The following is a 60,948-nucleotide window of genomic DNA, read 5'->3' on the forward strand; positions in this document are numbered from 1 at the left end:
GGAGAGGTGTCTTGTCCTCCTGACTGGGCCGGGTGGAGGTATCTCTCAGCTCAGTCTCAAGTTGGCCCTCGACATGAATTTGGGATTTGGAAGGGGTACGTGTGGGATTCAGTGCCAGAGAAAGGCACCAAGCCTTCCAGGCCCCTCCTCATCTGGGTCTGGGTCCCATCCATCAGGATCCCCTTTTCCCTCCCTCAGCTTTGCTTGGTCTGTTTCTCACCCATCACCCGCTACACGCTCACACAGAGCAACTCAAGGACGGGTCGGGCACATTAATGTCACTAGGGCGCCCCAGCGCTAGAAGACTCCCGTGAGAGGGTTAGGGGGTCACAGCCATGAATCCCAGGTAAATTCTCATTCCATGCAGAAGAAAAACTATGCATCAAGTAGGCACTCGTTACCAAGCATTCCACTGGTCACTCCTTTTTAAGAAATTATTGGCGATCTTTTCTCTGTCTATCCGTTCTTGATTTTGATGGTGGGACAGTCATTGAGTAAACGTATATATGTTTCTCCGGGGCTTAAGGAGTCCCTTAGGACACGGGGCACTAGGGTTAAGAAAAAAGACCTGCAGGAATTCCTGACCCTTACTTACATTGGCGAGGTGTAAGGTCTCCCTGGTTTCCCCAGGAAGGTACTATTGAAGAAGAACGTTGGGGGAGAGTAGGAGATTGCTTAAAAGATTACTATGAAACCTTTGGGCCTGAGAAAGTTCCAGTCCAAGCCCTTTCCTATTGGAAACTCATTCATGATATTCTTAAAATTGATCATCACTCCCCTGAAGTAAGGAAGATTGTCCAACATGGGAGAGATTTCTTAAGAACATTGTCATTGCCCCCCTCAACCTGCTCTTGGGTTGTGATTCCTGTGCCCAACAGTGACAGCCCTCCCGCTGATAAGACACAATCCAGAGATTCCCATCAGACCAAGGCCCTTTATAAACCCCTCCCTAAAGAGTCCTCCTGACAAATTATCCCCCACTGATGTTCCAACCCTGGAGAATGAGACCGCCCATTATCATGATAATGAGTCTCTTCCCCCTCTGGGAGCCTTTCCTACCTTACCCCCACCCTATCCTAACTTGAGCCTATTTCGGCCTCTACACTCCCTTGCATGCCTAAAGACCCTCCTCTTGGTGCTCTGGTTCTCGATTGGATTTCGTTTCCAGTGCCCTGGATAGGGCCAAAAACCACTGCTGGCTGGCCCCTAATGACTGATATCTTTTATCAATCCTGCCTGGCACCCTAAATGCAAAACAAAGCACAGTGTAAAGGGAAACTGCTGTGCGGGAATGACACCCCTGCCACAGCTGTCCCCGCCCAGCCCCGGAGAGCACGTCCACACAGCGTCTCAGGCACGCCACTGGATTCGCAGCCAGCGCTCCGTCAGGTCAGACGTTTCTTTAAGGGAACCCAAGAGGAGCAGAGACCCGCGGGAACTTCCCGAGAGAGACCCTACAAGCATGTGTGGCTTCGGCAGGCGGAATCTCCAGCTCGACTGCCCCAGCAGCTCGTGCCCATTGTTAACCTGCTGGACGCTGAGCCACAAGGAAGCAACAGGCAAAGGCACGAAGCAGCTTCATCCTGCTGGGCCCTGAGGGAGGCAGGACTCTCCAGCACAGAGTCAGCATCCAGGAGGCAGAGAGGGGAGGATCCACACGCAGACCGCTCAGGTGAGGGGCTGAGCCAACTCCAATACTCCCGGGTCTCACTCCTCGGTCTGTGAAGTGAATCGACTGAAGCGTTCCCAGGACCCATTGCCAGGATCAGGCACTGCTGTGACTGGAGGGAACCTCGGCCAGTGAAATCCGGGATTGGCTTCTCGCCAGACTCTGCACTGTGCTCACTCTGGGCCTCTTGACCCTGCCCCGTATGAGCACCTCCATCCCCTGAGCACTGGGGCTTAATGGCTCACTCGTGGGCTCCAACCCAGCTGCCCCCGGCTCAGCTACTCGGGTACCACAATTCTTTCAGCCCCTGCCAACAAGCATTTCTGCTCTGAGGATCTGTCCTGCATTTCCCACGAATTAGCCTCCGGGAAGAATTCGTCACTAAGAACCCAGCCTGTCACTAGCAAACACTCTGAGCTCCGCCTGCTCCCCTCCTCCTGCCACATCCTTTAGGTCTCTCAAGGTCCCACTTGTTCCTCTCGTCCTTGTAAGGGACGTGGCCTTGTGCTTCATCTCCAGACATTCCCCTGTCCTCGACAACCTTGCACAGCAGTCCAGTGCTGCCCTGAGCCCCTGAGCCCCTGAGCCCCTGCCCTTTCCTTGTCCAACCCCCAAATTCAGAAACTCTCACACCCTGTCCACAGGAGTCACCGACCCAATGCACCTCCAGGAGGTGGCAAGAGCCCCTCTCTCGTGTGGTTACAGCAGCCTCCTGGGGGCTGCTGGGGGCCTTCTGCACCTTCACACCAGCTCCTGGACAGCGGTGTCTGCATCGCACCCACCCCCAAGTCCCACAGGGCCCCTCACTCTGCTGGGGGTGTGCAGAAGTGAGGCAACTTCAAGATGACATTAGATTGAACAACCACCCCCAAGCCTGCCCGAAGAACAGGCCCTAGTTTTTTATTTTCTATTGCTTCTAACGAATGATTCGCTAAATATGAGCATAAGAGTGTTCCCAGAAGACAGTGTGTGAAGGACAGTAGTTCACTCTTGTCGGCGAAATGAGCTGGGCCTGGTAGTGCAGCAGAGAGGTAGAGAAAGTGTCTGCCAAGGGTTTACTGGCCAGAAAGTTCTGGAAGAGCTACGTGTTGACCCCTGAGGCTAATTCCTTGGGTCTTCCCTACCTGTGGCCCCTCTCTACCTGTCTCACCCCAATGAGTGGCCTCTCCCTACCTGTCTCACTTCCTACCTGTAGCCACTCCCTGTTTACTGTCCAAGGTCACCTGACACCTAGTGCAGGCGCCCCTCACCTCTCATTGTGCCCACAGGCCAAAGCCAGGGACCTGCCTTCTCAGCCCTGCAGGCTCAGGGGCGTCACCTCCCAGGGTTGTTTTCCTGCTGCTCCCCCTACAGGGCATACTGGGAGGACGCTGGCAGGACACTCTCCTGATCCGCCCAGGCTCTGGGAGGGTGACGCCAACGGGCTTCCCTGTGAGGTGTGAGTTCTCTCTGGGAGCCCGGTTCAGCTGTAGAGCTGACTCTTCTCACTGCACAGGACCGGAAACATGGACGGTGCGCACAGGTTCTCCCCTCCCCCCAGGGAAGTCCTTTCTGAACTCGCTGACCAAGGATGGCCCTTCCATCTGAGGTCATGCCAAGGTTTCCCAGCGGTGTGAGGCCCCTGCTTGCCCCTGTGTCCTGCTGCTCTTTGTCCTTCACATTCCCATTGTCCGACGACAGAGCTGACTCAGGGTTCTCTCTCTCCACCGGCAGACAGAGGGGGCTTAAGGTCTATGAGAAGACTAGACCCAGGAGCTTTGAGTTTCCACTGCCAGGCCTGGATGGAGACGAATCAGTCGTGACTCACAAAGGACCAAGGAGAACAGAAAGCTGGCCTTTGAGTGTGGCCGAAATGGAAGCTGGCACTAATCCACCTGGAAAGATGCAAGATTTTTCTCGTGACAAGTTTTTTGTGATTTTTTGGTCACTGGTATTTGGTCTCTGCTCAGATCACCGTCATCCTCCCAATGGGGTTGGCCCTGTTTCCTGTGCTGACTGAGATGGACAGTCACACATATTGTGATGCCAACACCACCTCTTGGAGTCCTCCCAGCTCCCGTCCAGGCTGAGTTTTCTACATGTATCCCCGAAGAGAGAAGCAGGCAGAGGCCTCAGCAATGCAGGACAACTCCCTCCATTCTGCACGTGGCCCTGACCCTCTTAGGGATTATTCCGGGATGTTCCGGAGAGACATGGAGATACTAGGTCTTTCCTCTCCTCAGGTTCATGTTGCAGTTGGGGCAGGTGGCTCTGTGGATTCACTGGAACATTCTCCTAAAATCTCCTGTTTGCTTGAATCTGTGACAATATAGAGCTCATCCCAGCTCTGGCTTCCCCTGGGAGGCCTCTGAAGTAGGTATCCTGAGGAGGCCATAGGCAGGAGATGCCCAGGGGCCCTGACCCACAGGCACAGCTAATCTGTGGAAGCCTGAAGCCGCGTAACCTGGGACCACACAGGCCATGGCTTTCTGGGGTCTCTGACTATCAGGGGTACAGGCTGATGTCTGTCACATGAGGTAGGAGGTCATGAAGTGATTAGGAGCTGAGGGTGTGACTGTCCTCCGTCCGCCCAGGAAACAGTGACCTATTTCTCTCCACCCAGACCTGGCAGTGGAAATTCGAAGCTCCTGGGTCTAGTTTTCTGATAGGGCCTAAAGCCCCCTCTGTCCACAGGTGGAGAGAGAGAAAGTCGTGGCCAGCTCTGTCGTGAGACAATGGGATTGTGAAGGGCAAAGAGCAGCAGGTACACAGGAGCAAGCAGAGGCCTCACACTGCTGGGAAACCTTGGCATGGCCTTAGATGGAAGAGCTATCAGTGGTCAGAGAGCCAGAAGGACATCCCCGGGAGAGAGGAGCCACTATGTGCACAGCCCAAGTTGTCCCAACAGAGGGAGCCTCTTGGCGCCATCCACAGTGAGAATGGTCAGCTCTACAGCTGAACCCGGCACCCAACAAGAAGTCCCACCATAAAGGGAAGACCGCAGTGTCACCCTCCCAGAGACCAGGATGGTCAGGAGAGTTTACCTCGACCTCTTCCCGCTCTCCAGTGTGGGGCAACAGCAGGAAAACCCTCCTGGAAGGTGACGCCCAGAGGGCCTGAGCCTTCAAGACTGAGAGGGCAGGTCTCTGGCTAGGGACTGTGGGCACAGTGAGAGGTGAGGGCCAGCCTGCAGCAGGTGTCAGGGGGACCTTGGACAATAATCAGAAAGTGGCCACAGGAAGCCCGTGAGACAGGTAGGGAGGGGCTGCAGTTAGGGAGGGGCCAAGGAAGTAGCCTCAGGGGTCAGTATTCAGCTCTCCCAGAACTTTCCAGCCACTAAACCCCTAGTAGACACTTTCTCTGCCTCTCGGCTTCACTATCAGGCCCAGATCATTTCAATGAAAACACTGAACTACTATTCTTCACACACTTTCCTCTGGGAACCCTTTTTTAAAATCAAGTTTAGAGAATTATTTGTAACAAGCAATACACAAAAAAATCTTTAGGGAGTGTTATTCAGGCAGGCAGGGGTGGTGGGTGTTCAATTTGAAGTCATGTTGGTGGAAATGGGTAATTGTGGTGGGATCGGTGTCGGAATATTGAAGGTAATAAATTATTATGAGCAACTTCATGAAAATAAAATTATAGAAAAATATTTTAGAATGATTGACAAATCGAAGCACTGGAATCTCCATCAAGCCCTCTGGGCCCAGGACACAGGTCCGGGGCATCCTACCCGAAACGGACAGGGAGCCGAGAGATTCTCTCCAGCACTGGCCAAGTCGTGTGTCCAGAGACCAGGTGGTGGGGCCACCTGCAAACTTTGGGTCTCCCCACCAGCAGTTGATGGACACGGCCCGCCCACCCATTCCCACCTGGAGACTATATAAACAGGAACTTCCAGGAAGTGGATCCTTTCCAGCCTTCACCTGCCACGGGAATGCAGCATCTCCGAGCCTTGTCCAGACTCCCCGATTTAGCAACGTCGAAGGCCACAGCAGAGGACCGCCACAAAGTTCAGGTGAGTGGACTCTCCATCCACTCTCAGACAGGATGTAGGTCCGGGGGCTCTTGGAAACAGGAGATTTGGCTGGGGTCTAGATTAGGGAGAGGAGGATGTGCCAAGGCAGGGCAGGAGGGGGCATTCCTGGGTGCATGTGAATGGCGTGTGGGATTCTCTATAAAGTGCAAGTAGGGCTCTGTGTGTTAATGTGTGTGCGTGTGTGTTTTTGTGTGTGCATGTGTGTCTGTGTGCACATGTGTGTTTATGTGTACATGTGTGTGTTTCTGTGTTCACGTGTGTGTGAATGTGCTTGTGCACGTGTGTGAATGTGCGTATGGGTGTCTATACATGTGTGTATGTGTGTATGCTTGCATGTGTGTATGTCTGTGTGCATGTGTGTGTTCGTGTGTGGGGTTGCAGTGTGTGGCCGTGTGTGGTCTGTGAGTCACCCAATCTTCCTTCTCATTTCTTTAGAAGGCCGACTCTGCTGCCAATCCACAGAGATGAGTTCCCTGTGGGAACGACACACTCGGCCCGGGTGCCCCAGAGCCCAGAGTCCACACCTGGAAGGCGCCCCTGGGAGGACCCTCGGGGCGTGAGAACCCAAGGTAAGTGGTGGGCTGGTGCGGGGAGGAAGCGGGCGGGTGGGTGGCCCAGGGTCAGGCCTGGAGGGGAAATGAGTGTGCCTGTCTCTGCCTTGTCCTGGCTCTCGGAGCTGGTCTTGGAGCCCATCCCGGGTCAGTTGGGTAGGGCTTTCCTTCGGGCATCAGTGGAACGTGGGCAGGGCTGCCTGTGCTCTGGCCTCAGACCCTGCCAGGTTCCAGCTTCTGTTTGCTGCTAGTGCCAGGGAGAGTTGGCCCATGTGGAATGGGGCTGCCCCTGCCGAGATGAGTCCTGCAGGCCTCCCCTTTCCAGGCCCACTGTGGCCGCAGGGGCTCTGGGCCGCCATCTCTCAGGGGTCACCTGGGGGGACAGGGTCCTTGTCCTCCCTATCTCCCACTTCCCAGCCCCTCTTTGACCCTGCACAGGCTCTCAGAGCCCCTGCCTCACTCTGGCCCTTCTCTCTGCAGGTCAAGTGCAAGGACTGCAGCAGCTTTGGGCACCGGGCACGGAACCTCAGGTGCCCCATCAGGCGCTGGCAGGGAGCCTTGGTTCTCCAGCCCTGGGACGCCCAAAGGAAAAGGAGAACGTTCTGCCCCGCTGTTCGCTAGCACCCTCCAGCGGGCCTGACGTCCTGAAGGCCTGTGGATCCAGGTGAGTACTGGGCCGGTTCCAGCAGCTTGGGTCTGCATCCAGGATTCTGTGTCTCCCAACTCCTGTGGGACGCTTGGCCGGGCATCCCGGAGAGTGGGGGAAGATGGGAGCCCACATCCTCCCTCTCAGAGAGCGCCTCTCTCCCAGGGCCCAGAGGGCAGGGTCATGGCAACCGGAGCGAGGCCCTGGGGGTGGAGGAGGGAGGGCAGTGGGATGGTCCAGCAGAGAGGACGCTGGTGCAGAGACCCCGCAGCTCTCCCTCTGCTCTCCCACTGGGCTGGGGGACGGGTCGGGGGTGGAAGATCGAGGAATGGGCTGGGGTGACTGACTCTCTGATATGCTGCTTTCAGGCTCATTCCCAGGAGGGGGTCTCTGCCGCAGAGATGCCCCACGACACAGGACCAAAAGGCCCAGGCCTTAGCGAAGGACGGGAAGGAGTCCTGGGACTACGTGAGGGTAAGTACAGAGGGGCCAAGCCTCACTCATTCCTCCCTGATTCTGGGCCCTCTCCTCCACCGAGTCCCCTTTCCAGTGTCCCTCTCACTGTCCAGGGTCCCCTGACCTGTCCTTCTCTCTGTACACCCCAGTGTTCTAAGTTTGGAGGACCTTTGTCATGGGCAATGGTTTGGGTCTGAGCTGGGGATGCAAATGTCAGTGTGTCTGATTTGTGCTTTTCTCTTTCTTTCCTTGCAGCAGCCAACCCGGCCTGGGCTCGTCCTTGGAGGACCGGTCCAGGCTGAGGAGGTGCCTCGCGGACCACCCCAGAGCCGTCTTGAGCTGAGCACCTCGGGTGGGAGAGTGCCAGGCTCTTTGCCGACTGCATGTCCGCTTCCAGGATCCCCTCATGGGCAGCCGCCAGCACGCCTGGCCTGGCCCCCAGCTCCAAGCCCCGGGCACTCATCCAGTTTGGAGCCCACAGTTGCAGCGATGGAGCATCGGGCAAGAGAGCAGCCAGCACAACAACACACCACACCCACCGTTCCCCAAAGAAACGGAGGCTCAGCTCCTGCCCCCTGCCACAGGGAAGCAGTCTTGGCACAAGGCTGGGCAGCAGCCACCGACAGGACACTCTGACCCCTGGAACTGACCGCCCTGACCACACCCCAGTTCCTCCCCAAGCCCAGGGGAGTGGCCACCAAAATGAACAGGTCCCTGAAAGAGGCTCCAGGCCCCAGGCCTTCAGTACCCATAGAGAGGCGGATGTGGCCTGCCCTGGGAGCCCCCTACTTCCTCTGGGGACCCCTGTGGGGGGTCCAGCCTCTCACCATGGTGTTCCGGAGGCTGCAGGGGGACCGCTGGAGCTGTGGGTTCTTGGATGCCAGTTTGGTCCCATGCATGGACACACGTGAGCCCCCTGCCTGCAGCCCACCCGCCATAGGCCCGACCCTGCGCCCCTTCAGTGTGCTCTATGAGGACCTCCTGGTGTCCTCGTCCTCTGATGAGAGCGAGCAGGACTGAGCTGACCCACCAATGCTCACCAATCTAGGCCCCCTGCCACGTGTGACCCGGACCATCTTGCTGCTGTGGAGGAGACACCCGTGCCCAGACTGTCTCTGGGGGACCCCTAGTACCTAGCCCAGAGCAGGGGGGACTGTTGGCAGTGGCGGCTGAAATGGGACTCGCACTCAGGTGCCCGAGAAGCATCATCTGGAGTTTGGGCTCTCAGTAGAATTCCAGCTCCTGTGTCTCAGGCGGTTTCAATCCTGTGCCCACAGACTCAGTAACAGCGGTCAGTGGGAGGCACAGCAGCAGCAGCAGGATTGTGACCCTTCTTTCTGCCGTGGCCAGGGCCAGGGCCATGGCAGGTACCATGTTATGTGTGCTCACACAGCAGTGCCCTCACTCTACTGGGGTCGTGAGTGCGTTGGGTGGGCTCTGCATGTGCCCATGTCCTGTGTGTGTGCAGAGCATGATGGGGGCGTGTCATTGGGACTGTGCCCCGGGGTGTCACTGGGACTCCCTATGTCAGTGACTTTCCTCCAATAAAGTGTTTAAACTGCACCCGTGTCTGGTCTCTCCCAGGCAGGCATCTCCAATCTCGCACACGCTGTGTCCCCTCCCCCTGGTTTCTGCGTTCAGCAGAATCAGGATAGGGCAAAGCTGAGGGTTCAGGAGAGAATTCTTTTTTTTTTTTTTTTTTTTTTTTCTTTTTGGGTCACACCTGGCAATGCACAGGGGTTACTCCTGGCTCTGCACTCAGGAATTACCCCTGGCTGTGCTCAGGGGACCATATGGGATGCTGGGATTTGAACCCGGGTCGGCCGCGTGCAAGGCAAACGCCCTACCCGCTGTGCTATCTCTCCAGCCCCCTTCTTTTTTTTTTTTTAATTTTTTATTGAGTCAACATGTGGAAAGTTACAAAGTTTTCAGGTTTAAATCTCAGTTATACAATGTTCGAATACCCATCCCTTCACCAGTGCTCATATTCCACCACCAAGAATCCCAGTATAGCTCCACCCCGCCCCCCCACACCCCTAACCCCCCCACGCCCCTAGCCCCCCACCCTTAGCCACCCCCCCGCCTGTGTAACTAATAAATTTCACTTTACTTTCACTTTGATTGCATACAATATTTCAACAAAACTCACTATTATTGTTTGGAGAGTCTCTACAGGAGAGAATTCTTGACCTCCTGACTGTGCCTTGTTGGGGTCTCTCTCAGCTGAGCCTGCAGTGAGCCTGGACAGGAACTTCAGGTTGAGCAGGGGGTGGGGGTGGGGATGGGAGTCAGTTCCGGAGAAAAGCACTGAGCCCTCCAAGCCCCTTTCCAGCCACAAGTCCCCCAAGCCCCTCCTGGGTCCACCACACAGGATCCCCATTTCCCTCCCTCAGTCCTGCTCAGTCTGGGTCCCGCCCATCACCCTCTACATGCTCACACAGAGCAACTCAAGGACCTTAACGGTGGACACCAGGTCCAGGGCCATGAATCATCTCTGTGGTTCCAGGATTATGGGAGTGGCCAGAATAAGCTAGAGAAGGGGCTCCTGAGGCCTGTCGGGACCCTGCAGAGGACGGTGACCCACTGACCTGCACGTTCCAAATCCCAGATAGCTCCAGGCCTGGAGGGTGCAGGGAAGTATGTTTCCAAGTGGACAAGCAGCCTGACATCAGACACCATTTCTGATCCAGAGATGTCTGACACCCACCCTGGGGTCAAACTCACACACAGGTCGAGACTGTAAGAGGAAACTCCCCTTCACGGCACCCTGAGGGGCCTTCAGAGCTGGGAGCTGGAGGAACCTCAAGAATACTGGGGAGGGTGCCTGGCTCTCCCCAGGATGACGCAGTGTGCTAAGTAGACCAGGTCAGACAGAGAAAAAGTCCTGTGGGATCTCTCTGAGATTGGAATCTAAGAAGATCCACAGTGTAACGAGGCAGAGGAGTATTGCCATCCCCGGGGAACATGGACGTGAGCCCAGGAGGTCAGAGGAAGCCACTGGGGAGGCTCAAGCAGAGGCAGAGGCAGTGACGGAGACGAGATGGCAGGGGAAGCCATCGGATCCTGGGTGGTTCCCGAGCTACACAAGTAGGTTATCTGACGTGGAGGGCGCCAAGTAGCGCTCCAGGAGCAATCATATGACAACACGTAAGTGTATGGAATAATGTGCTGAAGTCCTCCCTCTGACGCACTGTTCTGGGCCCAATACAGTCAGAGACGCTATGAGAACGCTCCAGAGCCTAGAACTGAGGGAATGCAGAGTATTGTGTATCTCCACTCACAACACTGTGGCTGGCACTGTTGCTGCCACTGAACGGATCAATATCAATACAGAACGGGATAGGGACAACTTTTTTGTTCCCATTATGCCCAGAAGGAAGGAAATGGCGACAGGAGACTGGCCTGGCTTAAGGGAACCTCATCTGGCAAGAGAAGAAGTTGAGCTTGCAATTCCCCATGGCAATCTCATCCGCAAGGCACTCCCTTCTGCATTTGCCCCGGCCCAGCCTGCAGTCCTCACACAGAGCAAAATGACCTGTGAGAGACACAGAGACAGAGAGACACAGAGACAGAGAGAGTGAGACAAAGAGAGCTGCTGACACACATTCCTGAGGCTCTGCAAGCAACGGCGCCCAGCCCACAGGAAGGGTGGGTTTGTATCTAACGTTACAAAGGTTTGTATCTAAGAGACCAATAGATAGAAACTGTGAAAGACCAATAGCACAGCGAGTAGGGCGTTGGCCTTACATGTGGCCAACCCGGATTCGATTTCTCTGCCCCTCTCAGAGAGCCCGGCAAGCTACCGAGAGTATCTCACTCGCACGGCAGAGCTTGGCAAGCTACCGGTGACATATTCAATATGCCACAAACAGTAACAACAAGTCTCACAATGGAGACGTTACTGGTGCCCGCTCGAGGAAATCAATGAGCAACAGGATGGCAGTGACAGTGACACTGACAGTTGTACCTAAGAGTCAAAGTGTTTGTATCTAAGAGTCAAAGGGGTTTGTATCAAATATTATAAAGGATTTGTATCTAATAGCCTAAAGGGTTTCTATCTAAGAGTCTAAAGAGTTTTCAGGAACTCGCCCAGGGCTTTCTAGACACCTGCATTTCAGAATTCAGTGGGTGTCTCCATTCTTAGGCAGCACGTAGGCACAAACCCTGTTACAGTGTTTATAACCTTGTGAGGATGCAAGTAAGGAGAGGACACCACAAACCATGAGCCACCAGGAAGATCCCAATTGAGCTGCGGACTCTGCCCTGCAGGAGGGAGCACCGTGGGGTTCTGCTAGACTGAGAGTCGAGTCCCAGCGGGAGGACACCTCATGTCAGCCCGGTGAGGCAGCTGGGCTCAGGTAAAGGCCGAGCTGTGCTCTCCCTCTGTCAACTGACATTCCAGATTCCTTCACAATTTTTTAAAACTTTTGCTGAGGCTGCCCCTTGATGGCAAGGGACCATTTCTTTCATTGTGTTTGTGTTTGGGCCACACTGGCAGTGCTCAGGCTGCCCATGCTGTGTCCTCAGGATCACTGTTGTTGGGGCTTGCCTGACCTTTGGGCAGGTTGAACCCAGGTTGGCCGTAGACAGGACAGGAGCCGGACATGCCATACTGTCTCTCTGTCTCCTGAGAGGGTCCACCCTGCCAGTGGGTGGTCTCTGGCATCAGGGTCTTGAGAGCTGTGCTGAGGGCATCTGCCGGCTGGGCTCATCCTGTGAGTCCGGGTCACAGTGAGTGACCGACCAGGAGAGTGCCAGAAGCCACTTGGCCACTGACCCTACTACACTCCCCAGCACTGTGCGTCTCAGCCCGGCGGTCCCGAGGCTCCGGGTGGGGGAGAGTCTGATGCAGCCCCGGTGTGGGGGGGGAGAGGGCATGTGGGGATGAAGCACTAGAGCCGGCAGGGCTGAGGCCTCGAGGGGCTCTCTCCAGGGGCAGCAGCTCGGCCTCTCCCAGGTGCTCCCGGGACCTTGCTGCCCAGGGCGCCCGTCACAGGCCCTCAGAGCTTTGGGCCGGGCAATAGGAGATGCCGGGGAAGTTTTCCCCAACAGTGCCCTATCACGTTGTGCAGCATGTCTGGGCAGACATGGGGCCAAGGATGATGGGTGCACTGAGAAACACCCTCGGGAGCAGCCAGTGACTGTTCACTTCATTGCCAAACACACACAGATTTTATAGAGGGTCTCGGCTTCACAGAAAGATCCAATCACATAAAATTTAGCATTATTGGCCTATCACCTTTCCTACTCTGCTTCACCCTGATCCATTCCACATTAAGGCTAGATGCTGTTCCTAGGATGACTTACTAAGCATACATGACAGTGTCTGTAACTGTGGCTCATGTGACTAGGAGGTCGGATGAGGCTGAAGGCTGGACACCTGGTGCTGACACCCTGTTCTTGCTTTGCCCAGATCCTCCCTTCTGCGGAGCCTCCCTTCTGGCCACTTTGCAAGGTCGGGTCTTGTCTGCCCCAGCGCCCATCGAGTGATCCTCAGGGAGAGACTCTCTAAAATGGGATACACCCTCAGGACCTGCCTCTCTCTCCAGCCCGCTGCTCCCCACAGGGGCAGTGACACCTCAGAAACTGTTTCTGTTCAGGGAACAGTACCAGGGTGAGATGTAGAACCGAGCCCAGTGTCAGAACCTGAGCTCACGGGAGACCACAAAAACAGGGCCACATTCTGAAGGAAAGGCAACAGCAGCGATTTCTCTGTGTATACAAATCACGGGTGTCACCGAGCTGGAGGCTGAGAGGCAAATAGTGTGCTGGGTGCTGGGCAATTGCTGAGCACTGCCACTTTATGACTCCCAGCATCTCTGAGACCCATTGGGGGGGTGCGGGGGGCTCAAGCATTCCCAGGGACGGGGCTGTCAGAGATCTAATAGTGAAAATCATACACCTGAGAAGTAACTCACCTGTCAGAAATTGATGGTTATTCTCAAATCCTGTCTGACACCCTAAATGCAAAATAAAGCACATTGGGGAGCGAACCGTTCATGCAGGAATGACACCTGTGCTACACCTGTCCCCACCCAGCTCCAGAGATCGTGTCCACATGGCGTCACAGAGATGCAGCTGGATTCGCAGAGACATTACTTTAAGTAACCCGGGAGTGAGCAGAGACCCTGGGAAGGTCCCAAGAGAGACCCAGAGCTGGGGTGAGCGCTACATTGCTGTGGACTCAAGCCAAGGGCAGTTTGCAGGAGAATGTTCCCGTGAATCCAGAGAACCATCTGCCTCAACCCACACCCGAACCAGAGGAGAGGAAGGACCGAGTCTCTCCATGTCTATCCGGAACATCCTGGAATGATCCCGCACAAGGTCAGGGCCATGTCCCCACTGGGGGGAGTTGTCCTGCATTGCCGAGGCCTCTGCCTGCTTCTCTCTGCCAGAAAACATGCAGAAAACTCTGCTTCAGCACAGCATCAGCCTGGACAGGAGCTGGGAGGACTCTGAGAGGTGGCCTCGGTGTCAAAATATGTATGACTATCCATTTCTATCAGGAAATAGGACCAGCCCCACTGGAAGGATGACTGTGCCCTGGGGGGCAGCAGTGACCAACAAATCACGAAAAAGTGGTCACTGAGAAAAATCTCGCATCTTTCCAGGTAGGTTGGCGCCAGCTTCCATTCTGGCCACACTCAAAGGCCAGTGCTCTGTTCTCCTTGGTCCTTGTGATTCACGACTGATTCATCTTCATCCAGACCTGGCAGTGGAAACTTGAAGCTCCTGGGTCTAGTTTACTGGTAGGGCCTAAAGCCCCCTCTGTCCACAGGCAGAGAGAGAGAAAGCCTAGGCCAGCTCTGTCATGAGACGATGGGAATGTGAAGGGCAAAGAGCAGCAGGACACACGGGCAAGCAGAGGCCTCACACCTCTGGGAAACCTAAGCATGGCCTCACAGTGAGCCCAAAAAGGACGGGCCCAGGGAAGGGGAGCCCCTATGTGCACTGTCCACGCTGAGAACGGTTAGCTCTACAATTGAACTCAGCCCCCAGAGAAAACTCACGCCATACAGGGAAGCCCGTGGTGTCACCCTCCCAGAGCCCAGGAGGTCAGGAGAGTGTCCCCCCAGCGTCCCGCCACTCTGCCCTGTGGCGCAGCAGCAGGAAAACTCGCCTGGAAGGTGAGGGCTGGAGCCTGCAGGGCTGAGAGGGCGGGTCCCTGGCTAGGGCCTGTGGGCACAGTGAGAGGTGAGGGCCAGTCTGAATCAGGTGTCAGGTGACCTTGGACAGTAAATAGGGAGTGGACAGAGGAAGGGAGTGAGACAGGTAGGGAAGGGCCACAGGAAGGGAGTGAGACAGGTAGGGAAGGGCCACAGGAAGGGAGTGAGACAGGTAGGGAGGGGCCACTGAAGGGGGTAAGGCTGGTAAGGAGGGATCACAGGTAGGGAGGGGCCAAGGAAGCAGCCTCAGGGGTCAGCATTCACCTCTTCCAGAATTTTCAAGCCACTAAACCCCTGGCAGAAAATCTCTCTGCCTCTCAGATGCACGATCGGGCCCAGATCATTTCACTGACAAGAGTGAATTACTGTGCTTCACACACTTTCCTCTGGGAACCCTTTTTTTTCATCATGTTTAGTGAATTATTCATAACAAGCAATACAAAATAAATTCTTCACAGCCTGTTCTTCGTGCAGGCAGGGTGGTGGTTGTTCAATTTGAAGTAATGGTGGTGGGAAGGGTTCATGGTGGTGGGATCAGTGTTGGAATATTGAATTAAATAAATTATCATGAGCAACTTCAAAAAAATTAAATTATAGGAAAAAATTTAGAGTGAATGACTAACAAATGGAAGGACCTGACTCTCCAAGAATGCCCTCTGGGCCCAGGGACACAGCCCATGGGCATCCTACCTGGACTCGAACAGAGAGCTGAGAGATTCTCTTGCACTGGCCGAGTCATGTGTCCATAGCACAGATGGTGGGGGCAGCGGCAAAGGTTGGGTCTCCCTGACTGGGCTTGATGGACACAACGGGCCCCACCCACTCGCACCTGGAGCCTATATAAAGGGGAACTTCAGGAAGTGGATCCTTTCTGGCCTTCACCTGCCACAGGGATGCAGCATCTCTGAGCCTTGTCCAGATTCTTCAACTTAGCAGCGTTGAAGGCCACAGCAGAGGACGGCCACCATGATCAGGTGAGTGGACTTTCCATCTACTCTGGTCTGGTCGGTAGAGGGCTGGGGGCTCTTGGAAAAAGGAGGTTGTGCTAGGGCCTGTCGGGGAGAGGAAAATGTGCAGAGGCAGGGCAGAAGGGAGCACAGCCATACCGTGTACTGGGCACATCTGAGTGGATGTGTGGGATTCCCTATAAAGTGGACAGTAGGGTTCTGTGTGTGTATTTGTGCATGTGTGTGCACATACATGTGTGTGTCTATGCGTTTATATGCATGTGTTTGTGTTCCTCTGTGTGCATCTGTTTATGTGTGTATCCGTGTACGTGTGTGTGGATGTGTGTGTGTGAATGTGGGGGTGTATCTGTGTGTGAATGTGCATGTGGGTGTCTGAGTGTGCATGTGTGTGTTCGCGTGTGTGTGTCTGTGTGCATGTGGGGGGTGGGGGTTTGCAGCGTGTGGCCGTGTGTGGTCTGTGAGTGACACAAGCTTCTTTCTCATTTCTTTAGGACGCCGACTCTGGTGCCAATCCACAGAGATGAGTTCCGTGTGTGGACAACCTGCTCGGCCCAGGGGCCCCGGAGCACAGAAATCCCATGCCTAGAAGGCGCCCCTGGGAGGAGGCCCAGTTCTCGAGGACCCCAGGGTAAGTGGTGGGCTGGTGCGGGGAGGAAGCAGGAGGGTGGACAGCCCAGGGTCAGGCCGGGAGGGGAAATGAGTGTGCCTGTCTCTGCCTTGTCCTGGCTCTCGGAGCTGGTCTTGGAGCCCATCCCGGGTCAGTTGGGTAGGGCTTTCCTTCGGGCATCAGTGGGCCATGGGCAGGGCCGCCTGTGCTCTGGCCTCAGACCCTGCCAGGCCCCAGCTTCCATTTGCCGTTATGCCAGGAGGTGTTGGCACATGTGGAATGGGGCTGCCCCTGCCGAGATGAGTCCTCCAGGACCTCCCTGTCCCGGCCTTCTGCGGCCATGGGGCTCGGCTCCTGCCCCCTCCATCAGAGAAGCAGCCCAGGCACAAGGCTTGGCAGTGGCCACAGAGAGGACACTCTGTCCCCTGGAACTGACCGCCCTTCCCAGGCCCCAGTTGCTGCCCACACCCAGGAGAGCGGTCAGAAAGACATGCAGTCACCCAAAGGAGGCTCCCAGCCCCAGACTGCAGTCCCGGTGAGCAGGGAGGCCCGGCCACCCTGGGAACCCCCCACCTCCTACTTGGGTCCCTTCGGGGTGGGGGCACAGCCCCTCACTATGGTGTTCCAGAGGCTGCATGGGGACCAGTGGAGCTGTGGGCTCCTGGCTGCCCCAAGACCCCTGTCCGCAGCCCAACCACTGTGGGCCCGGCCCCACAACCCTACAGTGTGCTCTATGAGGACCTCCTGTGTCCTCGTCCTCCGACGAGAGTGAGCAGGACTGAGCTTACTCACTGGTGCCCACCAGCCTGGGCCCCTGCTGTGAGAGACCTGGACAACCCTACAGCTGTGGTGGAGGTCCCCGGGCCCAGACTCTCTCTGGGGGACCCCTAGGACTTGGCTCAGAGCAAGGGGGACTGTTGGCAGTTGGGGGTAGAAATGGGACTCACACTCAGGTGCCCGAGAAGCATCGTCCAGAGTCTGGACTCTCAGTAGAATTCCAGCTCCTGCGTCTGAGGCTGTTTCAATCCTGTTCCCACAGACTCAGCAGAAGCAGACGGTGAGAGGAAACAGCACCAGCAGATCGTGGCCCTTCGTTCTGCGGCCAGGACCATGGCAGGTACCATGTCGTGTGTGCACGCCCAGCGGTGCCCTGACTGTGCTGGGGTCGTGGTGCAGTGGGTGGGCTCTGCATGTGCCCAGATCCCATGTGTGCAGAGCATGATGGGGCGTGTCATTGGGACTGTGCCCTGGGGTATCATTGGGACTCCCCATGCCAGTGACTTTCCTCCAATAAAGTGTCTGACTTGCACCCGTGACTGGTCTCTCCCTGGCAGGCATCTCCGATCATGCACACTCCGTGTCCCCTCCCCCTGGTTCCTGCGTCCAGCAGGACCAGAACAGGGCAAGTCCGAGGGCTCAGGAGAGGATTCTTGACTTCCTGACTGGGCCAGGTTGGGGTCTCAGCTCAACCTGCAGTGGGCCCTGGATTGGAAATTTAGGTTCAGCGGGGGTGGGGGTGGGCGTTGGTTCCTAAGAAAGGGGCCAAGTCCTATAGGCTTGCAAGTCCCAGCCGGGCCTGGGTCCCACCAACAGGATCCTGTTTCCCTCCCTCAGCCCTGCTCAGTCTGAGTCCCACCCATCTCCACTACACGCTCACACAGAGCAACTCAAGGACCTTAACATTGGACACAAGGGCCTGGGGCCAGCGGATTGTCTCTGTGGTTCCAGAATGATGGGAGTAGCCAGAGTGAGCCAGAGAAGGGGCTCTTGAGGCCTGTCGGGTCCCTGCAGAGGTTGGTGACCCGCTGAACCGCAAATCCCAGAGTGCTGTGGGCCAGGAGGTACTGGGAGGTATGTTTCCAGGTGGTCCTTGGCCCAACACCAGACACCATTTCTGATCCAGAGGGCGATTTGAACACCCACCTCGGGGTCAAACTCACACAGCAGTTTGAGACCCTAAGAGGAAGCTCCCCTTCACGGTCGCCCCGAGGAGGCTTCAGAGCTGGGAGGTGGGAGAGACTCAGAGGATGGTGCTCAACTCTGGGACTCAGAATGTCCACCCCACAGTGCTCATGAGCAGTGACTTGCTTCCGGTGCCAACTGAGGGACAGGAGTGCAAACATGCAGGTCCCAGGACTCCCGTTCTTACCACTCCGGTCAGCTGCTCTGTGATCACGGCCACATAACAGAACCAGACCAGCAGGGGCTGGGGCTGAGGGACACTCTGGGCTGTGTGGGCTGCAGCCGCACGGCACGAAATGCCTCCCTCCCGCCGTGGCTCAGCAGTCAAGATGCTATCGGCCAGGATGGAGTGGGTGTCCTCAGAGTGCCGAGCACCACCGAGCCCGCCAGCATGAGGACGCTGCTGCTTCTCCTGGCTCTCCTCTCCCGGGTGGCCCCAGGTAAGGCTCCTGGCCGGGGACCCTGTGCCGTGATTGTCCGTGTGACCCGCCATGGGAGGCCCCGGCCCTGGTGTCGGGCCCTGCAGGGCACTGGCTGTTGGGGACGACCCCCCTAGTGCCGCTTCTGCTCGGCCCCGCTCCTGCCACTGTTATTAGGGAGTGCCACGGCGTCTCGGAAACAGACACGGCGGGAGAAGGGCCCAGGGCTGGCCTCATGCCCAGGCTGTGGACGGAAGGCCAGGACAGCAGTGAGGCCTGAGCGATGGGGAGGGGGAGAGTATGTCCAGGGGCACCGTGTTGGCCCTGGACGGGACACTAGGTCCAGCAGGAGAGTAGGAAGCGCTGTTCCTCAGGCGCGTGGTGTTAGATGGACGGTCCCCAAAGCCTCGCAAACTGGACGGCGCTTCCGGCTCCACACCAGCGTCTCCCGGGGCCCTCTGTCCTGCCCGAGCTGAGTGACCCTGGGCTGGCAGGGCAGGAATGGGGGCTGGGTGCCCTGTGGCCAGGCTCTGTCCAGGGCTGCTGCGTGCGGAGCTCAGCGCCTCGGAAGGCGCAGCTGGTCTGTTCCCGGGGAGGAGGTCGGGGGTGACGAGCTCCCAGCTTGTCGGGATGTCCAGAGCCGGGCGGGGGTTGAGCCTGTCCTCTGGCTCAGTGAGCAGAACATCCTTCCCATCAGGACTCGCTCCCCGGGGCTGCACCTGGGTCTTCCCTCTCAGACCCTGAGCCTGGGCTCTGCGGGCCTGGCCAGTAGGGCAGGAAGGCAGCGTGCAGGCCTCCAGCTGTCTCCCGTCCCCCGACCTGTGGTGGACGGAGCCAGACCTCTTTCTCCTGCTGAGGAAGGGATTTGCATGCACTTGGAACCAACATCTGCGAGCTTCTGGCCTTTGCTCCTGGTGGCCAGGGGCATCCCCGGCACTGCCCCCAGGCAGCCTGATGTCCCGAGGGTCAGCTGTGTTTAGGGTAGGGAGTGGCCCCTGCCGGGGCCTTCCTGCTGTCTCAAGTCCTTTGACCCTGGGCTCTAGGCTCTGGTTCTGGTCTCGGAACTGGCTGCTTTCCCACCTGGCATCATCATTGCCCATCGGGCCAGAGGACCCCAGCTCTGGAGTCCAAGGGTCCCCATGGGCTCCTGGGTGGAAACCAAGGGCTCTGCAGACCAGCCTCTGCCCTGGGAGCCTGGGCAGGCTGGGGCCCAGTGCCTGGGGGTGGGGCGTCATGAGACTCAGGACACAGGTCACCCTCAGGGAGCCCGGGGGAGCCCTTTGCAGGCTCTGGTGGGCGCCACAGCCTGACCGAGACCCCAGAGTGTGCATGGCCTCATATGGCATCTGTGATAAACCCTGGGAGCCTGTGGGCAGATGCTCTTCCTGTCTGCAAGCCTTTCTCATGCCAGGTCTCCACTGTGGGCCCCATGTTCTGCAGCCTCGGAACTCACATGGGATGGGTGGGCGGGCACACCAGGGCTGGCCAACCGTGCAGGCAAGTTCAGAGTGTTCACCCAGGACAGCTGCCGGGGGTGGCTACACCAAGGCGGGTTTCACAGTGCAGGGTGGGAACAGCCCTGCCCTAGCCCTGCCCCTGGTAGCCCCAGCCCTGCCCCCCCCCCCTGTCCAGGAGCCCCCAGCCCTGTTCCCACTGTGGACAGTCGCTGCAGTGTCCCCTGGCTTTGATCAACACAGTAAACCTGCTCCCTTCTACTCTGGCCTGTCCATCATGGCCACGCAGGTAACGACCAAGCCCAGTCCCAGGATGCCCCCTTCAGCCAGAGGCCCCAGAATGGCCAATCTACAAAATAGTGACTACAGCCCGGGTCTGACTTCATCATTCCCAGCCGCCTTGGGGAGACGCTAGCCCGAGGCCTCCCCACCGCAGGGCCAGGAGACCCCGACGCTGTGGCTGGGGATGCTGGGGACCTCTGGGCCCCACCCACGTCAGAGCCACACAGCAGAACCCAGGACTGCTGAGCGGCCCCAGGCCCAGACGTCTTCAGGCAGGGGACCGTGTGTAGACGTGCAGAGACAGCACAAGGCCAGGGCACTGGGCAAAAGGAGCAAGGACAGAGCCAGAGGCTGTGTAGACCAGGGCCGAGGGCTTGGGAGCTCCGAGGGCAGAGCAGAAGTGACCCCCAACCAGGCTACAGGCGTGGAAGGAGAGAGGCCGGGTGGGAGGACGGTGAGCTGGCGAGAGGAGGTGGGGCCATTGGGGGGATGGGCCAGTTCTGATGGGAATATCACCCTGAAGGTCCTCGGGTCAGAGGGGCAGCTAGGAAAGGGGGAAGGGACTGGGGCCAGAGGTCTGCCCACCCACATTTCCCCGAATTTCAAGCTGCTGCTGCCCCCCCCACCCCCGCCTCAGGCCCGGCCGCTCACTCTGACGCCTTGTGCTCTAGCCGGAGGTTCTCTGGAGACCAACAGGATCTGCGGCTACGGGACGGCCGTCTGCCGGGCCCTGTGCAAGGAGGAGGAGTACCAGATCGGAAGGTGTCCCAACACCAACATGTGCTGCTTGCGGAAGTGGAATTCCACCCTCTGGAACATGGTGAAGTACTGACAGCCGGGCAGCCTCCCGCTGCAGCCCGCTAAGTCCCGAGGCAGCGGCCTCTGGCCCAGGGAGACGCCAAAAAAGCTACCGCCATGGCCGGTCTCCACCCCTAGCCCACCCAGACCCCAGCCCGCACACACCCAACAGCCTTCTCTGCCTGTGCACGGGGGCTAAGCTTTAAAAAGACAAACCAAATGATCTCGAATCAGCCCCCTCCGTCGAAGGGAAGCCTGGGAGAAGGGGCTGGAAGCCTGCTTTTTAATTCTCACAATGTTTGCTTTTTGGATCAGAAGGCTGACAGTGAAGCTGCTCACACCTTTGCTGACCGAATGATGAATAAAGATTAGGTGCCGCTAGTTTGCCATGTGCTCTTTCAACATGGAACTGGGGAGGAAGGGGCAGGGTATCTGCTAGAACGTGGCGGTGTCACGGCCAGTGGGAGGCAGTGGACAGCGGGTTTGCAGTGGACGCACGGGCTGGCTCAGCCTCCTGGAAGTGAAGGAGGTGAGGGATGAAAATAAACTGCAGGCCCAGCTTCCCTGCAGGTGTTTTTTTTAGGGGAGCAAATACTTCGCAGGTAAATCTTCTCTTTGCCAAAGCAGCGCAGCTAATAGGTGGGGGTGGAACGACACGAGAAAAACAACAAAATCATGATTGGGGACCTCGAAGGGAAATTCCCAAGGTCATCACTAGCCCCGATAAAGCAGCAGGCAGCCCTGCTGCGCTCCCGCCACTGGGACACCCGGCTGGCTGCAGTTCATCACCCCCACCCCAGAACCCCCCCACCCCAGCCTGGCAAGGGTCCAGCTCTGCCACCCCTGCAAAGTTCCCTTCCTGGGCCATTTCTGAGAACCCTCAAGATGCCACTTCAGTCCGTCTGAGCATATGTGGCATATACAGTATTCAGAGAAAGATCAGTTCACTTTGCAAATACGTGCCAACAAATCAGACATGACAATACTGCCACCACTTCCTTAGGAGAACTCAGCAGTCAGTCCAGGGTCCGTGGACCAAACTGGTGTCCTGGGCAGTTTGTGAGAATCAGCAAGGGCAGTTCTATCCTTTGTCCCCACAGCCCTTGTGTCCAGGAGGAGACATAATGCTCCTCTCCCTGACAGGATCTGTGCCCACCCCCCGCAGGACCCCCACCCCCATGACTGCCCTGTGTGTGAGCGGGCAGAGGGAGCTCTTCCCTCACAGCCTGGTGCCCCGCACAGCTGTCCCACCATCTGCTCTGCTGGACCTTCTGAGCCCAAAGTGGGGGAGCCACTTCTGAAGCTATAGGCGTGGACCGAGGGTACAGGGCAGAAGGCGGCTAGTTTAAGGGGGTCTGAACTGACCCAGGGTAACCCCCTGGCTCAGGCTCAAGGCCCAACTAGAGCTAGAGCTCTTTATCTTTTGACGGTACGTGCCCACTGACCCTCCCCAGGGGCGACCTTCAGAGGACGCAAGAAACCTTGTGTGCCTCGGCGCCTGGCTTGCTAGTGGGTACACAGTTCCGGCCAGAAACCCGTGTGAAACAGGAACAAAAGCGACCCAGGGAGGAGATAAAATCTAAGAACAAAGGAGCCTGACCCAGAACGGGCAGTGGGCCAGGCTCTGCCGGGGAACCCGTGTATCAGCGGTGACCGGGCATTTGGGAGTGACCACATCCCAGCTTCATGAGCCCTCCAGGTACCCAGCCGTGGCCTTCACTCCTGGTCTGAGCACGGGTCGCTCTCTCGTCGACACTGGCCTCAGCTACTCCAGGCGGCTGCTCCCTGCAGACATGCCACTCTGCTCCTCAGAGCTGACGGGGAGTCACACAGGTCCTCTGGGGGACGCCCTGAGATGGAGCCAGGGGATCTGGGAGAGGGTTCAGAAGCTTTAGAGCTGAAGGCTCAGCCAAAGCAGGGTCACCTCCATGGACATTACTAGCATGTGGCTGTCCAGTGTGTGGACCTCACGTCGGAGTCTCTCAGTCATCACTGGGAGTAAGACCAACTGGTAAAGTCTTAAAATGCTGCCAGCCGGGCTGGAGCCATAGCACAGTGGGGAGGGGGTTTGCCTTGCACAAGGCTGGCCCGGGTTCAACCCCTGGCATCCTATAGGGTTCCCCGAGCACCAGGACCAATTCCTGAGTGCAGAGCCAGAGGTAACCCCTGAACAGCGCGGGGGGTGACCCAAAAAGTTCAAAAAGAAAAAATGCTGCCAGTTAGGCACGCCCAGATTTTAGCTTGGTGTGGTGGGATGAAGTGGCACTCGGGAAAACACATCTAAACAGGGTTTCTAGGTGGACACTCCAACGTTCATTCTTAGTGAGGATAAACGTCGAGTGCGGCTTTCATGAATCACCATGGCTTTGCGTGTGCGCGTGGACAGCGCTGGAAGGTCAGTGACCCACGCCAGGCCCAAACTGGGTGTGGGCGCGTGGACAGCTGGAAGGTCAGCGAAAACCGTGGCCCACGCCAGGCCAGGCTGTAGCTTTACAGAGAAATTGCAGGAACTGGTCCGTGGACCCAACCGGAGGGGCTGCCCGGGCCCAGGGCTCCCGGGAGGTCTTTGCAGCGGTCCCTCGGGGGCGCGGGGCCACCGCGCTTATTCTCGCTCCGAAACGTCCCGGCAGGTCCGAACAGGACTGCGCCTCCGGCCCCGGCAAGCTCGCTCGGGGCCCGGCCCACGCGGCACTTCCGCTTCCGTCCACAGCGCGCTCGCCCCGCCCCGCGTCTTCCGGAAGTGCGCCCGCCCCGACCTGTGTGGGTCCGTTCCGCGCCGTCCGGCGGAAGTGCGGTTTCCTGGGGACGGCGCGTCCAGTTCCGCGCCGCAGGTGGCCGTGGTGGGAGAGGAACCCGTGGGAGAACCGGGCGTCCGAGCGCACCGTCCGGTAAGCGCCCGCGCTTGGGACGGCGCCGGAAGGGTGGACCTGAGCTGGACCTCAGGTGGCCGCGTCTTTTGCGCCCGACAGCCTCTTTGTGATGGCTCGCCCCCGGGGATGGGCGCGCGGTAGATCTGAAATGTTCGGAAATCTGCAGTCCTGTCTCCTCTGCCCTGGGGGCTCTGGGGCCCCGCGGGCGCCTGGACCATGCACTGTCCCCCTGCAGGGCCTGGACCGCGCACTGTCCCCCTGCGGACGCCTGACCGCGCACTGTACCCCCCTGTCCTCACGCGGGCTCCTGGACCGTGCACTGTTCCCCTGGGGGCGCCTGACCATACACTGTCCCACTGCGGGCTCCTGGACCGCGCACTGTCCCCCTGCTGGGCTGGATCTTGCACTGTCCCCGAGTGTTCACTATTTTTTCGCTTTCTCATTTCAGATCGGTTGTCCACATGACTGACCTTTCAGCAGTTTTCCCCTTTTCTCTCCTGTGGTTAAAGCGTCTCTTTAAATAAAATTTAAAGATTTAAAAGATTTCTTTGAACAGAAGGGAATGCCCTGCCACAGTGACAGGGTGGGGTGGGGGGGAGATGGGATTGGGGAGGATGGGAGGGATGCTGAGTTTCCTGGTGGTGGAATATGGGCACTGGTGAAGGGATGGGTTCCCGAACTTTGTATGGGGGAAGCATAAGCACAGATGTGTATAAATCCGTAACTGTACCCTCATGGTGATTCATTAATTAAAAATAAATAAATTTATTTAAAAAAAAAAAGATTTCTTTACATAATTTTTTTTATTTGAAGAAATATGTAATTCCCCAAACGCCAGCACACACTCTTCCTCCCGTCTGTAGAGTTGTCCTGTGTCTTGTGTCAGGCGCCTCGGATATTGTCCTTGCGTAGGATTTTCCTTCGTAATCAGGGAGGCACAGAGTACATTTTCTTTTCTTTTTTTTTTTTTTGCTTTTTTGGGTCACACCTGGCGATGCGCAGGGGTTACTCCTGGCTCTGCACTCAGGAATTACCCCCTGGCCGTGCTCAGGCGACCATATGGGATGCTGGGATTTGAACCCGGGTCGGCCGCGTGCAAGGCAAACGCCCTACCCTCTGTGCTATCTCTCCAGCCCCAGAGTACATTTTCTTACTGAACAGTGCACCAGGGAAGTTTGGGGCCGACGAGTCAGTGCTCCCGGGTGTGTGGGTGCCTCAGCCAGTATACCCCATTTGTAGGGTGTTTTTCAGGCACTAGACCTGCTGTGGGTGTCAGCTGCTCTCCCCAGCTGTGAGATCTTTGTATCAGCCTGAGACTTCTCTTTCAGAGCTGCTCACAACCTCTGTCTTCCCTGTGGGCGACTCAGGAAGGGAACACGGAGGGGACAAGCACCCAGAATCAACCTGCCCACTGCCCCGGCCCTTAAACAACTCTCCAGGCTCCCTCATACACACACACACACACACACACACACACACACACACACACACACACACACACACACACATCACCCCAGACAAAGAAGGATTCCAACTCATCACCGCAGCCCATGTGGATAGTGGACAGCCGGCGAACCTTGGCAGCCCCCGGGCACCACCAGCCACTGAGATGCCAGAGCCGTTGTCCTTCGTGCTCACCACAGGGACGATCAGATGTCCAGGTACGGACCCGCACGGGATCCTCGCTGCTTTGAGAAGAGCGGGTGCTGAGAGGGTCCAGAGCTCCCAGCACATCCAGGTACCCTAATGGGTCGCAGTGGGAACGACTGACCTGCTTTCTGCCCCGGAGGCAGCAGGTCCAGGTGAAGCCTTGAGTGCAGGGCTCGGCTGTGGACATGAAAGTCAGTTTCTTCCTCTGCAGAGCCTGTGCACGTCGGAGGATGCTGGGGGAACTGCACTGACACCCTGCAGGCACGTGTGGGCAGACTCGGAACGGCCTCCGGGCACGCCTGGGTGGGCTGCTGCGTGGGGCGCAGCAAGTCTGCCCAAGCCACGTACAGCTGGAGCTTTCAGGTCGGCCCACTTCCTCCTGTGACTTCAGTAGTTACTTCTCACCTGTGTCCATGCTTCTCCTCCACGCACGTTGTCAGAGCGCCCTTCCTCTTGATGCTGGGCGAGGGAGAGCATAGCTATGGGCCAGTGGGACAGGCGCCCAGGGGCTGTGGACACTGGAAATGGGGCTCAGGACTCAGGGCTTCAGGCCCCTCTGTGTGTCCTCAGCTTTGCCTGTGTGATGCCGGGAGAGAGAGCGTTCAAGCCCTGGAGTGGCTGCCTGGCCCCAACCATGTGGCCTCTGGTGAGTGGACGCTGGCGTCCTTCGTGCAAGGTTTCCTGCTGACACAGGGCGCCGAGCTCCAGCGACGCTCCCTGATGCCCTGCGGATTGCAGTGGACAGGAGCCCAACAACAAAGGTCCCTCCGACGTCCACTCCCAGCCTCCTCTAGAGCAGGGCTCCCCTGACCCCCATCCCCGCCCGCGGCCTCACTGGGAGACCAGGCACTTCCTCATCATGCTGTGGGTGATACAGGTCCGCATGGTGGACGCAGGTGATGGAGGCGAACAGAGAATGCAGTGAGGTGGAGGGTCAGTCTGGCGGAGGGACAGGTCACCAGGGCCATGGGCACGAGGGGACGGTCGTGAAGTGTGGGCACGATAGAGGACTCAGGCCGGGGAAGGCGGCGCAGTGACCCCCTTCTCCTTCCCAGTTGGACCACGCTGGCACCTGCACTATGGTTTGCGCCTGACGGGCTGCAGTAGCGTCCATGCGCCCATAAGTAAGTGTCAGTGGGCACACGTGCTTACTTTGGAAATAAGACGGCTTAAAGAGACAGCTAAAAGGATCCTCTTTAAAACACTTAAACAGGCTGCTAAAATTCTCGTTCCTTTCCCTGCCACATACTTGCCTGTTTGTGTTAACCTTCCTGGGGGTCCCTGGAATTGGCTTTCAGCGGGTGATGGGCCCCCACCATAGGTACATACTTAGGAACAGAGGGAAAGTTCCGATCCTCGTGGAAGGCTTCTAAGAACGGGATAGCCCAAAGCCAATGGAGACACTTTTCCCCATAGCAGGGATCAGAGGAGATGGGAGACAGGCCCAAGGGGCCCAAGCAGCAGACTCGGAAGCCTCATGGTCCCGAGCTCTGGGCCGCGCGCTGCTCGTGACTTGTCCTGTGCCCGAGTCCTGCCCTGCTGAGTCTGTGCCGCTGGAGGCAGGGCCTGTTTCTGTGAGTCCGGAGAGCTCCGGGGGCTGCTGTCGGCCACAGGCATTTCATGACTAGGTTGGTGCAGGAGGAATTTTATCCCTGAGGTTTCGAGTCATTCAACACTCGTAACAGCTGTTCAGCCTTTCCACAGATGAGGAATTTGATTTCTACCTAGGGAAATGCCCACTGCTGTAAAGAAGTTATTTGCCTTACAGTAAAGGTAAAATCACTTGTAATTGCTTCAAGTTTTTGTGGTGAATTTTCAAGTGCTGATACGCTAGTCATGGGCCTGGGGGTCGTGGCTTCCGCTCCGGGCGGCGTGCCTTTAGAATAGTCTCCATTCGGACTCGAACCCAGAGGTGGATGTGGGAAGTCAGTTGGTGCGGGCCCTGGCTCTTGCTCTCCGCGCCTCCACCCTGCCGCCCTGCCTTGGGACGGTCAGCTCACCCCTGCTCGGAACGTCAGGGACCGTCTGAACCAGGATTTCCCTGTTGCAGGCAGCGGTGACCTTTGAAGATGTGGCCATTGACTTCACCCAGGAGGAGTGGGCCCCACTGGACAAGGCTCAGATGAAGCTCTTCAGAGAAGTGATGCTGGAGACTCTGGGCCACCTGGTGTCCGGGGTGAGTCTTGGTGGTGGTGGCCCTTCAACGCCAGCCTCTGCCCTGCCTCTTCCACAGACTCTGCCTGTGTGAAGGCTGGGGGCTCGCACCTGCTTACATTCTGTTTCCTTCCACACCAGAAGGAATCTTGAGCCGAGTTTTCTTTTTTGCTGCTCAGACTCTGATCACTGTCCTTAGTCAATGCATGGAAAACTATGGAGGCTGAAGAGATGGTACAGCAGGAAGGGTGTTTGCCTTGCACACAGCCAACACGGGTTTGATCCCCGGCATCCCGTATGGTCCCCCAAGCACTGCCAGGAGTAATTCCTGATGTGGTGCCAGGAGTAACCCTGAGCATTGCCAAGTGTTACTGCCCCCCGCCCGCCAAAAAACAAAAAGAAAAGAAAACTGTCTGTGTAGCAGAGTAACACATCATGTGTCTGTAACACTGGGAGTATTTTCATGGGTAATAAGCGTGATTTCCGTTTCACGTGTAGGAAGTGAAGAGCTGTACGTGCTTGGGAAAACCACGAGCCTTTCGTGTGCTTCCTCAAAGCAGCTGCCCCGCGGCCCAGCAGAGGCCTTGGAGCCAGGGGCCAAGGAAGGCAGTGTCCGTCGGAAGCCCCACGAGGGCAGGCAGGGCCAGAGGCCCCTCTGGGAGCATCTGCAGCCAGGCACCAGGGTGTGGGTGGTGCCCAGGGTGAGGCCGGGCCTTTGGCAACTGCTCGGGCCTCCGGCACTACGAGATGAGCCACACGGGTGGGCAGCCGTTCACGTGCCGCGTGTGCGGGAACGCCTCCATCCAGAGCTCGGACCTGAGGAAGCACGGCCTCATACACACCGGGGAGCGGCCCTACGAGTGTTGCCTGTGCGGCTGCACCTTCAGCCAGTCGTCTAGCCTGTGGCAGCACGAGCGAGCACACACAGGCGAGCTTCCCTTCTGCCTGCCCGTGCTATGCCAAGGCTTTTGGCAAGTGATCGGCCCTGCAGCACCACGAGCACGCGCACATCGGGGAGAGGCCTACACCTGCGATCAGTGCCCCAGAGCCTTCAGCCAGCACTCCACCCTGCAGTGCCACCAGGGCACCCACGGCCCGGGAGGGACACCAAGGCCCTGGCCACTGCTCTGACTTGAGGTGACACGGCATAAACAGGTCACAGGCAATGAAGAGACTGCAGGTGCCACGGGGGAGCACCGCAACCCGCTCACGCTGAAGAGACAGAACCCACGTGGAAGGGTCTGGGGCCATCCCTGCCCATTGGACATACTGCCCATTTGTAGGCCAGCAGCCATGCGGCAAATTCACCAGGCAGTGGAGAGAGAGGGAGGGAGAGAGAGCAGGAGGGAGAGAGAGAGGGAAGGAGGGGTGCAGGGAGGGAGAGAGAGCAGGAGGGAGAGAGAGAGGTAAGGAGGGGTGCAGGGAGGGAGAGAGAGCAGGAGGGAGAGAGAGAGGGAAGGAGGGGTGGAGGGAGGGAGAGAGGGAGGGAGAGAGAGGAAAGGAGGGGTGCAGGGAGGGAGAGAGAGAGGGAAGGAGGGGTGGAGGGAGGGAGAGAGGGAGGGAGAGAGAGCAGGAGGGAGAGAGAGAGGGAAGGAGGGGTGCAGGGAGGGAGAGAGGGAGGGAGGGAGAGAGAGCAGGAGGGAGAGAGAGAGGGAAGGAGGGGTGCAGGGAGGGAGAGAGGGAGGGAGAGAGAGCAGGAGGGAGAGAGAGAGGAAGGAGGGGTGCAGGGAGGGAGAGAGGGAGGGAGAGAGAGCAGGAGGGAGAGAGAGAGGGAAGAAGGGGTGCAGGGAGGGAGAGAGGGAGGGAGAGAGAGAGGGAAGGAGGGGTGCAGGGAGGGAGAGAGCAGGAGGGAGAGAGAGAGGGAAGGAGGGGTGCAGGGAGGGAGAGAACCCTGAGAAATGAGGAGCGCAGCAGCAGGCCCGCACCTGGCAGACACTAAGGAATTTGCCCAGAGAAAGCTGCTAAGCTGTCCTAGAGGGTGCTTCCATTCACCCCCCTCAGAGCCCCTCAGGTCTGTCACCGTTTGGCCACATACCTGGACCAGGGTACGGAAGGAGACGCAGAGGAAGGGAAGGGATGACAAGGATAAAGGTGCTGGAGGAGACCCCTCCCTCACGGTTGATTGAAAAGCTGTGAGAAATCCTAGCGCAGTGTGGGAGGCGCGAAGGCTCAAACCGTAAGTGCACCGGGGTGAAATGAATGCGTCGGCCATCACATTTCACAGTCGACCCTGAGCTGCTGGTTCTGAGGAGGTGGCGAGTCTGAGGGAAGGACTCGCCAGCAGAAAGGCGTCGAGGGAAATGTGCACGAAGAATCTTTTTTTCCATGCAGCTTAGCGTAGACGAGGAAATTATTGGCAGGAAACTGTGACACAGCTAAAATGATCTAGGAGGATTGAATGGCGAAATTTCTAAGAAATTAGATATTTGAGAGGTTGTTCCTTGTAAACATTTAAATAAGCCTTGTTCCTCGAAAAGTCTAATCCAGTGGTGAAATTCTAGTTCTCTATTTTTTAACTCCTTTCTGCTGTATTTCTGAAGTTTAAAAATAAACAGTGTTCTCTGCCATCGTGTGGCCCTTCCTGTGCCGTAGCTTGGAGCATCCGTGTGTCTCCTCAGACTGTCCATCGTCAGCCCGTCCCTGGATGTTGCCCGGCCTAAGAGCCTGTGGGCGGGCACAGGGACTCTGGGCCATGCCTGTCTGGTGGGGGCTCCGTGCCTCAGGACCCCATTGGCAGCCCTGGCTTGGGCCTGGCAGTGCCCAGGTGGCGTGGAGGCAGCACCCGGGCATGCTGAAGAGACGGGATGGCTCCAGGCAGTGGTGCCAGGGACGGAGCTCAGGGCCTGGTACCCAGAGGGCCTCCATTCCGTCCTGGCATTCTCTTCTCTCCCACCCCTGAAACCGCTGTCACTCATTATCAGTGACACCGTGCTCCGGATTCGTCTGCTCACGTCCCTCATGGCAGCCGGCTCAGGCCAGCCCGTCTCCCTCAGGAAAAAGCCCCGTGCTCTGCTGCTTCACACCTTCACCATGCTCTGATTCTCTGCCCGCCAGTCGATCTGCCCTTGTCTGATCCCTCCGCTTCCCACTTAGCTCTCAGCTCCAGCCTAGTAATGCATCGTCTGTCCTTACTAGCTCTTCTTGGTTTCAAATATATTCACATATATCTGGGGCTGGAGCGATAGCACAGCGGGTAGGGCATTTGCCTTGCACATGGCCAACCTGGGTTCAATTCCTAGCATCCCATATGGTCCCCTGAGCACCACCAGGATTGATTCCTGAGTGCAGAGCCAGGAGTAACGCCTGTGCATCGCCAGGTGTGACCCAAAAAGAAAAAAAAATCAAATATATTCACATATATCATTAATAGATGATGATATTATATCTTTTCTTCTAAAGATGCTGGACTGGGTACTTATCCCACATTGTCCAGATTCGCCACCTCTTCCTGCTTCTGACTTTCCTAACAGGAAGAAGAGGTTCGGTTGGGATGGAGTTTAGCACTAGAACTTACACGTGTGAGGGCCTGGCCGCAGTCCCCGGCTCCACAGGGAAGAGGAAAAGGGAGTAAAGGGGCTTTGTCCCTGTTTCTGGCTCCTGCACACGCAACTCCAGACTCCAGCATTGTTTGTCTTATCACTACCCTATCAGTTTCTGAGTGATTGGTCAGGGGGCACAGAAATAAGCAATGCATGTGGAACGTTGAAGCATGGAGGGCCAAAGCTCACTCAGGCCTCTTGGCGCTGATTGGCTTTTGCAGCCTCCTTTTATTGGGTTAACGATCAAAACATCTAGGGTACCTCAGGGTACTGCACTGTAGCACTGTCATCCTGTTGTTCATCGATTTGCTCAAGCGGGCACCAATAATGTCTCCATTGTGAGACTTGTTACTGTTTTCAGCATATCGAATATACTGTGCAGGCAGGATACTCTCAGTAGCTTGCCAGGCTCTCCAAGAGGGACGGAGGAATTGAACCCAGGTGGGTCATGTGCAAGGCAAATGCCGTACCTTCTGTGCTATCACTCCAGTCCTCCCTCAGGGTACATAAGATCAAAATACATAAAGTCAAAACACCTTAAAGTACATACTGTAGCCTAATGACGTGCATTACTGATAAAGCAAATCAGAGCACCGTGTAAATCTTTATATCCCACTTCCCATAAGTTCCACATCAAAATCTATGCAAGCTTACACAGTAGCCCAGTAAGATATTTATTTAACTTTCATCCAATTGTAACACAGTTAATCTATAACAGAAAGTGGCTGCATTGGGACATGCTGACCCCAACCCAGTTCACTCAGAGTTCCTAGCTGTTGACACGGCCGCGTGCAAGGCAGCTATGACATGGCCTTGTTTGCAAGGCAACATCCACAGAACTTCCTCATGACACTCCCCAGCCATACAGTGGCATATAATGGTATATATAAATATATACCACATATATACACACACATCATTATAGTATATAATACAATGGTGCCTCCCAGGAACCAGCTTTCTCGGTCTTACCGGCCAGGCTGCACTGTGCCTCTTCACCTGTGAGTGCCCTGGGCCAACAAGGCCTAGTCACATCCTTCTGTGACTGGTTTGAAATCCTGCTCCTGTGTTGGGTCAGCCCTGATGCTGTGGCTCACTGCGGCCATGAGGTGCCAGCACCAGTGGGGCTGGCCAGTATCTGCCCGTCTGTCTGCCCAGGAGGTGACGGCGGTCAGCACCAACAGTTATCCCATTTCTGCTCCTCCCTCCGGCCTATTAACGCAGGTGCCAACAATTCCCTTCACCAAGTTCCTCATCTGGGATTCTTTTTGTGGTCACTGCTTGGCTGGACTCGACGGAGAACAAATTCAAAATCTGATCTCAGGTGCTAATTTCTTGTTGTCAGGTGGTCAGAAATGTAAGTTGGTTTCTAGTAGCATTTTGAAGATCTAATTTATGTCTTTTGTAACTTACTGCATATTTTCAGGTTTTTTAAAATTGTGATTATAAGTCAGGAGTTAAGGAGCAGCTGAGCTGAGTGGCTATTACAAGGGTCCATCTGGATGGACCCTTAGGAGTTAACTCTATCTCGGATGGGGCCTTGTGAGCTGAGTCCAGAATTACCTTCCAAGATCACAGGAAACAAGAAAACTCATTCTTTTTTTTTTCTTTTTGGGTCACACCCGGTGATGCACAGGGGTCATTCCTAGCTCTGCACTCAGGAATTACCCCTGGCGGTGCTCAGGGGAGCACATGGGATGCTGGGAATCGAACCTGGGTCAGCCGCATGCAAGGCAAATTCCCTACCCGCTGTGCTATCACTCCAGCCCCAAGAAGACTCTTATTCTTTTTTTGGTTACTCCTGGCTCTTTACTCAGGAATTACCCCCTGGCGGTGCTCAGGGGACCATATGGGATGCTGGGATTCGAACCTGGGTCAGCCGCGTGCAAGGCGAACGCCCTACCCGCTGTGCTATCACTCCAGCCCCGAAGACTCTTATTCTTGAATAATGCAACTGTGAACAAAAGACTGTGTGGATAAATCAAAGCCCCGCTCTGTCCCCCCAACAGATAAGGGGCAGATAAACAGATCAATCCCACAGGCTGCTTCCAGTCAGCTGTGGGAGTCAGCACCTTGCCCGCCGTGCTGTCTGGCCACCAGAGAAAAACTACACTTGAAAAATAGATCTCAGGTCCAAAGAGAACAGTGGCGAGGGCACTGGTCTTGCATGTGGTAGACCCGAGTTTGATTCCCGGCACCCCAAATGGTCCCCTGAGTGAGCCAGCAGTGATCACTGGGTGCAGAGCTAGGAGTAAGCCCTGAGCAGAGCCAGGTGTGGGCCCCAAACAAACAAAAATTCAAGCTATGAGTTAATCAGAACCTTTGGGCCGGAACCACAGCAAGCCGGGAGGGCGCTGGCCTGCATGTGCCTGATCTGGTCTGGTCACCTGGCATCCAGGTGGTCCCCCAAGCCCTGCCAGGAGTGACTCCTGCTTTGTCAGGTGTGGCTCAAAGACAAAAGATTAAAAAATTAAAATTATTAAAGATATTTCTGAATGTTTCTGTTTGTTCTGCATAAGCCCGTGTTTCTCTGTGAAACCTGCTGTATGTTTCACCCTCGCCTGGATTCACAGGGCCTGAGATTGCCCGTGATCTCGGCCCTTGGCTCCCTTGAAGAGTAAAGCTTACCCCATCACTCTCTGTGCCATTTCGTCATCTACCCACCGAGGCCCATATCTGACCTGGCAGGCAAGTGCCTTGGGCTCCCCCTGAGCGTGGGAATCCACAGGCCGCTCACTCCCACTCACGGCTCTTTGCTTATGTTTTAACACACTGGTCGCCCTTTGGGTGTCAGGTTGAACGAGGATGCTGCATTTCTGGATATCAACCCCTGTCAGATGTACGGGATGCCTGGGATCGAACCTGGGTCAGCCGCGTGCAAGGCAAACGCCCTCCCCGCTGTGCTATGGCTCCAGCCCGGCTGGCAGCATTTTAAGGAGACTTTCCCAGTTGGTCTTATTCCCAGTGATGACTGAGAGACTCTGACATGGGCTCCACACACTGGACAGCCAGCTGCTAGTTAATGTCCACGGAGGTGACCCTGCTTCGGCCAGGCCTTTAGCCAGGAGCCGCTCAAAAGCTTCTGAACCCTCTCCCAGACCCCCTGGCTCCATCTCAGGGCGTCCCCCAGAGGACCTGTGTGACTCCCCATCAGCTCTAAGGAGCTGAGCAGCGTGTCTGCGGGGAGCAGCCTCCTGGCATGGCTGAGGCCAGTGTCGATGAGAGAGCGACCCGTGCTCAGACCAGGAGTGAGGGCCACGGCTCGGTACCTGGAGGGCTCGTGAAGCTGGGACATGGTCACTCCCCAAATGCCCGGTCACCACCGATACACAGTTCCTCGGCAGAGCCTGGCCCACTGCCCGTTCCGGGTCAAGCTCCTTTGTTCTTAGATTCTACCTCCTCCCTTGGTAGCTTCTGTTCCCGTCTCACACAGATTTCTGGCCAAAACTAGCAAGCCGGGCACCAAGGAAGATGCGGTGCAGACTCACAGGTGCTCGCGAGAGCACAGGCTTTGCCCACGGGAGACCCGGGTTCCGTGATCCCCCGAGGCCAGGACTGGCAACGCTGGGCCAGGAGCAGCCCCGGCTCTGCTGGGCCCGACCCCCAAGCCCCAAACCAAACAAGTGAATAAACGAAGGAAACAATACAAAGTGACCTAAAGCAAAGACCGGTTCCTCCTGTGAACAGCAGCAGAGGTGACGGGACAGCGGGTCAGGTGGGACTCTCCCTGACTGGCCAGTCCCTCGGAGGACAGTGGCTGCCCAAGGTAGAAGGGGAGCACAGTGTCCACTCACCTCGTCCTCACTTCCCGACCTCCCCTGAAGGTCCACCATGCAGCTGCCCGCTCTGGGCCAAGGTGTCGGCAGGTCTGGTTCTGATACCGAGGGGCAGAGACGGCGGCCTCAGCTCACGGGCTTGTGCATGGGCTTTGGCGGTCAGTGTCTTCCCGTTGTTGTTTGCTTTCTGCTCTGTTTCAGGGCCCCACGCTACCGTGCTCAGGAGCTCTTCCTTGCTCTGCTCTCAGAGGTCATTCGAGGCGGTGCTGGCCCCATGCAACCCGCCCTCGGCCTCCTGCTCCTGGGCCTGATGGTCCTAAAGGCACATCTCACTAGAACTTACTAAGCAGCAATCTCACCTGAGAGGGGTGCAAGGACACATTTTAGAACATTTAAGAGCTATAGGTCTGCCATCTGCGTCTCTGGGGAAACATACCTTAAACCAAGGTTTAAATTCTCCCAAACTTTTGAAATGATGGTTTATGTTCGTTTGCTTTCATTGCCACTCTACAAAACTAAATGAAGGTCTTTATAATGACTGAAAAGCAGGGACAAAAGCATTACTGAGAGAATAGGATGTACCCAGGCTACAGAACCAAAGGGACCCAAGCGGAAAGAACAGTACATAGCTGGAGGGGGTGTCCTGGGGGTCATTACAGCACCACCACGGACTTCCTTCAGAATCTGGAAAAGATGAGAAGGGAAGAGGAGGGGAGAGAAGGGGGGAGGGGAGAAAAGAGGATAGGGGAAGGGAGAGAAAGGGGAAAGAGAGGGAAAGGGGGTGGGGCAAGGGAGGGGGAAGGGTTTGGGAGGGGGAGAGGATGGGAGGGGAAGGGGAGAGGGGAGAGGACACTCGCTTTTGCTGGGCAAATTGCTTCCTTTTCTTTTCTTTTTTTTCTTTTTATTTTTTTGCTTTTTGGGTCACATCCAGCGATACACAGGAATTAATTACTCCTGGCTCTGCCGTCAGGAATCACCCCTGGCGGTGCTCAGAGGACCATATGGGATGCTGGGAATCGAATCCCGATTGGCCGCGTGCAAGGCAAACACCCTACCCCACTGTGCTATTGCAAATTGCTTCCTTTTCTTAGTGGAATTTCCTCCTCTGTAACATAAGGCTTCAGACAAGACATCTATGCTGTTCTACAGAGCTCCTTTTTTTTATTCTAAAGCAAATATTGAGATATGACGGTGTATGAACAATATGCAACACACAGGACTCACTAGCAAAGATCTAGAGCGTGTCAACAAGAGGGAAACAGCTTGACCCCCCCCCCCCACCCACATCTGACAGTGTCACATTTGCACACAGCTCATCTGGGATTTGAAAAGTTGATTCTCAGAAGCCAACCACACTGAGAGTGTCCATATACTTCAGAGTCGTGTGCAGTGAGAGTAACGACAAGTTCCCATCTCAGCATGTTCCAGATTGGGAAGCAGCTCTAAGCCGATCATTCCATCTCACCTTCTCTGGCCCAGGGTGAGCCGTGCGATACTCATACAGAGCAAACACATGGGGAGTGTTGCCTTACTATCCCCAGTTCATCAAGAAATGATCTAAGATGGAATGCCCTGCCACAGAGGCGCGGTGGGGTGGGGTGGAGGGAATAGAATTGGGGGTGGGAGGATACTGGGTTCATTGGTGGTGGAGAATGGACACTGATGGAGGGATGGGCTCACGAACACTGGATGAGGGAAACACAAGCACGAAAATGTGTAAATCTGTAACTGTACCCTCACGGTGACTCACTAATTAAAATTTTTTTTAAAAAAATTAAATTAAAAAATAAAATAAATGTTCCCAATAACATATTGCCAATCTTTGAAGACAGTTTAATAAAGAAAGTTTTATGCGCAAAAAGAAAAAGAAAGAAAGAAAGAAATGATCCAAGCAGGGGGAGCACCAAGAAACCCGGCAACAGAGGGCCAGCAGTGCTCCTGCTCCCGCACGAGCTGGTTTCAGAGAGGGAAGTGCCGGGTATATCGTGGGGGCTGGGGGGTGGGGGGACATGACAACTTCCAGGGGGAATAAAATATTTCCAGTCGGTTCCTGCAGTGTTTGGTCCTTGGGATGACGATCATGGATCAAAAGAGATTCTTAAATTGTTGCCCGGCTCATCTATTATCAGTTCAGAGTAGGACCCCTTCGCCTCGGTCTCGTCTCCATGAATCAGTTACTCTGCGGACACTGAAGAGTTTAGCTGAATTTCAGCTCGATTCAGCAGACATTTGTCGGGTGCAAATAGGTTTCCTATTACGCCATGGACTTGAAGAGTTGGACTCTGTGTCCCAGGGGAGCTGGCCTGTCTGTCAGAGAGAAGCTGAGAAGATAACCAGAACAGGCCCTTGGTCACCCACGGGGCGAGTCACGCACCAACTCAGCACACACTGGGGGACCCGCAAACGCTGCTTAGAGGCTCCGACAAGCGTGTTCGCCCATCCCTGAAGAACTCTTCTTTTTTTTTTTTTTTTAAGTAGAATTCTCCAGTATGCAGCAGCTTCTGAGATGCCGCTTCAAAGACAAAAGATACGAGTGAGCGAAGCCCCAAGTGGGAGAAGTACTGAAGTGGACAGATCGTATTAAATAACACTGCACTGTAGCACTGTCCTCCCGTTGCTCATCGATTTACTCGAGCGGGCACCAGTAATATCTTCATTGTGAGACTTGTTGTTACTGTTTATATCGAATGTGCCATGGGTAGCTTGCCAGGCTCTGCCGTGCGGACAGGATACTCTCGGTAGCTTGCTGGACTCTCCAAGAGGGATGGAGGAACCAAACCCAGGTCTACCGTGTGCAAGGCAAACACTCTACCCACTGTGCTATCACTCCAGTAATCAAGTAATTCAAGTAAAATAAAATGCAGTGTCAACATTTGGGTGTAGAAGGATGATGAGGAAATTAAAATGAGATGCAGAACTGGCAGACAGGATTGAGGACTTATCCAATTTACAGTGGCTATAATTCAAAGAGATGACTTGTGCCAGCTACATTTGGTTCAAATTTTGAAGTCAAGTTTTAAATATGTAGGAATATTCCTCCTTAGTAATATCCTTGAGGTCTATGACCACATAGATCGATAGTTCGATTCTACTTCTAGGCACACCACCGCGAATACCTGTATGCATGTGTGTCTAGACAGGGAGCCATAGGGAGGAGAGATCTTCTCCAGAACAGTTTCTTCTAGTCACATCAGCAGTGCCCAGCTAATATTAAATAAAAACTGACATGTTTGGGGGTCAGAGAGACAGTACAGGGGGAGGGCACTTGCCTTGAAGGAAGTCACTTGGATTCAAAGCCCTGTCAGAAGTGAGCCCTGAGCACAGAGCCAGGAGTGAGCCCTGAGCACAGGACCAGGAGTCAACCCTGAGCACAGAGCCAGGAGTGAGCCCTGAGCACCACTGGGTATGGACAGCTTTATTACTTTACATTTCCCTGGAATAGCCCACTCCCTCCAGATCCTCAGTATAAGGAGTCTATAGAATTTAAATTACTGGATTTGCCTGTTCTGTTATTTTAATAACCAAGAAAATATAAAATTTTAATAAACAAGAAAAATAAAATATATCAACAAGAAAATACAGAGTGTGGTAGAGTCGTTGTTGTTCTATTGACAGGTGTGTGGCCTTTCTATTTCTTAATTAAAATGATTTGTGTAGAAATCACAATGGAAAGTAAGCTACACTATGCAGGCATGTGCGAGTTTGCCGTCAGAGAAAAGCACTAGCCACTTGCTGATCCCGTGATTTAGTGACTGGTAGAATGGACATTCAGGGGGAAGATGTTGGAAACTGTCCAGGTAGAGAGAGAGCAAACGGTAAAGAGATGACATTATCTTCCAGATAAGAGGAGGGGAAGGGAATGTTTGGGATCATAGGTGAAAAATGAAATGACAGGGATGATAATTTTGTGTTTCCTTTTTAGATGGGGGAACTTGAGATTGAAGCAAACAGGAAGTTTAGGAGCATCAACAACAGGAAGTGGCCAGACCTTTACAGCCCTGAGAACACAGGGCGGGGACCAGGGTGGGACCCTGCTAACTAGTTCCCTCCGGGGGAACTACTGAATCAAATCATTAGCTGTAGTTACTATTGTTAGAGAATTTATAGGAGAAACGTTGTAGGGAATGTTGTAAGCACTGTAGAACCCCCATGGACCCGGGTCAGTTTGCTCCCTCTGGGGAAACAGGTCCTTTCTCCTCTTCACGATTGTGATTGTGCTTTGACAGAGATCTGCTTCCTGCTTTGCTCTTTTAAGGAAAGGCTTTAGTCCAGATTCCTTCTCTCTCTTCTCGGCCAGACCCCCTCTGCTGAGAGCTGCCCTCCATCCTCGATGGGGCCGCCAACCACCCCCAGAGGGTGACTGACCTAGTCTCCCTGTCTCTGGTCACCCACTGTTCCCAGGCGACCTTCCCAGAGGGTCCCCGGGAATCCACCCCCGGCTCCCAAAAGGGCAGGCCAGTATCTGTGTCTGTAAACGGGAGTACTGAGGCATCTGGACTTCTGGAGATTTTCCTCTGGGTCAGGCAAACCAGAACTTCAAGACACACTTCAAGAAAAGCCAGTGCATCCAGGGCCCGCTGGCCACAGAGACAGGCCGCTGCTCACCCAAAGCCAGAGGCCACCACAAGCCCAGAAATGTCCCTGAGCTGCCCTGGGAAGGGGTCATGGCCAGGGAGAAAAATTCCCACCCCCAGGCCAAGCACCCCCAGGACTTCCCGCCTCCTATGGCCCCAGCCCAGTGACCACTGGCAGGTCTGCCTCTTCTGGGACTTTCCAGGATGTTCCAGCAGCTTCCACTGGTATCTCCGCCCTGACTCGTCTCTTTATGTGGTCTTCTCCAGGTTCTGGCAGCCAGAGTGAACCCGATTTAATACTGCAGCATCCTCTGGCCGAAGGGCTGCAGTAGAGGGAGGCCCAGCAGGACAGTGGTAGTGTCCTCCCGCTGAGGAAGGCCGCTGGGCTGACCGAGACACCTCAGGGGCATCGAGACAGCAAGGTGACGCTGTGCAGGACTCAGCACGGCCAGGACTGGCATCTCAGTGCCAGCCACCACAGCTCCCTGCACCTGGGCCTCCTGCCCTGGGCCGCCAGGGGCGGGGCCGTACGCTGCGCCAGATGCACGCTCACGTTCTCTCACTTCCGCTTTGATGGCGTTTTTGCTCGATGTGTGTGAGGCTCACTCTCCTTCCTCCCCTCCCTGCCCACAGGACCGTGGTGTGTGGACAGGGTCTGCTCGCAGAGGCTCAGGGGAGAAGGCAGGTTACCTTATTCCACTGGTGAGACAAAAGGCAAAAAGCTCTCCTGCGCCTCCCAGCCTGGGGCTGCTTCTAAGACAATTTCCGTGTGTTCCTCTGCTCTGGCATCTTCCTCGAATATTCAAAGGCCTGCGTTCCTTGGAGCGCTTCTCTTCCTACTATCCTTATTGAAAGCAAATGCTTTTTTACTCTGAAGATGTTCCTTGATGTTTGCAGTTTCTTTTTTAAATTTTTAAAATTTTTATAAGGTTGTTCACAATAATTGATTACATTCAATATTCCAAAACCCATCCCACCACCAGGACCCCTTCCCACCACCATTATTTCGAATTTTCCCACCACCACCCAAGCCTGCGCAAAAGGCAGGAGGTCCTAAATAATTTATTTTGTATGGCTTGTTATGAATATTTTGCCAAAAATGGTTCAAAAGGTTTTTCCTTAGAAAAGGTTGTTTCCTGTTTCTTAAGGAGCAACGAACCATGGTCAGGCTTGTGCTGTGCCCGGGCTGGGCTCAGGGATTCAACGTGCACAGGATGTGCTCTGCCTCGGAGCTACCCGCCAGCCCCGGGCAATGGTTCTGATCAGAAGATCTCTCTGCCCACTGCAGGCCTGCTGGCTCCCGCTCAGGACCCAGCATCTGGCCTGTCAGCCTCTGACAAGTGTGCTTTCACATGAGACACAAAACGTTCTCGTGACTGGAAGTTCCCACAGTCACTCGGCAAACCCTCCTCCCGGGTGACAGAGACCGTCTCAGTCGTCACAGCTGACCAGTCGCTCTCCTTCCTTCCCGGAATCATGAGGATCTTCCTTTTCGTCCTTGGGACTCTGGCCTTGTTGTCCGTATTCCCTCAAGGTAAGAGTTATTGTACCCGAGTCATGAAATCCTCACACTGCCAAGTTATGAAAATATAAATGAAAGCCAAGAAGAGATCTCCCTCGAGTGTCGGAAACCATAGACAGCAGGCAAGCCCCCTCCCAGAGGGCAAAGTCGAAACCAAGAAAACTGAAGGGGGGTGGAGGTGACCTCGGGTGTTGGGGACTGAGGAACACATCGGTGATTGTGTGTACAACGCAAATAAAGAAATGAGAAGTTCGGGGCTGGAGCGATAGCACAGCGGGTAGGGTGTTTGCCTTGCACGAGGCCGACCCGGGTTCGATTCCCAGCATCCCATATGGTCCCCTGAGCACCTCCAGGGGTAATTCCTGAGTGCAGAGCCAGGAGTAACCCCTGTGCATCACCTGGTGTGACCCAAAAAGCAAAAAAAAAAAAATGTGAAGTTCCTATAGTAAGATGATAAACGTTTTGTATTTGCAGTATAAGCGAGATAAAGCTTATCACTGGGAAAGGAATAGAACTGGAAAAGATCTGCCAGCTATATTCTAGGTATGAAATCTTCCCCCATCAGGCAGAGCAGGGCAACAGCTCACTCTTCACACCGAGAGAAGGAAAAACAAGAGGGGTCCATGCACCGCGGATACAGTTGTGTCTCGCACACTGAAAGTCCTTTACAGAATAACCACCTTAGACGGCAGACGGCCAGTCTCTGCTGTGCTACGTGTCTCTGTCCAGCCCTTCTTTCATGTGACTGACCCTCTCCTCCAGATGCCGTTGGGCCATTACAGTCTTCACGTCCCTGTCCAGACTGACATCATCACCCCCAGCATGATCATGTTCACTCAAGCGGCCAGAGGCTTTCTGATTCTCACCACTGCCACTATTGTCATTTCCACATCCTTAATAATGTCACTGTCACTGTCGTCCCGTTGCTGATCAATTTGCTCGAGCAGACACCAGTAACATCTCCATTGTGAGACTTGTTACTGTTTTGGCATATCGAATACACCACGGGTAGCTTGCCAGGCTCTGCGGGTGAGACGCTCTTGGTAGCTTGCCGGGCTCTCTGAGAGGGACAGAGAAATCAAACCCGGGTCAGCCACGTGCAAGACAAATGCCCTACCCGCTGTGCTATTACTCCAGCCCTAAGAATACCAGCCGTTAAGTCTTCGGTTCCGGTTTGCGTGCTGACCTCAGTCAAAACCCCTAGCATCACATTATTGCTGTGTTCCTCCGGCTGTGAAACGTCATTTCCCACTTCCCAGATCCAATTCAATGGCATCTGATTTTACAAAATGTCTTAGCCAGTTCATATCTGTATTCTCTGTTTACTTTTGTATCCGAGGGACACTCAGTATTTCCAACCTCTCCAGAGGGGCCAAAGTTCTCTTCAGTTTGCTCTTCAGAAACATCTGGTTTCATCCATCCGAAGACACAATGAGGGGCTCTTTCCCATTTCAGCTCTGACCTTTGGGAAGGGCGCGGGCATGGTCAGTTTTCTATCCAGTTTGTGTTCTTTGAGCAAATTTCAATAAACGGTTTCCACAGAAAACAGACCCACCCTGTGGGAACCAAAGCACTGGGAAAGGCAGGAGAGGGTCAGAGCTCTGGAACTTCAGAGCTTCGCCACAAGAGGGCGCAAGAAGAACGGACGGTCTCCACAGAGGATGAAAGCAGGTCAGACAAGGCAGGACCCACAGAGCCATCATCCACGGAAAGGCGGGAAGGAGCGACTGAAACACTTGCCCACCCTGCACGAGATCCCGAGTTTGAACCCCAGTGCCGCCACAGGACTGTGGTCTCTGAAACATCCCGTTGTTGGGGATCCCAGCTAGAAGGGCCTGGAATGGACGAAGGGAGTGTGCGGGGCAAGCAGGAAGTACTGAGCCTAATCCCGTGCCACGCATGGCCAGAGATGACCCAGGCTGCCCCCCAGTGCCTGGTACTTTATCTAAACTTGATAAAGTGAGTAATTAATAAGCTCTCTTCGGGGCTGGAGCGATAGCACAGAGGGTAGGGCATTTGCCTTGCACGCGGCCGACCCAGGTTCTAATCCCAGCATCCCATATGGTCCCCTGAGCACCGCCAGGAGTAATTCCTGAGTGCAGAGCCAGGAGTAACCCCTGTGCATAGCCAGGTGTGACCCAAAAAAAAGCAATCAATCAATCAATCAATCAATCAATCAATAAGCTCTCTTCGACGAGGCCTGGGGAGCGACCACTCAGAGCCCTCAAAGACCAAGAAGTTCATCCGGTCCCGGTCTGACCAACGCGGCAAATTTCAGCATAACTGGTGAGTGCCCAGAGGCACCGAGAACAGGGCACGCGGGAGACGCAGGGCCGCCTTGGTGCCTGATACCAGTTAGGGAAATAACAAGAGAGCGAAGCTTCTAGCTAGTGGCTTCCGGGAGCTCTGGGCCACGGCACTCGGGAGCTCAGGGACTGTTCATGTGCCGAGACCTGCAGGAACTGCAAAGTCGTATGGGAAGCACAGCCCGGCTGGCCTTCGGAGTCGCCAGTCCCAGGGCTGGGCGGTGAAGACGGCAGAGACCACAGCTGGGCACAGGGATGATGGAGTAAAGCCCTGAGTCTACCGTGAGCTGCGCCCCCACACGGGGCAGCAGAACGGCTGGAACAGCCACGCGAGCTCCAGGAGCAGCACCGGGAAACAGCGTCACAGACAACAGCGACCCTCCGACAACCAAACTCAGAGCAGGGAACGCCCGGGCTCGCCCGAGAACAAGCCCTGTGCTGGTGTCTTTGAGGAAATTGAGTGAGCAGCCAGAAAACAGAGAGAGGAAGTCGGAGCGAGTGTCACACCTGTGCGGGGGGCACAGAGGTATCAGCACAGGCCGTGGGCAGATTGCCCGGTGGACATCGTGGAGGTGGATTCTCCCATCGCCTTATTCACGAGAGTCACGGGAATAACCCCAGTGCCAACTGATGGACGGAACAAACGAACAACAGAGAAAAAGAAAAGTGGTTCAGACTTAACCTGGAGGCTTTGTTCCACCTTCAGAGCAAGGGGAGTTCTCACTGACAACCACACAGACAGACCTGGAGAGAAGCCGAGAGAAACAGCCAGGCACAGAAAGCCGGGGCTCCCACCTACCCTCTGTGAGACTCAAGAGTCCGAGGTGGGGAGCGGGACCTGGCCCACTTGTGTGGGGTAAATAAATTCTGGAAATTCAGGAACAGATCCTGCCTCTGGCCACCAATGCTGGACAATAGATTGACATTTTCTGAGCAATACGTCTTTTGAGGGCAGCCACTAGCAGTCTCCTCTGCCTGCTGGGCCCTGGGCCAATGCCAGGGTCCGAGACTGTGGTGCCAGGATGTCGGGGAGATGCCACCCAGAGGTGCAGGTGGCCTCAGGGACTGTACTCAGTGGAGCCTTAGCACCAGGTGGAACTCAGAATTGAATCCATGCAAGGTGCTTGCTAGGCATGAATCCTAACTGCCTAACTGTTGTGCTAACTCTTGGTCCCTGAGAGACAGATCTTACCTAAAAGAATCTTACCACAAGACATGATCATAATGGGGTGATAAAGTGAACAGAAACTTTCTCAAGGAAGAAATATGAATGGCAAAAAGGTACATGAAAAAATGCTCTTCATCACTAATCATCAGAGAGATGCAGATTAAAATAACTATGAGATACCACCTCACACCACAGAGACAGGCACTCATCCAAAGAACAAAAGCAACTGCTGTTGGTGTGGATGTGGGGAGAAAGGGACCCTCCTACACTGCTGGTGGGAATGCCGACTGGTTCAGCCCTTTTGGAAAACAGTATGGATGCTTCTCAAAAAATTAGAAATTGAGCTCCCATTTGACCCAGCAATACACTCCGGGGAATATATCCCGGAGAGGCAAAAAACTATAATCGAAATGACATTTGCACTCGAATGTTCATTGCAGCACTGTTTACAATAGCCAGAATCTGGAAAAAAGCCCGAGTGCCCGAGAACAGATGACTGGTTAGAGAAACTTTGGTACATCTACACAATGGAATACTATGCTGCTGTTAGAAAAGATGAAGTCATGACCTTTGCATATAAGTGGATCAATATGGAAAGTATCATGCTAAGTGAAATGAGTCAAAAAAAGAAGAGACAGACATAGAAAGATTGCACTCATCTGTGGAATATAAAGTAACAGGATGGGAGACTAGCACCCAAGAATAGTAGAGATAAGTACCAGGAGGTTGGCTCCACGGCTTGGAAGCTGGCCTCACATGCTGGAGGAAAAGGCTGCTCAGATAGAGAAGGGAACACCAGGTAAGGTGTGTTTTGAGGACCTGCTGGGGATGGGAGATACGCGCTGAAAGTAGACTATAAATGAAACACGATGGTCACTCAATGCCTCTATTGCAAACCACAACACCCAGAAGGAGAGAGAGAACAAAAGGGAATCCCCTGCCACAGAGGGGGGGGGGGGGCTGGGATGGGATGGGGGGATGGGAGGGATACTGGGATCATTGGTGGTGGAGAACGGGCACTGGTGGAGGGATGGGTACTCGAGCATTGTATGACTGAAACACAAGCACGAAAAGTTGTAAGTCTGTAAAAAAAATTTTAAAAATTAAAAAAAAATTTTAAAAAGAAAACCACTTCAAGTCAGGCAGCAAATTGGGAGGTTTATTTTCTGTAAAAATGATTGATGATACATATATTTGTTATAAATTATAAATGAACAGAGGTACTGAAGCTAAAGTTGCCGCAAATGTTAAAGAACTGGGGTGAATAACACTTGTATGGCAAAAGTTAAAATAGTAGACCAATTATGAGAGAAACCAAGCTGATTTTTTAAGTTACTGTGAAAGAATTAAATTCACCTTTGTCCTATTGGTGCCTTTTTTTTTCCAAGTGACTCTTACTCTGGAATTGGTGCCCCATAACTGTAAAGTTTCAATCATATTAAATGTTAACTGGCAAAAACTTTTTAAAAAAAGCCATTGCAGAACTCAAAGTTATTCTTATTTTGTTCCTAAGGATGTTTTTATACATAAGCGTGAATACATTTTGCATTGGTGTTAGAATATAAATAGAGGACATTGGCCATTAGAAGCACATAATTTGAAAATAATGTTGAATGTACAAAGCAGGGAAAAAACAAAGATAATATTGAAGTTTGAAAGCAAGAAAAAAATGCTTTTCCATCTACAACTGTCTAATCCCCATGCCTCACTATTGCCCTCTAGTGGCTGGATCCAAAATGTTTTTGCCTAGGAACTGCTATTGAAAACTCTTGATTTGTGGCAAAATATGAGTAAAAGTGTATCATCATCATCATCATCATCATCATCATCATCATCCCATTGATTGTTGAATTTCTCTAGCGGTCTCAGTAACATCTCCATGCGTCCTAGCCCTCAGATTTTTAGAAGCCTCTCTCTACTCGTCCTTCCCAACGACGCCTCATTGGAGGCTCTTTCAGGGTCAGGGGAATGAGACCCAGCTTGTTACTGGTTTTGGCATATTAGTACACCATGGGCAGGAAACTCCTGGTAGTTTGCCAAGTTCTCCCAGGGGGAGAAGTAGGCTATAAGATATCGCACGGCCACAAAGTGGCTTCAGGCTTCCAGGAGCTTGCTTTTAAGTCTCTGGATGCTGGCTGTTGATGGGATTACACGGTATCAGGGGCAGTCCCTGGGTGTGACCATCTAGCTACTGGGAAATGGGAAATCTAGGCAGAGGAGGACCAGTTCTGATCCGAGCAGGCTTGGAGGTCTCAACACCTGGATTCTTCTGCTGGTACCTTCATGTGTGAGGCTCGTCCGAATGTGTGGAGAGAGACCTTGAGCATGGCTCTGGCTAGGCTCTGGAGGTCTTCAGCCACCGGAAGCTCTGCTCGGGGCGGGAAGGGAAGCTGAAGCCCATCCGCTCCGAGGGGCCCCGGGGAAGACAGCCAGGTGCTCGGACAAGAGACTCTCTGCAAAAAGTGTCTATAACACTAAAGTTTTAAGTAGCAATTAATTTTATGTGGATGGACTTGTATTGGTCTTGAATTTTGGACTTCTTTTTTTATGAAGGAAGATAGGCCGGAGCGATAGCACAGTGGGTAGGGCATTTGCCTCGCACACGGCCGACCCAGGTTCGATTCCTCTGCCCCTCTCAGAGAGCCCGGCAAGCTACTGAGAGTATCTCGCCCGCACGGCAGAGCCTGGCAAGCTCCCTGTGGCGTATTCGATATGCCAAAAATAGTAACAAGTCTCACAATGGAGATGTTACTGGTGCCCGCTTGAGCAAATCGATGAGCAATGGGAGGACAGTGCTACAGTGACAGACTGAAAAGTCGAGAAAGGATGGCTCTAGAGCTTAGGAAAGTTAAAGTTACAAACCAGAGAGATGGAAGGAAGTGAGAGGAGGGAGTGGAGAGGCAGCGAGAGAACGAGGAGAGAAAGCCCGCCAAGAAGCCCAGGCAAGCGGGAGCCGGCCCATCTTGACAGCTTCCTGCCCAGCTCGTGGGTTGCGGAGGGAAAGGCCCTCTCCCTCTTCTCATTCTCAGCTGGCTTTTGATTGCACCCACAGAGTACAGCAGCAAGAGAGAAGCCTCCCATCCTCACCGGCTCTGCATCTTCATTTGTCCCAGAGCCTGGAGGCCCACTTACTCTTTTTTTGTTTTGTTTTGTTTTTTGCTTTTTTGGGTCACACCTGGCAATGCACAGGGGTTACTCCTGGCTCTGCACTCAGGAATCACCCCTGGCGGTGCTCAGAGGACCATATGGGTTGCTGGGAATCGAACCCGGGTCGGCCGCGTGCAAGCCAAACACCCTACCCGCTATGCTACCGCTCCAGCCCCCCATTTACTCTTAAGAGTTGCTCAGGATGGGAGACGCGTGCTGAATGTAGACTATGGACCAAACATGATGACCACTTAGTAACCGTATTGCAAACCGTGTAACACCCAAAAGGAGAGAAAGAGAGTAAAAAGGAATGTGCCTGCCACAGAGGCAGAGGGTAGGGGAGGGGGGGAGGGACACTGGGATCATCGGTGGTGGAGAATGGGCACTGATGGATGGATGGGTACTCGAGCATTGTATAACTGAAACATAAGCACGAAGGTTTCTAAGTTTGTAACTGTACCTCACGGTGATTCATTAAAAATTAAAATTAAAAAAAAAAAGTCAAACATTCCTTCTCGCATCAAGGAGCCTGCCCGAGAAGTGACTCATTCCTTTTCCAGTCAGATGTGCCATGATTGTTCTCATCAGATTGGGGGATGATTTGCCTGCAGGGTCTCCAGAGCCAGCCCCCAGCACCACACGGCCTCCCAACCGTGGCCCCCAAACCTCATCAATACCCTGGGAACAACTCTCTCATTTATCTGTTCTGGTCACAGAAATAAAAACTGCTACATGTATTCAATATTTCTACTTTTTTCTTTATGTTCTAGTTTGTTATTTTTCTTTTCCTAGTTAAGATTTCTGTTGAGGGGCTGGAGCAATAGCACAGCGGGTAGGGCATTTGCCTTGCACGCGGCCGACCCAGGTTCCATTCCCAGCCTCCCATATGATCCCCTGAGCACAGCCAGGGGTAATTCCTGAGTGCAGAGCCAGGAGTGACCCCTGTGCATTGCCAGGTGTGACCCAAAAAGCAAAAAAAAAAAAAAAAAGATTTCTGTTGATGTTTTAATGTAGTATGAAATATTTCAGCGGGGCCAGCTCAACAGTTCAGCGGGAAGGGTGCTAGCCAGGCACCCACAGATTCAGGTTCAATCCCCGGCACCCCAGATGGTCTCCCCTGAGCCTGCCAGCAGTGATCTTTGACTGCAGAGCCAGGAATAACCCCTGAGCCTGGCCTGGTGTAGCACCAAAACTAATTAAATGAATATCTCTGCCATTTGAGTATGCATAAAGAAGTAACACGACATTTTCTCTTCAGATGCCAAGAGCTCTCTTTTTTTCAAGAGTTGCTTATGCCGGATGGAGTGTGACCGTAGTGAGTACCGGGCCCGGTACTGCCGCAACGGGACCATATGCTGCCTGACCAAGGTAGACCCTAACTCTGCGAAGAACAAATAAAGTGTCAGCATCCACACGCGTCTTTCTCGGCTGCAGAAGAAAATTGCCGATTTCTAGAAGAATAAACAATAGGATGGAAAAAAGAAAGCCATGATTATTTCCTGCTTAGATGAAAAGAAATAAATTGTATCAAGACTTACACTCTCTTCCTGTTGAACTTATATTGATTTCGGTACTTAATAACCAAGTGGCACAGTGTCATCTCTCCTGCCATCTCCCCTTCCCAACAGTGACCGACCTCAGCACTCCCTGCCCGGGGCGTCCCTCCTACCTCAGGGTCCCTATCAGTAGGATGGGCCACCAGGGTGCTGTGAAGGCTTTAAGTTAACCGTGTAAAGTCCGTAAGTAGCCCCTGAGCCCCGTGGAAGCTCTCCGCGTATTCGCAATGCCTTCACGAGGACAGAGAATGTCATCTGGACTACGTCGCTTGGAAACTTGTCCGTCATTCTCTGTGGTCTAAGTGAAGCCTGGGATTTGTTAAAACTTAAGTGGTTATGAAAATAGGGAATATTCTATGCTCTCGAGATATTCGGCCTCCCACGAGCAAAACACGCTAATTAAGCAGCCTGCGAGCCAGTTACCCCAGCCAGAACCTTAGCAGGGTGGAAAGGCAGCAGGACTTCAGGATTTCAGCAGCAGGGCTGCCTCAGGAGAGGGTCCACACGGCACAAGTCTCCCCCTTAAACTCACAGATTCTCTTACCGGCTGTGCAGGGAAAAGTCTAGAAGTCCTGTGGGGAGAACAGTTAGGGTTGTTTATTTTATTTTATTTATCTCAAACAGGAGACTGGGTTCACAAAGGCACCCATATGTCCAAACGTATCAAGTCATATAGTCTAACATTTGACATTTTGTGTCATGTATACCTCATAAAGATGTCTTAAGACAGCAAGAGTTTGGGGCTGGAGAGATAGCACAGAGGGGAGGGCGTTTGCCTTGCATGTGGCCAATCCGGGTTCGATTCCCAGCATCCCATATGGTCCCCTGAGCACCACCAGGAGTAATTCCTGAGTGCAGAGCCAGGAGTAACCCCTGTGCATAGCTGTGTGTGACCCAAAAACCAAAAAAAAACCAAAAAAAAAAAAACGAAGTCGTGGGTGGTCTCTAGGAAGGGCTCAAGTGCAACTCTTTCCTTGGTCTTAGCAGCCCACACAGTTCCTAGACCCGCATCTGCTTCCATTATGACACGAGCACCAAACTAGCTAGATTTCATTTACTTAAAATATTAAGAGCAGAGCTGGAGAAGTAGTATGGGGGTTAAGGTATTTGGTTAACATGTGGCCAAATCCCACCGGGATTCAACCTCTGGCACCCTATACGGGTCTCCAAACCCCTCGGGCAGTGACCCCTGAGCACAGAACCAAGAGTAAACCCCAAGCACTACCAGCTGGGACCAAAGATACTATTTTTTAAAAAATCTATAGTATTGCTAACCAATGGGGGAAAAATTAGAAATGAGACAGGGCCGGAGAAACAGTCAGGCACTACCTGGCACACGGCTGACCTGGGTTCAACCTCCGGCATGCCATAGGTCCCCTGAGCACCGCCAGGAGCAATTCCTGAGTGCAGAGCCAGGGGTCAGCCCTGAGCACTGCCAGGTGTGGCCCAAAACCAAAAAGAAAGAGGAAAAGCAGGTAGTTCCAGCCTCGGCCCCTGTGAAAAGCCCAGCTCAGGGGGGGTGGGGATGGGGGGGTGCAGCTTTTCTGGCAGAAGCTGCTCAGCAGGAAAGAGCTGTTTGTGCCTCCTTAGAGCTTGGGCGGGGCAGCTGCCTCCTGAGGGCACCCACCGTCCACACCGCCGAGGGCAGCGCCCAGGTCTCTGCCAGCCCAGTCAGACCCGGCCGCCAGGCTCCCAGGCTGTGAGGCTTCTCCCCACTGCTCCCCTCACCATGAAGTTTCTCCTCATTCTCCTCTTCTTTTCGTTCTCCACGACCTCCACACTGGCAGGTAAATGGGGATACCTCCACACTGGCAGGTAAATGGGGACCCCGCGGGCTGGGGGCGGCGGCTTGTGTAGACGCGATTCCACTGAGCCCCTCAGAGCACGTCCCCCAACGCCAAGCCCTGAACTGTCCCAGCAGCAGAAGCCTCTGGACAGGCTCGGTGGCCACTGCCCGAGCTTCTCCCGGGCCAGAGAGGCAGCAGGGAGGCCACTGGCCTTGCTCAAAACTGAGCTGGGGGGCTGGGGCAATAGTACATCGGGGAGAGCATTTGCCTTGCACGAGGCCAACCCGGGTTCGATTCCCAGCATCCCACATGGTCCCCCAAGCACCGCCTGGAGTGATTCCTGAGTGCATGAACCAGGAGTAACCCCTGTGCATTGCTGGGTGTGACCCAAAAAAGCAAAAAGGTAAAATAAAACTGAGCTGGTTTGATCCCCGGTCTCCTAGGAGGGCCCCCAATCCTGTGCTCAAGGAGTGATCCTTGAAGCACAAAGCCAGGAGTCAGCCCCGAGGCCCACCAGGTGTGGCCCCCAACAGAACAGAAGTCTCAGCTTCTCAGAACACTCATCCTGCAATGGAAAGGCAGGAGCGGGCCGGGCGGGAGAGGCGGGCTCGGGGCAGAACCCGCTGGACACGGGGCAGCTGCTCAGGGCCATCGTCCCTACACGGCTGGTCTCCGTCCAATTTTGACACTGCTGCTTGCCCCGAAAGCAGAACACGGCCAAGCATGACCATCAAGCCCAGCAAACAACCGGGCTGGAGAAGCTGCCCCCGGGCTGCTAAGGCACTTGCCTTGCATGCAGCTCTCTCTGTTAGCTCCCTGCCATTCCAGGGGTGTCCCCCGAGTCCGCCAGCTGTGATCCCTGAGCACAGAGCCAGGAGTCAGCCCTGAACACCACGGGTGCAGCCACGCACAATAAGCCAGCAAATAACCAGGACACTGTTTGTTACCCTTGTCCTAAAGCACTGAAATGACTTGCAGTTAATTCACTCTTTGCAACCCCACGTTCATGTGGGGTGGGGGTGGATCTGGAACAGCTCAGCTGAAGAGAATGGAGGAGCTGGTGTGTCGCAATGTTTAGTCGGGTCCAGCAGCATGAGGGGAGAGGGACACGCGAGCCTCCTTCCGACGAGGTCCAATGCGGCCAGAGCTGCTCAGAAACCTCACCCTTAGTGCATGTGCTGCGGTGCCCACGGAGCACTACCAAGCACAGGTGGCACCTGCATCGCCCCTCCTGAGGAGTGACCTTCATGCTGTCCTGTCTGATGCCGGCGTGGTGTGGGCCCCCTCTCCACTCCAGAGAAGCCCACCTTCTCTCTTGAGCATGTGATTCTCTCTCCCTCTCTATCTCTCCCCCGACTCCTCAAAGCTCTCAAATCAAACCTGTATTTTCACTTCACTGCCAAAAGAGAAAGAAGGAAATCTCAATTTTTTGTTTGTTTGTTTGTTTTTGGGTCACACCTGGCATTGCACAGGGGTTACTCCTGGCTCATGCACTCAGGAATCACTCCTGGCAGTGCTTGGGGGACCAGATGAGATGCTGGAAATCGAACCTGGGTCGGCCGTGTGCAAAGCGAATGCCCTCCCCGCTGTGCTATCGCTCCAGCCCCCCAGGAAATTCCATTTTTAATAAGCCGAGATTTCAACTCATGAGAAGAGTGCTTTAACTCAGCACTCCTGAGCCTGTTCACATCATGATGATGTGGGGTTTCGTGAGTATCTCCCCTCCTTGCATATTCTCCACACACCTGGACTGGATCTTAAGCCGTGGGGTTTAGCTGGCTGTGCATAAGCACCCACACAACCCAGACCTCTTGAGGCAGTGGATGAAGCGAGTCCACTGTGGTTTATGGCAGTGAATCCACAGCCGCAGAACATCCCAGAACCGCACCTAGCATACCCTCGCCCACCGCTGGTGCAAGAACATCTTGCCTTGCTCTGTGAACCATTGTATCCATCCGGGCTGGCTTCTGTCCTGCCCTGCCAGTGCCCATGTCCCCTTTGTGTCTCTCACTGGACAGATATGCTCCAGGACATCATGAAATGGCCAGGGGTCCGAGAAAGAAAGAAAAGAGTGGCCCGAATTTCTTCTGATGGCCAGATACGAACACCTTTGCTTTGTCATGCTCCCGGATGCATGAAAAGCAACATTCGTGCCCTGATGGTTCTGCAGAGTAACAGGGTCACGGGAGAGGAAGCCCGAATCTCCTCCGAGCACATGCCCGGCAGGTGCAGCATCCCGCACACGCGCTCCTGGGCCTCCGTGTCCCTGCTTGTCTATGCTGAGGGTCTAGCTCTTGCTCAGGTGTGTACCCAGCAGGGCACAGGGGCTCTAAAGCCCGGCTGGGGTCTGGGAGCTCTGCTGCTATGCATGTTCTACATTCGGGTGGGCCCCTTGGTCCCCCACCACCACAACGCTGGGCCCCACCCCCATGCCCCTCCAGTGTGGGGAGCAAAATGTTAAACCTGAGGAAAAAAATGATGATTGATGTGTAAATGACTGCATGGCGTAGAAAACTTAGCTATTTAGAGCGGCATTTCTCAATACCCCCCGCTCCCCGCACCAGCTGTGTGCCCCCAGCGCGCCCCAAGGGAGACAAATCTCGAAAGTGGGGGTGGGCACAGCATGAGTGGGCACCAGGGGAAACGAGGTCAGAAGTGGAGACAGGCTGCCGGGCTGTACAGGGTTCAGGCCCTCACCCCACACGTGCCGTGGCCCAATCCTGGCTTGGCCCCAGCATTGCCTGCCAAGCCTCAGCCCAAAAGGGACCCCTGAGCACTGCCAGGTGTGGCCCCCAAAAAGATAAAGTGAAAAAGAGAAAGGGGGAGAAAAGGTTGAGAAACACTGATTTCGGGTTTATTGACCATGGGACAACGATAGTACAGTGGGGAGGGTGTTTGCCTTGCATGCAGCTGACTCCGGTTCAATTCCCAGCATCCCTTAGGGTCCTCCGAGCACCACCAGGAGCAATTCCCAAGTGCAGAGCCAGGAGTGACCGTTGAGCACTGCCAGGCGTGACCCCAAAGCTAAAAATGGTGTGTAGTGATGGAGCTGGGAGGTTTCCGAGTTACGGAGTGTGTCCGCTCAGACCCTCCCAGACAAATCCCACAGACTGGGTGGCTTAAGCACAGTCAAACCAGGCCAGTTTGGCACTGAAGGTCCCAAATCAGTGTCTGAGCCTCGGGCGGTGCGGGCCCTGCCTCCGCCTCCTTTGCCCTCTGGCACGGACCTCTCCCCCGCTTCTTTCAGTCTCAGGTGATGTCGGGGTGAAGGGCGTTCGCCTGGTGACGTCCCTCCTCTTGCAGGCATAAGCCATCCGGTCCTGTCGGAGTTGCACAAATCCTGCGGCAAGGGCGGCGCCGGCACCTGTAGACTGGAGTGCTACAAGAGCGAGATGCTCGTGGACCTCTGCCAGTTCCGGCTCGAATGCTGCGTCACCGGCAACCCGGAGGCCCTGTATGAGCCCCTCCGCAAAGACTGACAGTCGCCGCAACACCGAGCCGGGTGTCTGACCCTCAGTTGTTGCTTCTCCACGTTTCTTCACTCACCATTGAGCTCTCAAACCTTAGATTTAGGGTTGCAGCCTCGGTAAGGCAACTCATCCCCCACAAAAACAACTCAGCGCCAGAGAGAGAGAATACAGCACCCAGCACCACATAGGATCCCTGAGCACAGAGCCAGGAGTCAGCTCTGAGCACAGAGGCAGGAGTCAGCCCTAAGCAGAGTTAGGAATGATTCCCGAACACAGAGCCAGGAGTCAGCTCTGAGCACAGCCTGGGGTGGCCCCCAAGCAAACAAGCAAACGAAAGCAACTTCACGTCAATTTTCCTACTTCAAAGTGATGTGCAGGCCTCCATGAAACTGTCTCTCTCAGCTCCCAGAGAGAATGGCTTCAACATTTACAGTGGCTTCAAATCTGGGGCCAGAGCAATAGTACAGCGGGGAAGGTGCTCACTTGCATGGAACTGACCGGGTTTCAATTGCCGGTACCCCATAAGGTCCCCCTGAGCCCCAGCAGGAGTGATCCCAGAGCACAGAGCCAGGAGTGAGCCCTGAGCACAGAGCCAGGAGTGAACCCTGAGCACAGAGCCAGGAGTGAGTCCTGAGCACAAAGCCAGGAGTCAGCCTTGAGCAGAGAGTCAGGAGTCATCCCTAAGCACAGAGCCGGGAGTGAGCCCTGTGCACAGAACCAGGAGTCAGCCTTGAGCAGAGCCATGAGTCATCCCTGAGCACAGAGCCGGGAGTGAGCCCTGAGCACAGATCCAGGAATGAGTGCTGAGCACAGAGCCAGGAGTCAGCCCTGAGCACAGAGCCAGGAGTCAGCCCTGGGCAGAGCCAGGAGGGAGTCCTGAGCACAGAGCTGGAAGTGAGTCCTTGAGTCTCACCTGGGGTGACCTGGAGGTGGGGCAGGTGAGCCCACGACCCACCCAAACAGAGTCCCGGCAGACAAAAATCTCCAGAACCCAGTCGCCTCCATGCTCATGGCCAGTCTCCACGGGTTCGGAACAAGCCTCATTCATGAAAGAATCTGTTGATAAGTTCAGGTGTGCAGGTTTTGTGACCGAAATCTCCGGGCTCTCACAGAGTTAGGGATGGGCAGCTTCCCCGCATCGCCCTGTTCTTGCAGGAGCCACATAAGCTCATCAACTGGCCATGATCCAGAGACTCACAAATAAATCTTGGAAGACAGCAACACAGTGCAGAGATGCCTCCATAACCCAAAGTCATCAACCAGTTAAAAATTTAACTCCAGCTGTATCACACTATTTGAAATCTTAGAATTCCTGGAGATTGTGGCCACATTCACAACTATGCGACATCTCGTACACCACTGATGAGTAGCACAGCACATTGAGTAGGGTGTAAAGTAGAAGGCAACTGATCTCGATCAAAAAAACAACAGCACACAAGGCTCAACTTGTAACAGCATGTCAGTAATCTCTTATACAAGGGCTCAATGTCTCCAGGGTGAGGAACAACAATCTTCACGCCCTTTCTTCTAAGAAAACTTTCTCTGATAATTTTTAGTGGATTATCCATAACAAGCAATGCAAAATAAATTATTTAGGGCCTGCTACTGGGGCAGGCTTGGGTGGTGGTTGGGAAAATTCAAAATAATGAGGGTGAGAAGGTGTTGGGATTGGTGTTGGAATATTAAATGTAATAAATTATTGTGAACAACCTTATAAAAATAAAATTAAATTTAAAAATAAAGAGACAAGGGGAAAAAAAGGAGTGTGTCCTGAGCACAGAGCCAGGAGTGAACCCTGAGCACAGAATTAGGAGCGAGCCCTGAGCACAGAGCCAGAAGGAGGCCCTGAGCACCTCCAGCTGAGGCCAAAACCAAAAAACGAAAACAGAAATCATGGCTTATATACACAATGGAATGCTACTCACTCAGGCAAAGGAGGAAGCCTGGGAGGGTCCATGAAGCAGAACCAGCAGCCAGTCCCAGGTGTGGAGCCCAAGGGGAACTGACAGCGGCCAGGGAGACCCAGGGGCAGAGACGAGGCTGTCTAGCCACGAATGTCCGGCTGGCACACCCAGTTCTGCAATAAACGCTTTTGGTTGAGAAACGGACACGCAGACCCTCACCCGAGGCTGTGACGGCCAGTGGGGGCATCCTCAGGAGGGCCAGGTCTGCCCCTCCTCGGCTCGGGCTGCAGAGCTGAGCAGGGCCAGCTAGGACTCGGGGTCACTCACCCAGCAGAGCCCCAGCTGCAAGCAGTCAACTGTGGTGGTCTCGGTTTGAGGAATTCAGGGCGGGTCCTGGGCTGAAATGGTGCCACACACACCACACCGCCGCCAGAGCCATCCCTGTCCACTCTGCAGCTGGCGGGAGATGAGGGAAGAAGGAGCAGCCACAACGTGTGACCTCCCCGACTCAGGAGAAGGAGGAGGGGAGCTGACGCCCCGCCCGGCCACACCTGCGCTCCCGCCTGCTGTGTGGGGAGGGTCTCCCTGGGGCTGGGGTGGCCTCTGCCTCCCATCTTCCATTCAGACACGCCCCGACATGGATGTCATCCAGCTGAGCCTGGCGGGGGTCTCTGTCCTATGGGATGGGACATGGCTGACCCTGAAGTTGGGGGCCCCCAGGACCCCTCCAAGGTCCCTCCTGGACCCTTCCCTGGAAGGTTTGGGGATTCCCTGTGCTGGTCAGTCCCGGGCAGACACAAGTGTCCAGAGATAGAAGTACCCAGACACTGGGGACAGACCCGCCCTGCCCGCTCCACCTCTCTGGGTTTCAGTCCCCCAAGTCCACAGACAGACCCCCCCACCCCCAGGCACAGACCAGCCACTCAAGGTCTCCCACCAGCTCATCCTGCTGTGAAATATGAGCAGAAGTGGACTGATGTAGGCAGTCCCTGTACAAAAAGATGCTTTTCTAGGCCTGGACAGTTCCACGGTTCAGGTACTTCTCTTACAGGTGGCTGACCAGAGACCCCAAACCGCCTGGAGTGACCCCTTGAGCACTGCTAGGCGTGGTCCAAGATTCCCACACAAGGACACTCAATTCTCAGATGGACGCTGTCCCCTAAGACCTCCTGAGCCCCCAACTTGGGGTGCAGGAGACTTTGGGAAGATCACCCTGTAAAGCCAAGGAGGCTCCTCTCCCCCAGACCAGCCTCTGCAGGGTCCTGGGTCCCTTCCATGACCGTTGCCTGCAAAATCAGGCCCAACTGGCCCAGAAACCGGATTCAGAGGGCAGACAGGCAACCCAGGTAAGACAGGCTGTGCAGGGCGCTGTACCACCCACGGGACCAAGGGACACTGGCAAGATGGGTGACACGGCTGGCCCTTGGGAGGCTGCAGACACTGTCAGGGGAACATAGTCCCCCCGCGCCCCCACACCCCTCGCCTACATCTGGCCCGGTTTCAGCCCCTGCACCGCATGTGGCCTGGAGCACAGGCTTTCCTGAGCCTGGCCCCAAACAACCAAGTGCAGGAAAGACAAACGTGAAGCTGTTGGTCTTTTCTGGGAGATGTGCCTTCCCCACTTTTTATTTCCCCATGAGCAGTAGAGTGAGCAGAAACCCCCAGTCCCCGCAGAGCCTGCCCCTGTGCCTCCCCTGATGACTCTGCAGCCACCAAGATGCTGTGTTCCCAGTCACTGTCAGACCTTTGTGGCACCCAGCCCCAAGGGTCCTCCAGCCTGGCCTGGGAATGCCATGCACAGGGTCAGCGCTGGACCCTGCGCAGGTGAATCCACACCAGCTGAGCAGTCAGGGCTGGAACTTCCCTGCAGCCGGGGCTGGAACTTCTTCGCCGGGCCATCTACTCCTGAGTTGGCAGTGAGCAAGGTTCCAGAGGCAACACACGGAGAGCCAGGGCAGGGCTAAGGAGTAGGTGCTGGTCCCAACCCCGCACCAAGCCTTGGTCCCCCCCAGCACTGTCAGAGCAGACCTGGTGAGCCCCTCGGTGCATCCCCCCAAACAAAAGAAGTTCACAGAGACCCATGAGTTTTGCATCGGTATGGTCGATGGACCCGCCCCAGGAACAGGGATGGGGACACGGACAGGGATGGGGATGGGCACAGGAACACACTACACGGATAGGGACAGGACTCCGGGAGTGAGCTTGGGCGCGCCCTCTGCTGGCCCCTTTGAGGTACAGCCGGGAGCCACAGGCTCCCAGTGCCCGCCCCAGGTTCGAAGGCACCCGCTGACCTGGTCTGCAATGGAGATGCCTGGAACTCTGTGGGGCAGCCTAGGAATCCCCAGATCGTGCATTTCAAAGCAGGGGTGTGGCAGACAAGGGCACCGAGCCGGGCCCATGGGTCTGGAAAGCAAATACAAGACGTGTTAGGGCATGAAAGAAAGACAATGAGGGCCGCCACCCACTGCCTCTGCAAGGGACTCGAAAAGTTCCCAAGCGCCTGCAGAGCCTTGGGCTGGGTCACCACCCCCTGACAGGCAAAGCAGGTGAGCATGCAGGTGAGCACCAGGTGAGTGCCAAGTCAGTGCACAGGTGAGTGCACAGGTAACTGCCAGATGAGCATGTGGGTGAGTGCAGGTGAGCGCACAGGCAAGCGCACAGGTGAGCAGCAGGTGAGCACACAGGTGAGTGCACAGGTGAGCACGCAGGTGAGCACCAGGTGAGCACAAAGGTGAGTGCCAGGTGAGTGCACAGGCAGCGCCAGGTGAGCTCAGGTGAGTGCAAGCTGACTGAAGGAGTCCAACAGGGGAGCTGGGTCAATCCCCATTTCTGCCACCAGGGGGCGTGGCTGGTCTATTCATCCAGGCACCAGCCTCTGCTAGCCTGACTCACACAGCCGCTCCAACTTTGGGGGGTGGGACCCCTGCATGGGAAGGGAGGACACTGGCACTGTAGTACCAGTACAGTGTAGTAGTACAGCCCCTCAGCTGGCAGCGGGAAGCGGGCAGAGCAGGCCTAGAGTTCTGCTCCACCAGCTCAGGACAGAACCTCAGACCAAGCAAATGCAAGCAAGATGCCTCTAGCAGATGGAAGCATCTCAACAGCAAAAAAGGGGCACGCCAGCCAGGACAGTCTGCAGGCCAGACGGAGGACTGCCGCGCTGTTAGAGGCGTGGCGGCCACATCACGGACACGGAATGGATCTGTTACAGATGGTCGTGGGCGTGATCTGTGTGCTGACATGTCTTCAGTGCGTCTTAGGTGTGCTGTAGGCACAGTGGTGACCCGTGTGTGGGACTTGTTACAGGCATGTGATGAGTCTGGCGCAGAGGTCTGAGAGTAGGTATGTTGGCACCGTGTCATAGATGTGTGATAGCCATTTTGTAGGTTGGTTGGTGAGTTATGAATGTTTTATAGATGTGATTGCTGTGTTATAGGCATGGTAGAGACATGTGATAAGTGATTTATAGGTATGTTACAGGGATTTATAGTTCATAGGTGTACTGTGTGTTATAATTACACAGATGTTATAGACATGCTACACACTTGGTGCTGGATAGGTGTGTTACATGTATGTCATAGACATGACATAGGTGTGTTACAGACATGTGTTCAGTGTATTAGAGGTGTTAGAAGTGTGTTATAGATGTTGCAGAATTAAAGGAATTTTTGGTGTTATGGGTGTTTTCTAAGTATTTTATAAATATGTTATGTTCTAGGGATGTATGTTATAAGTGTTATAGGTGTGTTATAGATTTAGTGTGTGGTAGGACTTGATATAGGAGTGCAATAGACACTGTTACAGACACTGCACATGTGTCATAGACACTGTTACAGACACTGTGTGTGCTACAGACTCTATTAGATACTGTGTTACAGACACTGTGTTACAGGCATTGTGAGTCACACTGTGTATTAAACACTGTGTGCGTTACAGACACTGTGTCTTACAGATTCCATTAGATATTGTGTTACAGACACTGTGTGTGTTTTAGACACTGTGTATTTGTGTATTAGACACTGTGTTACAGATACTGTCTATGTTTACTAGCCGCTCTGTATGTTACAGACATATATTAACGCTGTATGTTACAGACACTGTGTGTTACAGACTCTGTATGTGTGTTACAAACACTGTGTATCCTCAGATACTGAGTTACAGACATTGTGTTAGACACTGTGTGTATATTATAGACACTGTGTGTGTTATAGATAGTGGACTCCTGTTACAGACATTGCAAGCATGTTACGAGTTTGTTACATGTGTGCTGTAGCCTGGCTGTCAGTGTGTCATTGATGGTGGCAGAGGGCAAAGGGGCATCAAATCCATCTTGTGGCTGGGTCCCCCCTTGGCCCTGTTCAGGAGCCCACAGCTAGACAGCCTCCCCCAGGCCTCCTGACGGGCCAGCCTCTGGCGGCTCCTGAGCCCTCCGCACCCCTGCCAGGGCACTCCCAGATAAGCCTGGATTCCCGGGGCTGGCGCCAACCCAGGGGCAGCAGACGGACATGCAGCCCTGGGGACCCTGC

The 60,948-nt window shown here is 54.7% G+C and overlaps 2 protein-coding genes across 2 annotated transcripts; both read left to right on the forward strand.

Annotated features, from left to right (window-relative positions):
- Positions 1-25,367: 25,367 nt before the first annotated feature.
- On the forward strand, positions 25,368-37,589 carry ZNF705D (zinc finger protein 705D). Its single transcript, XM_055143376.1, has 3 exons — positions 25,368-25,530; positions 27,570-27,695; positions 37,467-37,589. The coding sequence occupies exons 1-3, from the start codon at positions 25,420-25,422 to the stop codon at positions 37,491-37,493; spliced, it is 264 nt and encodes an 87-aa protein (XP_054999351.1). The 5' UTR covers positions 25,368-25,419; the 3' UTR covers positions 37,494-37,589.
- Positions 37,590-46,000: 8,411 nt separating this feature from the next.
- Positions 46,001-54,527, forward strand: DEFB134 (defensin beta 134). Its single transcript, XM_055127779.1, has 2 exons — positions 46,001-46,084; positions 54,336-54,527. The coding sequence occupies exons 1-2, from the start codon at positions 46,001-46,003 to the stop codon at positions 54,525-54,527; spliced, it is 276 nt and encodes a 91-aa protein (XP_054983754.1).
- The last annotated feature ends 6,421 nt before the right edge of the window (positions 54,528-60,948 follow it).

Source organism: Sorex araneus, chromosome 1 (assembly GCF_027595985.1).
Source record: "Sorex araneus isolate mSorAra2 chromosome 1, mSorAra2.pri, whole genome shotgun sequence".
NCBI lineage: Eukaryota > Metazoa > Chordata > Mammalia > Eulipotyphla > Soricidae > Sorex > Sorex araneus.

Bases quoted from the DNA above. Each gene is read 5' to 3' on its own strand.
- ZNF705D (XM_055143376.1), top strand. From the start codon at position 25,420: ATGTGGATAGTGGACAGCCGGCGAACCTTGGCAGCCCCCGGGCACCAC. The intron at 25,531-27,569 runs GTACGGACCCGC...TCCCTGTTGCAG, and splicing joins AGGGACGATCAGATGTCCAG to GCAGCGGTGACCTTTGAAGA. The intron at 27,696-37,466 runs GTGAGTCTTGGT...TTTTTTAAGTAG, and splicing joins TGGGCCACCTGGTGTCCGGG to AATTCTCCAGTATGCAGCAG.
- DEFB134 (XM_055127779.1), top strand. From the start codon at position 46,001: ATGTTAACTGGCAAAAACTTTTTAAAAAAAGCCATTGCAGAACTCAAA. The intron at 46,085-54,335 runs ATAAGCGTGAAT...TCGCCTGGTGAC, and splicing joins TCCTAAGGATGTTTTTATAC to GTCCCTCCTCTTGCAGGCAT.